At 42.1% G+C, this 71,736-nt stretch overlaps 2 protein-coding genes and 1 non-coding gene across 4 annotated transcripts in view; 2 read left to right on the top strand and 1 right to left on the bottom strand.

The window, feature by feature from the left end:
* The window catches only part of GCLM (glutamate-cysteine ligase modifier subunit), a 21,964-nt gene extending 13,483 nt beyond the window's left edge, over positions 1 to 8,481 (top strand). The window contains exons 6-8 of one of the 2 annotated variants that reach the window (XR_006383200.1): positions 179 to 293; positions 3,890 to 4,556; positions 6,434 to 8,481. Coding sequence is in view for 1 of the 2 variants with exons in the window: in XM_044238715.1 (XP_044094650.1) it covers positions 179 to 293; positions 3,890 to 4,059 (285 nt within the window). In the remaining variant the exon portion in view is untranslated. Of the gene's footprint in view, positions 1 to 178; positions 294 to 3,889; positions 4,734 to 6,433 lie in introns of those variants that run through there. The other variant, XM_044238715.1, reaches the window with a different exon arrangement.
* A 5,146-nt stretch (positions 8,482 to 13,627) lies between these two features.
* DNTTIP2 (deoxynucleotidyltransferase terminal interacting protein 2) lies at positions 13,628 to 33,701 on the top strand. Its single transcript, XM_044238713.1, has 7 exons — positions 13,628 to 13,748; positions 14,963 to 16,611; positions 18,374 to 18,512; positions 20,581 to 20,676; positions 22,430 to 22,594; positions 24,007 to 24,116; positions 33,254 to 33,701. The coding sequence occupies exons 1-7, from the start codon at positions 13,677 to 13,679 to the stop codon at positions 33,345 to 33,347; spliced, it is 2,325 nt and encodes a 774-aa protein (XP_044094648.1). The 5' UTR covers positions 13,628 to 13,676; the 3' UTR covers positions 33,348 to 33,701.
* A 14,034-nt stretch (positions 33,702 to 47,735) lies between these two features.
* TRNAR-UCU lies at positions 47,736 to 47,820 on the bottom strand. The gene is given in 2 exon segments: positions 47,736 to 47,771; positions 47,784 to 47,820. It is a non-coding gene; the product is annotated as a tRNA-Arg (tRNA).
* Between the last annotated feature and the right edge of the window lie 23,916 nt (positions 47,821 to 71,736).

Genomic DNA, 71,736 nt, shown 5'->3' with positions numbered 1-71,736 from the left:
CCACTAACATGAGTTTAAAAAGCATACATTAATAAGTATATTCATATAACAATGTTTTATAAATTTTAAGCACCATAAAATGGGGTCTTTCATATTTTCTAAAATTGTGTTCTTTCATTGCTTTCCACTTTTTGTAGTACTTAATTTAGTGCAATGTCATGATTCTTTTTGCTTCTAGGTAAAACCAAATAGTAACCAAGTTAATCTTGCCTCCTGCTGTGTGATGCCACCTGACTTGACTGCATTTGCTAAACAATTTGACATACAGCTATTGACTCATAATGATCCGAAAGGTAATACTGAGATTTTCATCTCTTCATTGGTCATGAGCTTTTATCTTACAAGAAGCTACTTATTAAAATGTAATTTTTAATTTTGTACAATGATAAGTGTTACCTAGAACTTGTCTTCATAGTTAGTCCAAAATACATATACATTTAGTTTCAGAAAGCTTTGGTCTGTCATGAGAAAATTGAAGAGATCATTTTCTGAACATCCAGTCTGTTGAAGTTTATAAATACTGTGATACACAAAAAAGACCTTGTAAGATATTCTAAATAGTATCATATAAAATCTTACGTAGTACAGCAAAAATTGTACCAAACAGCCACTTAGTTAAAGAGGGCAAATATTTGAAAGAGAGGCAGATAAAATTTAATTTGAAATTAAAGCATCTTAGGATAGGTAATTGATTAGGTATTTTATTAGTCATTACTCTCAAGACCTGTATGTTTGGTACCAGTCAGAAACACTATTTGATTAATGAGAATGGCTTATCTGCCTTCTATGTGTGTTTTATCAACATTTTACAGGATAAGTAGGAAAGCTAGGAAGAGAATGTTTTACATTTTATACTTATTTATTTAGCAGTCTGCCCCATTCTCATTTTTTCACTGTTTTGTAGGAAGAGGAGGAGTTTTAATAGTTTTTGCCCTCAGATGTTAGGCATCATGCTAAATGCCTTAGAGGGATAACCTGTAATCCTCACAACAGCTGAAACTAGGCATTTTACTGTTGAGGAACTAAGAGCTTCAGAATTTAAGAAACTAGCCAAGGTACCCAGCTGGCATGGGGCAAAGTTTAAACTTGGACTTGATTCTGGCTGAATTGGGACCTTTCCCCCTATATTGTACTATCTTTTTGATTTGAGACATTAGCATTGTAGTATTTCAGTATGAAAAACTTACTTTCTTTTTCATTTCCATTTAATTGATACCAGAATAGGAGATAATGACTTTTGCCTCTCCCTTCATTAATTATTTTCATAAGTAATTTGAAAAAAAAAAAGTCATCCTAGTGAAAATTTAACAAAGAATTTCTATGCCTAATTATTCTGAAACATAAACCATTTAATTTCCAACTTTCTATATGTTGGCAGATATCATATCATTTATCTGTTTACTTTTGGAGGGGCCTGGCAGAGGCTCTTCCAATAGTCATTATTATCAACAGCTGGTGGATGCGCTTGCATCCCCTTCTAGCTCCACTTGAAAAAAACCCTTTCCTTTTTCTAGTAGGAAAGGAAATAGGAAAAGACTAAGGTGTCTGGTATTTTATTTCATTGGTATCGAGATATTAGCTTGAGAGTATGTGCTAATGCATTGTTGTTATTACAAAATATATTGCATATACATATGAGAAGAGAGGTTTAATCCTTTTTGGTATGTTTTTGCCTTAATGACATAACTTGACATTTGAATGTCTTCCTAATTTTAATCCTAAACCCTTTGATTAGAATTTATAGGGTGATCCTGCTTATACCATTAATGAATCCATGAAGCAATTCTTTTTCTTAAAAGATTTATGGTGTTTATTGATTCTAAAGAGCTCACATAGTTAATTTAAAAGTATGTAGTTAATTTGATGAATAGCATAGCTCTTATGTGTCACATTTCATTTTTTAAGCAATCAATTTGTAAAAACATTTAACTCTACTTGTCATCTAAAAAGGAGTTATGTTTATAAGTCCCCTTTAAAGCTGATCAGCTATGCTAAAATTACCCTATTCTTCAGAAAGTGCTTATTTTCCTTTACTCTTTGTCCTAGAAGTTGTGGTAACAGTTTAACTACAATAAGAGTGAAATTGTGAAGTAGGTGATCCTGACTCAGAACTTTCACCCTCCCCCCATTCCCATTAAATCTGATCTGCCTTATGCCTTATTCCCTCCAGGTCCTGCTCTCTGTCAGATAGACTGATAAATTCATGTTCATGTTACTCCAAAGAGATGCTTGCCTTCCACTTATGAAAGCTGCCATTTACTGGCTGCATGACCTTGGGAAAGTTGTCTAACCTCTCTGCCTCAGTTGCCCCCTGGAAAAGGAGAGAATATTATCTAGTAGGGTTAATATGTAGATTAAAGGAGCTAATACATGTAAAATACTTAGAAAAGTGCCTGGCACATGATAATAGCTAACATGTACTGACAGTTTACTATTGAGGTTACTCAAGTATCACAGCAGTTCTTTTGGGTCTGGCAGGTCCTTTAGCACTCCCAAACCATACTGTATCGATGGTCAGTTAGTTTCTATCTGGGTTGTGGGTTCTGACCTGGTAGAATCTTTCCATATTACTTGATTGATTTAACAGACATTGGGTACCTACAATGTTTCATTATTCAAAGTACTAGGGCTATAAGGACCAAGACAGATAAATTCCAACCCTCATGCAATTTATATTTTGATGGGAGGGGATGGACAATAAGGTAAATATTAAATGTGAGAAATGGTGGTAAGTGCTATGGAGAAAAATTGGCTGAGGGAGAAAAAGAGTGCCCAGCTTAGGGGTTGTTTTATATAGGGCAAATCAGGCCTCTCTGCTAAGGAGACATTAATCAGACCTGCAGGAAGGGTGAAAGCCCTGTGAGAATCTGGAAGAAGAGTGTTCAGGGAAGCAGGAGCAGCTGATTCAAAGGCCCTGAAGTGTGAGTGTGCTTGAGGATTTCAGGGTACAGGTATGAGGCCAGTGTGGCTGGAGAAGAGGCAGTGAACAGGGGAGTAGTACATTGGAGCAGGAGTCAAGGGCTTGGACATCAATGTGGAATTAGAAAATAATTATCTCATCAAAGTGATGAAATTAAAAAGATAACCATTGCCAAAGAATTTTTGAATGATTGCTGGTACTCATGAGGATATGGTAAGATGGGAACTCTAACATTATCAACTACTAGTAGAAGTATCTTTTTGGAAAGCAATTGGCAATATACTGTTTATCAAGCCTTCAAAATGTACTTGTACTTTGACTTTTTCATTCCATAGCCAGGCATGCATTTTAAAGATGTTCAGCGTAGCATTTTATTAGCAAAATACTATGAAAAACCTAAATTTTCTTGTCAACAATGAGGAAATGTATAAATTATAATATCTATACAATGTAGTATCTGGATAATTATTAAAAATGATGCTTCCACAGAATATTTAGTTACATGGGAAGATTCATAATAAAAGTTGAAAAGATAAGTAAATTAGGTTGTAACTACAGCATGACTTTCATTTTTTGAGATATGGAAAGGTACAGAAAGAATGTTGGAAGGATATACATGGCAATGGAAGTAATCTGTCTCTGGTTCATAGGATTATGGGTACCGTTCCTTTTTCTCCTATGTATGTACTCTCCTGTATTTTCACTGAATCTACATTAGAATTGCCTGAAAGTCTTTGCTCACTAGAGGTTGTGAATCAAATAGGTGGGGTAAAAGTATAGGGACTTTCTGAAGAAACTGCCTGGATCTTCTTGATATTCCGGTTTAGATTCATAGCACACATGAAGGAAAAGTGTATTTTATATATGATTTTGAATTGTTTCTTTGGTTGTATTTAAATGCTTACCTACATGGTAAAGTGCTGTTATTTCCCAACTTAACACTTTGCGTTTTTACTTGTTTGTTTTAAGAACTGCTTTCTGAAGCCAGTTTCCAAGAAGCTCTTCAGGAAAGCATCCCTGACATCCAGGCGCAGGAGTGGGTGCCCCTGTGGCTACTGCGGTACTCTGTCATTGTTAAAAGCAGAGGAATTATCAAATCCAAAGGCTACATTTTACAAGCTAAAAGAAGGGGTTCTTAACTAAGACTTAGGATCGTAACCTACTGACTTGTATTTCCTTGAATATAAGATAAAATTGAGATGTATAAAAATCAGTTACTGCTTGTAAATGGTGTCATGGAGGCTGATATTCTTCAGTTATATTTGACGTGTTATCTGTCAAGTTTTGAATACTTTTCTTGCCTCCATATCAGTTTACTCATGTGTTTTCATTAAACTATTATTTTCTAATTGAAATTGCCTATAAAGAAAATACTTGCAATATATTTTTCCTTTATTTTTATGACTAATAGAAATGAAGAAAAATTGTTGTTAGATATATTTTGGGCTTAGGTATCAGAGTAATGTATATACATATTTTTTATTTCCAAAAATTAATTAATGGCTTCTTATTCTATAGTGTAACTAAGCAATTTAATTACAATTATAAAAACTGAAATACTGGAAGATATTTTTTCTGTTATTGATAAGATGATTATATCCCAGAGTAACTGGAGTGGCTTGGATCTACTAGTAGGGTAGGTAAAATTCATTTCTTCAATACATGAATGAAAACTTAAACTTAACTGTCCTAGCTGTAGTTTACCTGTCATGATTTAATCTTCTATTGTTGTTCCATATTTTCCTTGCTGTTATTTCCAAGACATACCAAAGTAAATCTGAAAAAGACTAGAAGCTTATAAATTATTATTTGGGGGTTTTATAAAAGCAACTGTCATCATCTCTAGATTCTTTTTAATACTTGATCCCTCCTTAATGTTTTGCTGTTCATTCAAAAATATTCAGTAAGTATTGAGTGTTTATCATGTGCTGGGCACTGTGGGCTCTGGGGAGAAGGGGGGTCACAGAGAGTCAGAATCAGTTGAGTAAAATATGTAACATTTGCTCCTCACTAATAACTGACTCGGAGGGACCAACAGCCAGAAAAGAGTGAAAAAAATCTTTAATTCAAGGGCAACATTGTCTATTGAGACAACTTTTTTTGAGACGTGGTCTTAACTATATTTAAAAGCAAAATGATATAATCAAAACTTTAAAACTGGGAGTGTTATAGATTGTTTATTATAATTCTGCATTAGTTTAAGAACCAGAAAATAGCAAATAAATAAGGTGTGGCCTATGATATAGACTACAGGTCTCCCTAGTTCTGTAAATTTGTATCGGTAACCCAAATAGTTAGAAAAGTTCTTCAAAAACCTCTTGTATGTCAATCAGTACTTTTAAACCATGTGTCTTAATATATGGTTTATTTAAAAAACAAACAAAAAAAAAAACTACCATAGGGCGCCTAGTGACTCGGTCAGTTTAGCATCTTCCTTTGGCTCAGGCCATGATCCCGGGGTCCTGAGAGTGAACCCTTCATCAGGCTCCCTACTCAGCAGCGAGTCTGCTTCTCCCTCTGCCCCTACCTCCTGCTTATGCTCTCTCTCACTCTCTCTCATGAATAAATAATAAAATCTTTAAAAAATAAACTAATATATAAAACTGATTTTGCCCAAGTTTTTTCAACTTAAAAGGAAAGTGTTCCATATTCAAAATAAATACACTAGGGGCACCTGGATGGTGCAGTTGGTTAAGTGCTGGAGTCTTGGTTTGGCTCAGGTCACGATCTCAGGGTCATGAGATCAAGCCCCACATAGGGCTCTGACTCTCAGTGCCAGAATCTGCTTGGGATTCTCCCTTTCCCTCTCCCTCTGCCCCAGTGCATGTGGGTGTGTGTGTGGCAGGTGGGGGGCTCTCTCTCTCTCAAATAAATCGATCTTTTAAAAAAAAATAGGTCGGGGCGCCTGGGTGGCTCAGTGGGTTAAGCCGCTGCCTTCGGCTCGGGTCATGATCTCAGGGTTCTGGGATCGAGTCCCGTGTCGGGCTCTCTGCTTGGCAGGGAGCCTGCTTCCTCCTCTCTCTCTCTGCCTGCCTCTCTGCCTGCTTGTAATCTCTGTCAAATAAATAAATAAAATCTTTTAAAAAAAAAAAAGTTAAATACACCAGACTTTTCCTATCCTAAATAAGGTTTTGTAGTTTACTGTTTGGATAATTTGATCATTAAAATTATAACGTGAATTCAGCTGACTTACTTGCTATAAAATTCATTTATATATAGCCTTATATAGCCTTTATATTAATTGTATGTAATTTTATTGAATGTATATAGTTAACTTTTTTATTTGGAAATGTGCAACATTTTTTCATACAACCTAAGTGTTTAAACAAATGCTCATTTTAATTTAAGCCTGAACAGTGAATTGGTCAAGATATTTTAAGAGGGAACTTTATATCACATTTATTCCTTTTTAAAACCCTAGACTTATAAAAATGGATTGTTTAAAGGGTTATTTTGAAAATGAAAAAAAAAAAACTTATGTTACTAATTGATCCGTATCTCTTCTCTTGACAGAGAAACAAGATTATAGATTCATTTTGTGAAGGGGATCATGTGTGTATGGAATTTTAAAATGAGTTTTTTGTATGTTTCATTTCTGTACCTTTAATTTCTGTTATTGAATAACCATTTTTTAAAAAATGATTTTTCAAGACTTGACAAATTTCCAAGCTGGTGTTCACATTTTTTTTTTTTTGTAAACTATCAGAATATAGTGAATGCCTTTCAAATATTTGAGGACTTAATGTTTAAAAAGCCATAAAATAAAGAACAGTAATACTACCAAATAATCGCTTAAAGCTGAAAGCTAAGTTATCAGTAGTGTATATATAACAGATATGTCTTCTGGGGAGAGGTGTATCCAATGACTCAAGTTAGAAAGAATTTATATAATTGGGTTTTTTTCCAGTAAACATGAAAAGAAGCTACAGTCTATTACATTTCCAAAATACACTGGAGCCTTACATTAACACAATGTACTGTAACTTAGAATTTGTTCTGTAATGAGTCTATCTTACATTCTCATTCAAGAAACTGTAGTCACCAGAAGGACCAAGATGTCTTATAAAATATGTTCACATGGTGTAAATTTTGCAGACTATATTGTGCCCGTGTGCTAGAAGAGTATCCATTTAGAGATAGCCAGTACTAGATTGGATCACAAATAGCTAATAATTTTTCTGTTCTCAAAGAAGATCTTTTAAACAGCTATGTGTGGAATGGGAAATAAAGTTACTCTATTTTGAATGAATGAGCAAACTTCTCCTTACCAGAGTCAACTAGTAACTCAGTTTTCAGTAATAGGAGGTCTAAGATTCATTTAATTACATCTCATTTTTGAACAAATTTTCTTCCACCCAGCATTTTCGGTCTTGGGGAAGTGAAATGATCAACAGTTCATCTCTCTGCCAATTGTACGTTTAGAGAAATTTGAAGTTGTTTTAATGAGAATTTCAACCATTTGTTTTCATAATCAAATATACCAACTTATGATTCTGAACATATTTTTATAAAGGTAACTTCCTAATATACCAGAACTTATATACCTATCATTTCCCCATAAAGTTGTTGATGGGATATGTCATATTTTTGAAAACTGTGTAACATAACTTTTGTTAATATTTTTATAGTTTTCAGAATTAGAAATACACTTAGGACAGGAAAATGTTTTCATTAGATAATTCTACTTTTATGTGTCTATAATGGTGTATTATAAATTACAGGCAAAATATAAAGCATTAATAAATATTTATAATAGCCTTTAATTTCACCTGTATTTTGAGTATTATGAATTACTTAATTAAAATAAAGTGTATTGTATATTGTTTGAGTTGTTTGAATAGTTGAAAGCATCCTGGAGTATTATATTGATTTTGACCTATTTTAATTCAAATTGAGTATGATTTGAAAATAAATTATGAATAATTTTTAAATATCCAAGCCATAAAGCTATTCATGCATTCATTCAAAGATTTATCAAAAACTTACTATATGCCAACAACTGTAAGATATTGGCAGACAGACACAAATAATAACCTCTGTCTTCAAGGAGCATATGGTATATGTGGTAGAGGGAGAGAGATCTGTACATGAACAGGAGCAGTAGAGGCCATCTGTTAATGATCAAAGTGAGGGAAAGGGATTGGGGGCATATAGAAGGAAGTGGGGCTAGGGAATGTCTACTGCTAGGAGGCTCCCCTTGAAAAAAATTAGCCTTAGAGTAGGATGAAACGATGAGTGGATATTCTGACAGAGACCTTTGTTTGCCTTGTTTGTAAATAGGCTTTTACTGAATATGAACAATTTATATGTAAACTTTAGAAATTCAGTGAAAACACTTTCTTAAAGAGCTTGCCCTGTGGATAGAAAAGTACCGCTTCTGTTGAGACAAGAGTAAGGTTGGAAACGTAATATTTTACCTTAAACAAAAAAAAGAGAGGCTAAAACCTATCCATATCCCCCAAATAGAATATGGCTGTTATAGTCTCACTACCAGAAAAGCCAAACAAAACTTTAATATGTGTCTCTCAACAGTGAATAAATGTATAAAATGTCATACAAGATTTTTATGTGTGTTGGTCCATTATTTTAAGAGGTTCATGTTTTACAATATCCATTACTTTGACTCAGCTTTGTTTTTCTTGTTTCTCTCCTCACTGTTGATTGTTGTATCCTACCTACTCCATTTAAGTTTGCTTTTTTCTTAAGTGTGTCATTAGTAATTCTTTCACTGAAGGTCTTTGGCACAGTAAGCTTTCTAGGTCCTGTTTGCCTGAAAATGTCTTCATTTTGTTCTCAATCTTAAATGATCATTTGACATTGTCGAATTCTAAGTTTCCAAATACTTTGCCTGAGCAATTTGAAGGTAATATTCTATTGATTTCCAGCATATATACTCCTCCTGATGAAACTCTCAATTTCCTTCCCTAGACGGAAATGTCTTTTTTTCTTTTTAGTTGAAAATTTCTTCTTTGATGTGTATGAGATTAGAACAAAGCAGGAAAATTAAAACTGGCTGCAAAGCTTTTTTTTTTTTTTTAAGATTTTATTTATTTATTTGACACAGAAAGACAGCGAGAGAAGGAACACAAGCAGGGGGATTGGGAGAGGGAGAGGCAGGCTTTCCACCAAGCAGCAAACCGGATGTGGGCCTCAATCCCAGGACTCTGGGCTCATGACCTGAGCCGAAGGCAGACGCTTAACGACTGAACCACCCAGGCATCCCGTGCAAAGCTTTTTGATAAAAAACCATAAAAAGAAAACACTGATAACTGGATTTAATAAAAATTTAAATCTTCTGGCCCTCAAAAGACACTTAAGAAAGTGAAAATATGGGGCACCTGGGTCTGCCTTCGGCTCGGGTCATGATCCCGGGATCCTGAGATGGAGCCCTCCATGGGCTCCCTGTTCAGTGGGGAGCCTGTGCCTCCCTCTCCCTCTGCCTGCCACTCTGCCTACCTGTGTTTTCTCTCTACCCATCTGTCAAATAAATAAAATCTTTAAAAAGAAAAAAAGTCCTTCCTTTAAAAAAATAAAGTGAAAATATAAGCCACAGATTTAAAAAAATACCAATACATATTTCTGATGAAAATTAAGGCATAATCAATTTTTAAAATTGCACTTCAAAGGCACTATCAAGAAAGTGAAGAGATACCCCTACAGAATAAGAGAAAATATTTGTAAATTGTGCCTATAATAGTCTTGTATTCAGATTGCGTAAAGAACTCTTATAACTTCTTAATAGGACAACCCAATAAAAAAATGGGCAAAAGATTAGAACAGATTTTTCTCCAACGAAAACATATGAATAGCCAATGAAACATTAAAAGTGTTTAACACCATTATCAGGGAAATGCAATTTAAAACCACAAAGAAACCACTAGAATACAAAATAGCTACAATTTAAAAAGACTGACAGCAAGTGTTGACAAGTATGTGGAGCAAGCAGGACTCTCATATTGCTGGTGGGGATGTAAAATGGTATGACTACTATGGAAAATACCTTAGCATTTCTTATAAAATCCAATATTCACTTATCATATGACCAAGCAATTATTCTCCTAGATATTTACTCAAGAGAAAAATACTTGTCCAAAAGGACATATATAAATGTATACAGCACTTTATTCATAGTAGCTGAACACTGGAACCCATCCAAATGCTATTAACAGTGGAATGGATAAATAAACTTATAATCATACAATGGATAATAAGCAATAAAAATTATATACAGTAACAGATGAATCTCAGACACATGCTGAGTGAAAGAAGCTAGACATGAAAGAGCAGACAAAATTATTCGATAATGACATTTATTGCTGTTTCTGGGTACCTTATGGTGTCACAAAAGGTTGCAGTCAAAGTGTCTGCTGGGACTACAGTCTCACCTATAAGCTTGACTGAGGTGGGTTTACTTCCAAGCTCGCTCATATAGTTGTTGGCTGGACTGAATTCCTTTTTGGCTATAGGCCAAAAGGCCTCCCTCATTTCCTTGACACATGGCCCTCCATAGGATGGCTCATAATATGGGACTAGCTTCCCACAGAATGAGCAGGTGAGAGGGTGCAAGATGGAAGCCAGCTTTTTTGGCAACCTAATCATGAAAGAGCTACTCATCGCTTTTGACATTCTTTATCACCTGGTCAAGCCCCCACTCTAGGGTTTGAAACAGTGGTGGGATCACTGGGGGCCAAACTTTAATGTTTTACATGTAATAATGCAGAATAACTAAAAGTTTTATTTTTAGAAGGTTCATGAACTAAAACTCATCCTTTCATTAATGCCTGAAATTTCAGGGAGAGTCAACCCTTCAGTTTAAGGGTCTAATTAGTAAAATACTGACTATCAAGGGAGAGTTTCCCTTTGGGCCTGAGTGAGAACTCCTGTATTTTCATACTATATTTACCTAAAATTGGGTATTTGTCCTAAATCCATAATGGGTAAGGAGTGTGGCAAAAAGATGGAAACGGAAACAGAGAAGGCCTGGTAAACCCACATAAAACAAAAACAGAACACGTTGCAGTTTTGCCTATTATCAGCCAACCTGTTGATACTGGACCATTTCAGTCTTCTCAGATTATGAATATGTACTGACATTTTAATTTTTGTATTTTGTTTCTTAATCTTGTTAGATTGTAATGTTTGGGAGTTTTGTTTAAAGTGGCCATGCTTGGAAGTGAATTTTACACATTGATTTTCTAAAATTCTCCAATTTTCTATACCCACTTCTGTGATCTTAATTTCATTTCCATGTGTTTGCTGATATGGAAGTTGCTGTATAGTTAATGAGCTAATGCATATAACTCCAATAGTTTCACTTTCCTTCCTCTACAGCAGTTCTACCTTCTCGTGAAATCTAGCCTGTTTTATGTTCTTCTTCTTACATAGTCTCATTGCTACGTGGCCATACTAAAATTCCTTCTTTGAGGTGCCTGGGTGGCTCAGTCAGTTAAGTGTCTACCTTTGGCTCAGATCATGATCTCAGAGTCCTGGGATTGAGTCCCACGTTAAGCAGGGAGCCTTTCTCCCTCCCCTCTGCCTCTCCTTGCTACTCATGCTCTCTCTTTCTCTTGCTCTCTCTCAAATATATAATATTTTTTTTAAAATCCCTTCTTTTTGTTCCTTACCACATTCCCCACAAGGGTCAATCTAAACCTTTTCCATCCCTCTAAGCAGATGAAACTTCTTTCTATGGAGAAGATTGAGGTTATCCATCCAAAAGCCCTTCTTTTCTTCCCCCCACCTTACTTTCCTTGCTTTCACATTCTCTACTTCATATATTAACTCTTCCCTCCTGCCTCAAAGGAGCATTCTTCTGTGGCTAACTCCATCTCTATTTTTTTATTCCATTCTTCAGTTAGATTTGGCTCAGGTGCAATAAAGAAAATCCCCCAAATAACGGGGACTTTAAAAACATGGGTGTGTTTTTTAATCACTAAATTCTACACCTGAAACTAATATTATACTGTATGTTAACTAACTGGAATTTAAATAAAAACTTGGAGGGGGGAAAACAGGTGTTTAAGGTGAAACAGATCCAGAAGTGGGCTGTTGAGGATAGGGCAGCTCCATCAGTTGTCAGGGACTCATGTTTTCTTTCTCACTGCTCTGCCATCCTTAAAGTGTGGCCCTTCTCTTCATTGCACTTCTTGCTGCTTGTAACCTGAGAATACAGCTTTCCAGGGAAAAAAATGAAGTTAAAGAAAGTAGGGAGGGGAGCCTGGGTGGCTCCGTGGGTTAAGCCTCTGCCTTTGGCTCAGGTCAGATCTCAGGGTACTGGGATGGAGTCCTGCATCTGGCTCTCTGCTCGGCAGGGAGCCTGCTTCCTCCTCTCTCTCTGCCTGCCTCTCTGCCTACTTCTGATCTCTGTCAAATAAATAAATCTTTTTAAAAAAAAGCAAGCAAGCAGGGAGGACCTCCTCTTTCCCTATGTCCCTAAAGAGCTACACAACAATTTATACTAACTGGCCAAAATTTAGTCAGCCCCATTTGGCTCAAGGGAAACTATGAAAGGACCTATTTAGTTGGAGGGCCATGTGCCCAATGAAAAATCTGTTTCGTGACGATAAGGAAAAAAAATGGTTTTCTGTTATATAGATTTGGTGAAGAACTCATCCTTTATCACCTCTAACAATATCCCTTTCCACTCCCCTAAAATATATTCTAATTCGCCATACTTCATCCTAAAAGAATACCAAACATCTTCTCTTGATTCTGGTCATTCTCTTCACTGCAAAAAGAACAACAAAATTTATCGCTCTCCTTTAAAATTTAACATTTCTTGGGACACCTGGGTGGCTCAGTTGGTTAAGCAGCTGCCTTCAGCACAGGTCATGAACTCAGCGTCCTGGGATCGAGTCCCACATCCGACTACTTGCTTGGCAGGGAGACTGCTTCTCCCTCTGCCTCTGCCTGCCACCCTGTCTGCCTGTGCTCACTCTCGCTCCTCTCTGACAAATAAATAAAATCTTTTTTAAAAAATAAAAATTAGGGCGCCTGGGTGGCTCAGTGAGTTAAGCCGCTGCCTTCGGTTCAGGTCATGATCTCAGGGTCCTGGGATCAAGTCCCTTATCCGGCTCTCTGCTCAGCAGGGAGCCTGCTTTCTCCTCTCTCTCTCTCTGCCTGCCTCTCTGCCTACTTGTGAAATAAATAAATACTCTGTCAAATAAATAAATAAAATCTTAAAAATAAAATAAAATAAAAATTAACATTTCTTTTCCGCTTATTTCTGATCCGTAACCATCACCTTTAGATAGCTTCCTTGTCTCTGAGTTTCTGTAACGTTTAACAAATACATCTTTACCCAAACCGAGTCTTTCGAGTTTATTAACAAAAAAAATATTTAATTTCACGAATAAGACTAGAGTACATCGTTACCAAAGTGTTATAAATAATGCAAACGCCTCCTTCAGTCACACCCATGACTACATTAAGACCAAATATATGAGAGGATGGTTAAAGTTAAGAAAGAAGATGCTATTTTCCAATTGGTTTGTGTGAAACTGGGACGAGGGCCCTCCATCACTGCGGGTCCGCCGCCCTCCTCACGACTCTCCCTGCCAGAGCCCCTGCATCTGACTTTCCAGGGCACTGGAGGGAACACTAGAAACCGTGGCCTTGGGAATCCCAAAGGCCGGATGCCGCAACGAGATTCTCGTTGGTTCCGGGATCCTCGCTGAAACAGCGAGCGAGACACTTATTTGACGCATTTCCGGGGCGCCGGAACAGAGGCAGGCCGGGGTGGCCGCGAGCCGGGAGGATGGTGGTGACCAGGTCCGGGAGGCCTCAGGCCACGGTCCAAGCCACGTTGGCTGAAAACTCCCAACAGAAGGTAGGAGATCGCAGGGCGGCCTCATTTCTGCCGCTGCTTCTTCACAGAGCGGCTCTTATTTAGGGTGGTAGGGCGGCGGGAAGGGCCCGAACTTGTCGCGCGCGCTGCCGTGTGGGACCCAGTGCTAACCCCGTAGCTTCCTCTTCGGTCCTCGCTACGGTTGTTTAAGACAGTCCTTAGCCTGAGGGCGCCTGGGGGACTCAGTGGTTTAAAGCCTCTGCCTTCGGCTCGGGTCATGATCCCGGGGTCCTGAGATCGAGACCCTCATTGGGCTCTCTGCTGGGTGGGGGGGAGCCTGCTTTCCCCTTCACCTCCTCCCACCCCCGCCTCTCTGCCTACTTGTGCTCTCTGTCTGTCAAATAAATAAATAAGATCTTTAAAAAAAAAAAAAAAAAGACCTTAACTTGGAACAGAGAGGTCAGGTAACTTGCTCTGGGTAGTTCTCCTTTGTAATGGCAGGTGCAGTTCTCCTTTGTAATAGAAGGCAGCTGAGGCCTTCTAACCTGTTAAAACCGTACGAAGGAGGTTTAATTTCGGCTACCAAGTGTGAGTCTTAATTATAATTAGCAGGATTGGAGAGAGGGTTACCGTTGTCACGTGGGGAGCTGGTAGTGGCCCCGCAGCACTTTATTCTGGAGTGAGGAAGGCTGCAGTGATGCCTCCTGGTGGCTATCAATAGCTACAGACGTCTGTTGGCTCTGATTCTGCGACAGAGGGAATAAAACGTGAATTCATTTATGTATGTAAAGGTAAGGGCAGCGACTGATTCCGTTGGTGTGTTCCTAAACACATCTGTGCTCAGAGTTAATACTTCCTTTCTTACCTCTTCCCCTGACTGCGTATCAGTATGTGGGTCCACCTAGCGTATTTGGTATGTGATACTTCTGTGCAGAAAATTTTCTTTGCAGTTAGTTGTTTTGCTCCCTAAAATTATATCTATGTCTTGGGCGTGGCTAGTGAGGCAGGTCCTGCAATTGCACAGTCAGATCCAGTATCTTTTTTGTTTTTATTGTTAAAAATCATGAGTAATGGGTGGTTGTGAGGCAGGGCCTTGAAAATCTAGTGTTAGATCCAGTATTTAGTGTTCAAGTTTTGTTTTTTTCCTTTTAAATGGGTGCTGGTGAGTTTTTTAGTACCCTCTTAAAATGTGTTCATGAGAGGAGTGCCTTAGTTTCAGTCCTGCCTAAATCACAGTGTGTTTATTCTGCTTACAGAATTCTGCTAAAAGAATTCATGCACATCCAAAAAGCAGAAAGGAATGTCTACCTGTTGACCCAACTACTACTGAATCACAAACCACTAGGAAACAAAGTCCAGTCTCTAGAACTCCTAAAACCAGAGAGAGAAAGAGTGGAACTACAGTCTCATTATCTGAAATGAACAAACTATCTGTTGATGGAGAGACCTCTGAAGCAGAGTCCAATTGTTCTTCTGTGTATGAGTGCCAGGATTCCATTTTAAGAGTAACTAGGAGGCGACAGATCTTAGTTCCATGTACCCCAGTGTCCAGTGTTCGAAAAAGGCTTAAAATAACTCCAGTAAATCAGTCTCATATTGAAGAAGATGATGGTGACTCTGAAGCTGAATCACATGTTTCAGGTATTTCTAGAATTGTGCCACCTGCAATAACTACAAATACCAGACGAAGTAAGGCTAAATCTGTAAGAGACCCAAGCCAAGAATTATATGAAGAAGCTAATTCTGATGCTGAGGCATCATACTCAGACATTTCTTCATTTTCTGGAGTTGCAACTATGAGAACGAGAAGTATGCAGAAGAAATTACACACACAAACTGAGGAGAAAGATACTGATATTGCACCAGAAAATGAAAAGCAAATCATAAATACACCTTTGAATTCAGAGGATTCAGATACCAGACAAACACCTTGTTTACCAGTGAGATCTCTTTCTCAGATAAATAAGCCAAATTTCTGTAAAAATGAAATGTGTAAAGACTTCAATGATGATTCCTTCCGCAGAAATTCAGAAAAAAAACGAACAGTGCAAAAACGCCAATCTCTCTTTAATTTAAGAGAGAAGGAAAAGGCCAATGTTGCACCTCTCAAAGAAATTACAAAGCAGAATTGTAAGAATTTAGATGAAGAAGCCAAGGGAATAGTAGATGAGGAAAAAGAAGTAAGTAAGAAAAATTATCAGTTGGAGAGCCTTTCTGAACCTCAGGACACTGGGATTCAGCTGTTAGTTTCTCAAAGGCATTCAACCCCCCGAAATAATAGGACCACCTCAGAGTCCTCAAATCTGAACTGTGAGGCTATAATAAAATCATTAACTCAAACATTTGCAGTGGTAGAAGTGGACAGATGGAATGAAGAGAGAAAGAGCACCATAAAAACAAGTGACTTGACAGAATTTGGTGATGGTGGTAGTGATGAAGACGAGTGCACCGTTACAGGTATCAGCGAAGATAGGAATGAAGGAAGGGACGTAGATTCTGAGTGTGCAAACAGACTATTGAAGTCTGAGCTCCACACATCGCTGGACAAAGATGATTCTGTTCTATTAGTTCTCAGCAGTGACGAAAGCCAGCAGTCTGAAAATAGTGAGAATGAAGAGGACACTGTGTGTTTTGTCGAAAATAATGGTCAAAAAGAGTCTTTACTTGGAGAATCAGAAAATATGTCATGTGACCATGCATTGTTTGTAATTGACAAAACTCCTGGATTAAGTACTGATAAACATTTTTACTTGGATGAGGGAGACAAGGCAAGTGAAGTTGCCACTGAGGAAAAAAAAGAGGAGGAAGAGGATGAAAAAAGTGAAGAACCATCAGACCATGACACAGACAAAGATAGTGAGTTTAGTGATGAAGATGACTTACTAAATAGCACAAAGTCTAAACTGTAAGTTTTGCCTTTATTTTTAAAAGTTCCTGGAGTCCCGGGATCGAGTCCCACATCAGGCTCCCAGCTCCATGGGGAGTCTGCTTCGCTCTCTGACCTTCTCCTCGCTCATGCTCTCGCTCACTGTCTCTCTCTCTCTCAAATAAATAAATAAAATCTTTAAAAAAATAAAAAATAAAAATAAAAACTTTTAAAGTTTTAAAACTTTTAAAGTTTTAAAAGTTTTTGACACATGTTTCAAGTGCCTGATTATCATAAAAATATAAAATATTAGAGAACATGGAAATTGGGGCGCCTGGGTAGGTAAGCTGAGACTTCAGCTCAGGTCATGATCTCAGGGTCCTGGGATCAAGCCCCGTATAGGGCTCTCTACTCAGCAGGGAGCCTGTTTTCTCCTCTCTCCCAGCCCCTCTGCCTACTTGTGATCTCTCTCTGTCAAATAAATAAAATCTTAAAAAAAAAAGAAAACATGGAAATTGAGAAAACTACTGCCTCACGTTCTTTATGGAAGAACTCTTTTATCCAGCATATCCCTAGTCTGTGGGAGCCTTTGTTAGTCATATTTCTCCCACCAGTGACCTATTCAAAATCATCTGTTAAGATTTTCCTGCATGATAGTTAAGGGCAACATAAAAGGGAAGAAAAGGAACTTTTATCTTTTCTCTATGCTAATTGTAGAGTTGAAAAATAGGGAAAAGGTGGAGAAAAATAATCACCTATAATCCTGTCTAGCGCCCATTAAAAAATACTGACTTTGGGACTGTTTTTTTAGTTTCTTTTTTTCTGTTTTCAATTTGTTTTTCTTAGGCACAGGGCTCTGGTGGCCCTGTACCTAGTGGAAATACATCCTTGGCAAGAGTCTATACATTAACAGATGAGCAGTTTTCACTCTAAGCCAATGAAAGAAATCTCTGAGGCCAGCCTCAAGCATACTTATTTTTTAAAAGGCACACTGTTTCCCAGGATAATTCTAATGTATCTTTTTAGGGTTGAGAATCACTGCTAAACCACTGCAGTAGAATGATTTCACTTTCCCGTAGAGACTGATCAAAGCTTTCAACTGCCCAGTTTAAATAAATAATTAGGGAAGAAAGTAACTATATTTGCTTATAAAAAGGACCTTCCAGTAATATAAAAGAAATTCTTACTATATAAATATAACAGGAGCCCAGACCCAACTGGTTTGGTAGATGTGGGGTATGACTTCTGTATTTTTTAAAATCTCCAGTGAGAAATAGAGATGTTCACTGCTGTTTAAAACTCACTGATTTAGAAGCACTACCAAATACCCTTATTCACCCAGAAAAACATTCTTAAGCTTAGATAACCGGGAAGTTCAGAACCTGTCTTTCTCATTGGTTTTAGAGATAGAGGTTATGTATGTTTGTTGACTCAACACCTGTATATGAAGTTGAGCTGAATTGCCAGATGTATCTCCTCTTCTCTGCAGTTCTTTTCTTTATGAAGTCTGCTGACATATAGTCTTAATCCTCTTTAAGTTAATCTGAGGAATAAATTTTGATGTGTTCCAAAAAAACTTACTCATTATTTATCCTGGAATTTTCTTCTTAATGATTTTATTAGATTTAAAACATGTGTTTCAGGTTTTCAGAAACTCCATTGTAAAAATAAGATTTCCTTTTTTTTTTTTTGTCATTGGCAGTAAAAGGGTAGAAGAAAAAAGTGATTTTTAAAAAGAACAGTCTCACTTGCTTCCATTTTGATGTGATTACTTGATCTTTAAGTGATCATTCTCTTTCAGTCTGAAGTTGACAAGCAGCAGCATAGACCCTGGTATGAGTATCAAGCAGTTGGGTGGCTTGTATATTAATTTCAATGCGGACAAACTACAGTCGAAGAAGAGAACCCTGACACAGATCAAGGAGAAAAAGAAAAATGAGGTAAGTTAGATACAGTGTCCTGTTGGGTTTTCATAGAACTAACCAATCACTTCTAGACATGATTAGTTCTTGGTAAGAGACTAATTTTCCTGCAGTGAAACCATGTTAACCTGCTGTGCTCCTCTTTTCCTCTCAAAGTCCTAGCTATAAAAGATAAAATTGAAAAATAATTAATACAGGGTCAGCATTCCTCTTGCACCTACCAGTTATCCTAGGGGATGTGTTTTCTTCTCTTTTCTTGCTTCATTTTTAGTTCATAACAGTTCTGGATGCTGTTAAGAATCTGAAATCTGTGGGTGCTACTCCCCCCCCACCAGGAAAAATACACATGTGCATATATGCATAAAATTGTACATATAATTTCAGAAGGGAATTACCCGGTAGGTAACCTCATACAAACCCTCAGCTTAAGTCACATGGCATGACTTCCCCAAATCTGTATTCTCTAGCCTTACTGTGCCTCCAGGTCTTCAAATTCTCTTGTGCCTGTTGACTGTTTATTGAGATGTGCTCAGCCACTTGACCTCCCTAATTGCCCTCGTTCACTTCCCTTCCTGAACCAGCTACTTCTTTAATATTCTCAGGGCTGGTTAATGATGCCAAACTCTTTTCCTTTTGCAGTCCATCACTGACCTACCTTTCCAGTAGAGGCTGATCAAAGCTGAACCAAGCAGATACTACTGCTTACATACTCTACTGAGTTCCCTTCTTTTCACCCCACTGTCACTGGCTAGTGCGGGGCTTTATTTCTCATCTAGAATTCTGCAGTAGCCTCCTTAGTCTTTTCTTCAAGCCATCCTCTATACTTTTGATAGATTTCTATTTTTAAAAACAAAAAAGGTACCTGACTGGCTCAGTCCGAAGAGCATGCGACTCTTGATCTCTAGGCTGTGAGCTAGAGCCCCAGGTTGGGGTTAGATGCTACTTTAAAATGAAACGAAACACAAACCTGACTATGATATTCTCCTGTTTAAGTCCCTCAGAACATTCAAGGTGCTTCTCTTCCTTCAGCTCTGTCCTCTCCACCACCTTCTCTGCACACTTGTGATTATTTCTCTAAGATTCCAAAATATATCACTTCAGGTTTGACAGGTACTGCTAAATTGCCTTGCATTCAAGTAATGTTAAGTCCTACCACAGTTAACCCTTGCTCTTTTTCTTTACATTGTGACCAGCACTGGGTATTATATTTTTGTTTGTTGTTACTGGTGCCTCATGGCTGTTTTTATTTGCTGTTGATCATCTTTTTGTGTATTTATTAGCTATTTATTAGCTATTATTTATTATTTTGTGTAAATGTTCTGTGGAAGATGCCTATACTTTTGGGGGTTCTTTTTCATTTTTAAGTGATGCATTTTTGGAATCTTACAGAAAATAATCACAAGTGTGCAGAGATGATGTTTACAGTTTTCAACAGATAAAGGTTTGGAGACTTAAAACCAAATGTTAGAAGAAGAATGTTAGTGCATAACAGCTATTAAAAAGAATGAAGTTGATCTGTGTATGAATTGATATTGAAAGAAAATCTAAGACTGTTGGATTGCAAAAAAGCAGATTTATCTGGATAGATGTATAAGTTTAATCAAATCTATTTCATTGTACATATTAGTAATAGAGTCTTCTCAGATCAGAAGCTGTTTACCAACATCAAAAGAACTTACTAAAGACTAGTTAGGGTTGTTTGTTTTCAGAGATTTCAAGAGCCATTACGGTATTTGTTCCTGTTGATTTTATTTTCCAGTTGTTTGGCTGGTTGTAAGCCAATAAATACAGGTTAGACACATTAATGTAAATATGATATATGCTGATTCAGTTTAGAAAAAGAAATGTAAGATGAAGTTTCCTAAAATAATCTTTTCAGTTTGCCTTCTAAAGCATTTTTATTATGATATAATTTACAAACTTAAGGACCAAAACAACTTTGCAGTGGTATGGTTGTGCCTAAAGAGGGTTAATATATTTGGAGTAGTCTTCAGTGTGGGAGATATTTCTCTTAAAAGACAGAAAATGTTGGAAAAAATTAGGATATTCTGATATTATTTTAAAAACCACTTTAATATTTTTACAGCTTTTGCAGAAAGCCATTATTACTCCTGATTTTGAAAAAAACTACTGTGTCCCACCATACAGTGAATCAAAACATCAACTTCAGAAAAAACGCAGAGTAAGTATAGTGACACTCATTATTTAGATTAAATAGGTACATTTGACTGCATATATTCAGCTTATACAACATAGTTGTGTAATTTAAAAATATGTATTTTCAGGGCACCTGATTAGCTCATTTGGTAAAGCATGTGACTCGTAATCTTAGGGTTTTGAGTTCTAGCCCCATGTTGGGTATAGAGATTACTTTAAAAAATAAAATTTTTTTAAAATAGTAAAAATAAAGTCTTAAAAAAATACATATTTGTAAAGAAAGATATCACACATCTAAGGGCCCAGAAAATGAAGTTCCATGAACACTTTTTTTTTAAGATTTTATTTATTTATTTTAGAGACAGATTGAGCAAGAGAGGGAACACAAACGGGGGTACTGGGAGAGGGAGAAGCAGGCTTCCTGTAGAGCAGGAAACCTGATGTAGGGCTCGGTCCCAGGACCCGGGATCATGACCTGAGCCGAAGGCAGATGCTTAACCAAGTGAGTGACCCAGGTGCCTCCATAACATGTGTTATATAGATTTTCATAAAGTGCACCACTGGTGCACATAGAGGACAGCTCCCCCCCACCCCCCGCTTTCTTAAAAACAAGTGACAGCAAGCATATAAGGTCCTTGTCCACACTTGGCTTATAGTACTTTTCACCAAGAGCTAAGAGCTCTGTTGCAGGCCTTTGTAGGGAGCTTAATGTAGCAACCTAAAAACCTGGGTGTCTGTAGTCTGCCGAGTGAGAGGGTAGGAAACTTTTTTTATTTTTTTAAAGTTGGGGGTTGGTTCCGTCTGCCATTTCAAATAGTAATTGTAAAGAAATTATCAAGAGAGTTTGAGGGAAATTGGAAGGTGGTACCCCAGTAATGTATCATCACTAATATGAAGCATGCTGGCACATGATTGATACTCCATAATGTTGTATGAATGATTTAAAAGTAAGTAAATAACTTGCTAGGAGTTTCCCAAAAAATAGAACTTATTTTTAAATTTTATAAATAATACGGATTTCTGGACTTGTTGGAGTGACTTTGAGTCACACTAAATAAAATTATTAATATTCACATATAAGCTCCAGAAGTGAAAATGTTTTTATACATTATCTCTTGTGTAGGCTATATTGCCCAATAAAAATTGAAGCTGTATATTGTTCTCCCAGGAAGTCAGCAGTTTTTTGTGGGTTTTTTTTTTAAGATTTTATTTATTTTACTTGAGAGGTATAGAGACAAGCTGGGGGAGGTTAACTGGCACCCCTGCAAGTCACTACGTAACTTGCCCCTGCAGTTTACTAAAATTAAAAAAAAAAATTTTTAAGGAGCTCTCATTTATGAAACTGATAATACTATGCCTAATTTACCAAAGAAAACACTGTGATATAATTTCTTTTATGAAAGTGAATCCGGGGGCACCTGGGTGGCTCAGTGGATTAAAGCCTCTGCCTTCGGCTTGGGTCATGATCCCAGGGTCCTGGGATCTAGCCCCACATCGGGCTCTCTGCTCAGTGGGGAGTCTGCTTCCCCTTCTCTCTGCCTGCCTCTCTGCCTACTTGTGATCTCTGTCTGTCAAATAAATAAATAAAATCTTTTTTTAAAAAAAGAAAAGCAAAAGGTGAATCTGGGGACTAATACATTCTGTTAAGTAACCTCATTTGTTTTTAATTCATGAAGTTTTTTGTATATATTAATTTTGAAGGGAATGAGGTGTAGTTTATACATTGCTTATTAACGTTAGAATTCTCTGTTTAATTATTTTTGAAATCTGAATTTCAGAAAGAACGACAGAAAACAGCAGGTGATGGCTGGTTTGGTATGAAAGCTCCAGAATTGACAGATGAGTTAAAAAATGATCTCAAAGCACTGAAGATGAGAGCTAGCATGGACCCAAAAAGATTTTATAAGAAAAATGATAGGGATGGCTTCCCCAAGTACTTCCAGGTATGAATAAACAATAATGGCAGTGATGTTCTGTAGATTTTAGTTTGGAAAGCACTATAGTGTTCTTTCTGTTTACTCTTAACATAGGTGAAAATTTATAGTGCACATCTGCTTGGCTGTATAATAATGAGCAAAACCCAATTCAGACAATCTTTTGGCTACCAGCTTGTAATGGCATTCCACATAGAGGGAAGTGCTGCAGATGGTAACTAAGTTTTCAGGTCATACCTCTAAAAGTTTTGGAACCTCTAAGTTGGGTATACTATATATGAATAGTATTAGCCTAACAGCAAGAATCCTTAAATGATGGAAGAGGAAATAGGGAATCATTTGCACCATATTCTTCTCCAGATAGGGGGACATCCCCAGGCAAATGCTGAAAATAAGTTAAAAGTTGGTTTCCAAAGTGTTTCCAGATGAAAAATTCAGTTGATTCCCCCTCTTGTGGCTGTCAGCCTCATTCTGTTCCTTCTTCTCACTTGTTACTTAATTACTCTAATAGTCATTCACCTCCAGGTCCCCTCCCCTTCTAGTCCATCCTCCACATTGTAGCCAGTTACCTGTTGTTTTTTTTAAAAGGCAGTCTGTTCATGATACACCTCTGCTCGGTGATATCACAGGTAACATTCAATGATACCTTCAGTGATTCTTTATGACCCATAGGGTAGAGTCTGTATGGTCTGCACTCAGACCAGCTCCCCAGCTCTTCTGTCACATTGCCCTCTTAAGCTCCAACACACTTGGAGGGAACCTTGACCTCCCTTAGGTAGAGTTGGTCACACTTTTTTTTTTTTAGGGCATCTATAGTGTTTTGCTCAGCATAATAATTATTTTATGCTTTAATCTTTTAGTTACTTGTCTGTGGATTTTTCTTAAGACTATGGGCTCCTTGCTGGCAGGGACCAGATATTCTTTGTCTTTATTTCCCAAACACTTAGCACAGTACTTGGCACATGGTGGACCTGGCACATGGTGGACACCGAATGTTTGAACAAATGCAGAATGGTTCCTGAGAAAGTTCTCACCTAGGAGATCAAATAGGTGTGGTGTAGAGTTTATGTATCAATTTTATTAAATTGGGAAACTAAAAAAAAGAATTGATGTTCTCTGTCCCACTTTTCTAGTTACACTGTTCATCAAGAATTTACTGTCCTGCCTAGCACTAAATGATATAAGAGGATTTTTGGCTTTACTATAAACTCTAATGAAATGTCATTGTAGGAGCCAGTGCCAGTTGAAGAGGTGACTTATTTTTGTTTTAAAAAATGGCAAAACTAACTTTTTATGTTGGTATCATTTAAGTTGCGTTTTTCATTCTTTGCTATAAATATACTTTGTTAGAGCTACCCTGAAATGTGAAAGCAACTTAGCATTCAAGTATTGCATGACTCATTTCTATCAATCGCTCATAGATTGGAACCATTGTTGACAATCCAGCTGACTTCTACCATTCACGAATTCCCAAAAAACAAAGGAAGAGAACTATTGTGGAAGAATTGCTGGCTGATTCTGAGTTCAGAAGGTAAAGGAATTTATGTCTTACTTTGTATTATGTATGCTTTCCTTTAGAATATACATAAACTTTAAATCTTCAGGTAATTTTTAAATGGCTTTAGCACAGTGTCTCAACAGCACTATTTACATTTTGGATGGGATAATTCTTTATTAGGAAGAACTGTCCTCTATCCACTAGGTGCCAGTAGCACCCCATTCCCAATTTGTGACAATAATGACTGCCGAGGGGCACTTGGGTGGCTCAGTTAGTTAAGTGCGTGCCTTTGGCTCAGGTCATGATCTCAGGGTCCTGGGATTGAGCCCCGCATCAGGCTCTCTGCTCAGCAGAAAGTCTGCTTCTCCCTCTCCCTCTGCCTACTGCTCTGCCTGCTTGTGCTCTGGCTCTCTGTCAAATAAATAAATTAAATCTTTTTTTTTAAAAATGACTGCTGACATTTCTAGATGTCCCCTGAGGAGCATAAGCATTTTCAGTTTAGAACCACTGCTTTAGATGGAAGCTTGAAAACATTTGACTGACTAGAGGAGAATGAGCCTGCAAAGGAGAATAGGAAAGAGTGGCTAAGAGGCTATTAAGAAAACCAGGATGGCTAGTATCACAGAAGTCAAGGAAGGAGAATGTTTTGAGCAGATACAAACAAACTGGAGAGAGTAATTAAGAGGAATAAATGTTGCTGAGAAATCAAACTGGGTGATAGGCATTAAGGAGGGCAGGTGACGTCATGAGTACTGGGTATTACATACAACTGATGAATCACTAAACTCTACCTCTGAAACTAGTTATACATACTATGTTAATTGATTGAATTTAAATAAAATTAAATTTAAAAAAAGAAAACTAAAACTTCTTTGGATATACATGGAGGTCAAAACATTCTTACCGGGAGCGATGAGGAGGAAACCAGACTAGAGAGGATTGGAGAGTTAGTTGAAAATTAAGAAATGGAGACAATTCTATGAAGTTTGAGAAGAGGGGTACCTGGGTGGCTCAGTGGGTTAAAGCCTCTGCCTTCAGCTCAGGTCATGTCCTGGGTTCGAGCTTCGCGTCAGGCTCTCTGCTTGGTGGGGAGCCTGCTTCCCTTCTCTCTCTGCCTGCCTCTCTGCCTACTTGTGATCTCTGTGAAATGAACAAATAAAATCTTAAAAAAAAAAAAAAAAAAAGAAAGAAATGAAGTTTGAGAAGAGGGAGAGGGGCAAGGCTAGTAGTGGGTGTGGAGTTAGAGGAATTTTTTTTTTTTTAAGATGGGAGCATTTGGGAATATGTTTAAATGTCCTTGAAGCAGGTATGTATATATTACAGGAGATTTAAAAGCATGCTTCACATAGAAACCCTTGTGGAACTTTGAGATTAGTTTAATAGCAAAAATGAAAAGATTATAAAGGTTTTAAAAACTTTGTCAGCATGGAAAACAAATTTAACACAAATGTTATGTAAGCTATTTATAATTAGTATGGGTAATGGTAAAAATTTTAGAAATAAGCAATCTTCTTTCCTTACTTATTACTGTTTCCTTGGAAATCTCATCCCCTACAGGGCTTTAATTATAATCTATATACTCTTGGCTTCCAAATGCACTCTGTCTAATTGAGATTGCTCCTGAGTCTAGACCCACATATCCAGCTGCTGCACCCTTCCAGTACAAGCTAGTCCTGCCCCAGTGCTCTGTATCTCATGACTAAATAATATCACTAACCACCCATTACCAAGTACTTGACACCTCCTCTAGTCGTCTCTCCTATTTTCCTGTCTCAAGCCTGTTTTATTCTCCATCCCCACACAGGCATGGTGCAAGCTGAGTAAGTCTTTGTTTACTAAGTGTTAACCGTATGTTCTGGTTAAAAATGGACCTGTATTCTGTAATCTTGAGGATAGTAGTCTCAGAAATCACAGCAGGGCTGACAGTGCTTTCACTAAAAAATAATGATGTGAGGAAGTTGGTGTAAACTATAAATTTCGTAGAATGAGACTCGTAAAATTGTGAATTAGAGGTAGTGTTCTTAGTTCATTGTTCCCATACTTCAGTCACTGAGTATCATTTTCACAATGTTTGCATTATGTGTGTGCTGCCTGCTTTATTTTAAAAAGAAACATACTGTAAATGGGTTTGTTGGCTTACAATTTTTATAATGTGCATGAAGATAAATACATTGCTTAAAGTGAATATTGTCTGTTACCTAAATTTATGTATCAGACTGTGAAACACTCTACTAGCCCATCTCCTTGCAATGTTTTAATTCCTTCTACAACATTCTCTTTAAGAGGTTTCTGGCCTCTGAACAAACACTTTGGGATAGGGAAATTCAGTAAACCTACTAATGTGTCCTGTGTTCATGAGTAGGAATGCCTTGGAACAGAAGAAGTAAGTGTAATATACAGGAGAAAACGCGATTTTCTGTGTTGTATGTGGTTTTTGGTTTTGTTTGTTGGGGTATAGTTGACTTACAGTGTTTCATTTGTTCCAGGTATGCAATGTGATTCGACAATTCTCTATATTATAAAATGCTCACTACTACAAGAGTAGTCACCATCTGTTACCATACAGTGTTGTTGTAATATTATTGACGGTGTTGTCTATGCTGTGTTTTTCGTCTCCATGACTTATTTTATATATCTGGAAGTTTGTACCTCTTTATTCCCTTTATCTGTTTCACCCAGCTCCCACCTCTGGCAACCACCAGTTTATTCTCAGTCTCTCTCTTTGAGGAACCTCCATACTGTTTTGGCACAACCATTGTGATTCCCACCAACAAAAGCATAAGGGTTCCTTTTTCTCCACATCCTCACTAACACTTGTTACTACTTTTGATACTAGGCATTCTAACTATTTAAGAGTCTGTTTTTTGTTTGTTCATCTGCTTTTTAGATTCCATTTATAAGTGAAATCATATTGTCTTTCTCTGTGTGACTTACTTCACTTAATATCCTCTAGGTCCATCCATGTTGCCCTGAATAGCAAGATTATATGGCTCAGTAATATTCCAGTGTGTGTGTGTGTGTCGGTCTGTCTGTATATGTCTGTCTCACATCATCTTTATTCATTCATCTATTGATGGGACACTTAGCACTTGGGTTGTTTCTAAATCTTGGCTATTGTAAATAATGCTGGAGTGCATGTATCTTTTTGAGTTAGTGTTTTTGTTTTATTTGGGTAAATACCAGGTAGTGGAATTACTAAGTCATAGTGTATTTTTGGGTATTTTTGTTATTGATTTTTTGAGGAACCTCCATAATGTTTTCAACAGTGGGTACACCAGTTTACTTTCCTACAAAGAGTACATGAAAGTTCCCAACTTTTCTCCAAATCCTTGCCAACATTTGTTACGACTTGTATTTTTGATACCAGCCATTCTGACTGGTATGATGTGATGTCGCACTGTAATTTTGATTTGCATTTGCCTTGTGATTAGTGATGTGGAACATGTTTTCATGTGTGTGTTGCCCTTTTCTGTATGTCTCTGGGGAAATACTCAGGCCCTCTGACTATTTTTTAATCAGACTGTTTGGGTTTTTTGTTTTGTTTTGTTTTGTTTTTTGATGTGAGTTGTGTAAGTTACTTAATATATTTTGGATAGTAACTCCTTATCAGATTATCATTTGCACATAAATCTTCTCCCATTCAGTGGGTTGCCTTTTTATTTTATTGGTTTCCTTTGCTCTGCAAAAACTCTTTTTTGCAAGTAGTGTAGTCCCACTTGTTTATTTTTACTTTTGTTTCCCTTGTCTGGAGAGACATACCTATCAATATTTTGTTAAGACTTACATCCCAAGAGATTGGTGCCTATGTTTTCTTTTAGGAGTTTTACTGTTTTAGGTCTCACATTTAGGTCTTTAATCCATTTTGATTTTTGCATATGGTGTAAGAAAGTGGTCCAGTTTCATTCATTTGCATGTAGCTATCCTGTTTTTCCAACACCATTTATTAAAGACTATTTTTCTCCATTGTATATTCTTGCCTCCATTGTCATAGATTAATTGGCCATATAAGCATGTGTTTCTTTCTGGGCTCTCTTCTGTTCCACTTACCTGTTTTTATACCAGTACCTTACTGTTTTGATTACTATAGCTTTGTAGTATATCTTGAAATCTGGGATTATGATACCTCCAGCTTTGTTATTCTTTCTTAAGATTGCTTTGGCTATTTGAGGTCTTTTATGGTTTTGTATAAATTTTAGGATTATTTGTTCTAGCTCTACAAAAAATGATATTGTGATATTTTGTTAGGAATTGCATGGAATCTCTATATTGCATTGGGTACTATGGACATTTTAAGAGTATTAATTCTTCCAATCCATGAGCTTGATATCTTTCCATTTGTATGTGTTGTCTTCAATTTTTTTTCATCACTGTCTTACAGCCATCAGTGTACAGGTCTTTCAGTCTCCTTGGTTAAAATTATTCCTAGGTATTTTATTTTTTTCCGATACACTTGTAAATGGATTGTTTTCTTAACTTCTCTGCTACTTTGTTATTAGTGTATAGAAACACAGCTTTTCTGTATATTAATTTTGTATCCTGCAGCTTAACTGAATTCATTTATTCTGATATAGTTTTTGGTAGGGTCTTCCGGGTTTTCTCTATGTAGTGTCATGTCATCTGTAAATAGTGACAGTTTTACTTCTTCCTTCCCAATTTGGATGCCATTTATTTTTATTTAATTGCTGCATCTAGGACTTCTGGTACTGTATTGAGTAAAAGCAGTGAGAATGGACATCCTCGTTTTGTTCTTAATCTTAGAGGGAAACCTATTGGTTTTTCACCATTATGACGTTAGTTGTTTATTTTTCCTATGTGGCCTTTACTGTGTTGAGGTATGTTTCCTCTAAACCCACTTTGTTGAGAATTTTTAAATCATGAATGGATGTTGTACTTGGAGTTTTATTTAAAGGGGGTGGCGCAGAGGGAGAGAAAGAAAGAATCCTAAGCAGGTTTCATGCCCAGCAAGGAGCCCAACACAGGGCTTGATCTCACTACCCTATGATCATGACCTGAGACAGAGTCCAACGCTTAACCAACTGAGCCAACCAGGCACCCCAACAAATGTTTTTTTTGATTTGTGGTTGGTTTTTGTTTTTTTTTTTTTGAGATGATCATAGGGTTTTATTCTTTTTCTTATCAGTGGACATTGATTTGCAAATATTGTACTGCTCTTGCATGTGTAGATTAAATCCTACTTATGGTAAATTATGTTTTCAATGTATTGTTGGTTTGCTGATATTCTTTTTTTAAAAAAAGATTTTATTTATTTATTAGACAGAGATCACAAGTAGATAGAATGGCCGGCTGAGAGAGAGCGAGAGGGAGAGAAGCAGGCTCCCTGATGAGCAGAGAGCTTGATGTGGGGCTCCATCCCAGGACCCTGGGTGGGATCATGACCTGAGCGGAAGGCAGAGGCTTTAACCCACTGAGCCACCTAGGTGCCCCATGTTTGCTGATATTTTATTGAGGATTTTTGCACCTGTGTTCATCAGGCATATGACCTGTAGTATTTTTGGTTTTGTTTTGTTTTTTTGCAGTGTCTTTGGCTTCAGTATTAGAAGCTGGCCTCATAAATGAATTTGGAAGTTTTCCTTCGTTTTCTATTGTTTTGGAGTAGTTTGAAAAGAATAGGTATTAACTCCTCTTTTAAGTGTTTGGTGGAATTCAGCTATGAATCCATCTGGTCTTGAATTTTGTTGGAAGTCTTTTGATTACTGATTCAGTTTTGTTAATAGTAATAGATTTCAAATTTTCTATTTCTTCCTGATTTAGTTTTAGAAGATTTTCCATTTCTAGCAACCCATTTTTTTTTCTAGGTTGTCCCAATTTGTTGGCATATACTTTTTCATAGTATTCTCTTGTAAATATTTGTATTCCTGTGGCATCTTTTAATTCTTCATTTCTGATTTTGAGTTCTCTTTTTTCTTGATGAGTCTGGCCTTTTTTTTTTTTTGAGTTTTTGTTGTTGATGTTTAAGATTTTATTTATTTATTTGTCAGAGAGAGAGCACAAACAGGCAGTGTGGCAGGCAGAGGCAGAAAGAGAAGCAGGCTCCCCGTTAAGCAAGGAGCCTAATGTGGGACTCGATCCCAGGATCCTGGGATCATGACCTGAGCCGAATGCAGCAGCTTAACTGATTGAGCCACCCAGGCATTCCTGGCTTTTTTGTTTTTTAGTCTCTATTTTATTTCTGCCTTAATCTCACTTTTTCCATCTTTCTACCAACTTTGGGCTTTGTTCTTTTCTAGTTTCTTCAGGTGTAAGGCTAGATTGTTTGAAGTTTTTGTTTATTAAGGTAGGCCTATATCACTGTAAACTTCTCAGATCCATTTTCGCTACATCCAGAATTGACCATTTTCATTTTCATTTGTCTTCATGTATTTTTTTTTGCTTTCCTTTTTGATTTCTTTTTTTTTTTTTAAAGATTTTATTTATTTATTTGACAGAGAGAGATCACAAGTAGGCAGAGAGGCAGGCAGAGAGAGAGAGAGGAGGAAGCAGGCTCCCTGCTGAGCAGGGAGCCCGATGTGGGACTCGATCCCAGGACCCTGAGATCATGACCTGAGCCGAAAGCAGCGGCCTAACGCACTGAGCCATCCAGGCGCCCATCCTTTTTGATTTCTTCATTGACCCTTTGGTTGTTTAGTAGTATGTTGTTTAGCTTCCATTTATTTATGTTTTTTTCCTTATAATTTATTTTGTTTCATATCATTCTTTTTTTTTCTCTTTTCATTTTTTTTTATTATTTTTTTTCAATTTATTTATTTTTAGAAAAACAGTATTCATTATTTTTTCACCACACCCAGTGCTCCATGCAATCCGTGCCCTCTATAATACCCACCACCTGGTACCCCAACCTCCTACCCCTCCGCCACTTCAAACCCCTCAGATTGTTTTTCAGAGTCCATAGTCTCTCATGGTTCACCTCCCTATCCAATTTATCCCAACTCCCTTCTCCTCTCTAACACCCCTTGTCCTCCATGCTATTTGTTATGCTCCACAAATAAGTGAAACCATATGATAATTGACTCTCTCTGCTTGACTTATTTCACTCAGCATAATCTCTTCCAGTCCCGTCCATGTTGCTACAAAAGTTGGGTATTCATCCTTTCTGATGGAGGCATAATACTCCATAGTGTATATGGACCACATCTTCCTTATCCATTCGTCCGTTGAAGGGCATCTTGGTTCTTTCCATAGTTTGGCGACCGTGGCCATTGCTGCTATAAACATTGGGGTACAGATGGCCCTTCTTTTCACGACATCTGAATCTTTGGGGTAAATACCCAGGAGTGCAATTGCAGGGTCATAGGGAAGCTCTGTTTTGTTAATTTTGGCCATTCTAACTGGTGTAAGGTGATATCTCAATGTGGTTTTAATTTGAATTTCCTGAGGGCTAATGATGATGAACATTTTTTCATGTGTCTGATAGCCATTTGTATGTCTTGATTGGAGAAGTGTCTGTTCATATCATTCTTTAGAAAAAATGCTTGGTATAATTTCAGTCTTCTTAAATTTTTGAGATTTGTTTTGTGGGCTAGCATGAGGTCTGTCCTGGAGAATGTTCCATGTGCACTTGAAAAAAATGTGTATGTATTCTGTTGTTTTTTAACGGAACGTTCTCTTCATATCTGTTAAGTCCGTCTCATCCAATGTGTCATCAAAGGCCATTGTTTCCTGGTTGATTTCTGTTTGGATGACCCTTCTATTGATGTAAATGGGGTGTTAAAGTGCCCTACTGTTTTATTACTGTTTGCTTCTCCCTTCATGTCTGTTAATTTTTGCGTTTTTTAGGTGCCTCTATGTTGGATGCATAGAAATTTACTGTTGTTATATCCTTGATTGAACTCTTTATTATATAATGCCATTCTGTGTTTCTTGCTATAGTCTTTGTTTAAAGTCTGCTTTGCCAGATGAAAGTAGTGCTAACTGGCTTTTTTCCCCACTGCATTTGCATGGAATATCTCCTTCACTTTGAGTTTATATGTGTCTTTAGGCTTGAAGCGAACCTCTTGTAGGCACCATATAGATGAGTCTTGTTTTTGATTCAGTCAGTCCCCTATGTCTTTTGATTGGAGCATTTAGTCTCTTTACATTTAAAATAATTGCTGTTAGGTCTGTAGTTACTGCCATTTTAATAGTTTTCTGGTTGTTTTTGTAGTTTTTCTCTGTCATTCTCTTGCTCTCTTCTCTTGGGGTTGATGGCTTTCTTTAGTATTATGTTTGGATTACTCTTTATTTTTTATGTATCTATTATGGTTTTTGATTTGTGGTCACCATTGGATTCATATATAACATCCCATGTGACAGCAGTCTGTTACTTTGTTGTCACTTAAGTTCGAACACATTTGATTTGGTTTTGTTTCATTTTCAATGTAATCTTAGGTTTGTTAGAATGTGTAAATTATACTGGGTTCTTGTAGGATTGAGTGAGCTGTTAAATTGTAAAAGGCTTAAATAGCTTGTTTTAAAGAGAGTGTGAGTTCATCCTGAGCTTTAGTAATAACAGATTTATATAACACAGTGAAAGTGGTCAGAACAGTTTTATAAAGTTAAAGAATTCTTAATTTTTCCAAATCAAACTACTCGTGAGCCCTTCTTTTGAACATGTGTGGACTACATTTATCAATATTTACCATAATGGCAGTTAAAATTAAGAAACTTTAAAAATATTTGTTGATTCCTTTTAAAATAAAATATCCTGTTACACACTGACATTTTCATGAACAAAACAAAAATGAGTTAGTGCAAATCTCTCTAATATCTAGCTTAAAGATAATTAGAGCCTCATACCTGCTTCTGCATCAGTCTGTTTTTACATTTTCGTCCTACAAAAGTCTTTAAAGCGTTTGATGTCATCTGGTAACTGGATATGGTACATGGTCCTCTAGTGGTTGAAAGTCTTCAAAAGCCCTCTCTTAGAGTTGCCTTTTTTTTTCCTCACTAAACTAGGCTCTGTGAGGGTGGGGGTTATGGTTGTCTGGTTTACTACTTAGTCCCCTAACTCCAAATATGGCTCCACATGGTGGAATTTAGTACAAATATGCTAAGATAGGGAAAATGCAAATAATTTTTTGAGATTTAGATGTTACACCACCTCATCACCACCCCTAATACATTAACTTCTGTTGTCATACTTTAGAACCTAAAAGTTTGGTTTTTCTTTTTAGATATAACCGAAGGAAGTACTCAGAGATCATGGCTGAAAAAGCAGCGAATGCAGCAGGAAAGAAGTTTCGAAAGAAGAAGAAATTTCGCAATTAAGATTCAGCAATCAAGCCACAGTATTTTATATCTCCCTTTATTTACTCAAGATGTTTTGAAAATTAACAAAATCACACAAATTAATATAGACTGGCCCTGTTTGAAAAAAAGTTGACGTGAGGGAGAATCGACACATATCCTTTGGGATAAAAACAGGTGTGTCTACGAAAGACCCACCCATGCTTAGACCTTTTGAGGAAGAAAAAGGAAAACCTCGACCATTTTTGTAAAGTTTCAACACTTGGTTATTTAAAGAAAATTGAATTAAAAACATTTAGAAAGTATAGTTTGTTAACATACACAGAATGCTTTAGAATTACATGATCAAAACTAAACAATACTGTAGCACATGCATGCATTTTGTGTGAGTGTGTGTTTTTGTGTGTAGAGGGAGACGGTATTCCAGAAATGCTGTGTGTGTGTGTATGTGTGTGTGTGTAGGTGTAGGTAGAAGGGAGACGGTATACGAGAAATGCCCTTTTCTAAGTTCATGTCCAGAAAATTGGTGAATCTGGGATACAGAAACCTGCTTGCTGTAAGCATAAAAGTTGTAGTTGAAGCCAAAGTATTCTTGGAGGAAATGTGTGTTAGTATACGACACAAGAAATGAAGCTATATAAGGACTTAAGTAAAGAAGACTTCCTAGAAAGTTTGGGTTAAGTGTGGACAAAGCAAGAGAACGGTTATCTTTAGCAGTTGAAATAGGAAAGATTAATTTTATTCAGAGTCAGTGTTGTGCTCCAGGTGAATTAGGCATAAATAAGATAATTTTAACTTGGCCAGAAATAATTTTAAAGTGGCTCAGTTTATTTCATCTCCAATAGCAATGCACATCCTGACTGATCTGTTTCTGGTACCTAAGGAGTATTGGCAGTTTCTCATAACGCATCTTAGTGGGTTCTTCCTTTAATGTCATTGTATATGGAACCTCTATTTTCCCAGCAAACTGCTTGGGATTTCAGTAAATTTAAAATTTTGCATTTTGCATTTATTTCTTGGGATCATAACCAGCCTAGTAATAGAACTGACTGAGACATTCATAGGTGAAGTTGGGCAAGTATCTATACCTGTTCTCTTTTACAGAAAAACTTTTATTCCAAAAATAAGTTTTGCCTTCTACTGGGTAAAATAAGGACCAGCTATGAAAGAATTAAATACCAAAACAAGAAGTAACAGTTAGTTTACCCTTTACACATTCTTCCAGAAGGAGTCATTATTCTCAGAACACTGCTTCAACTCATGCTACTCTGCCGTAAGAACACTCAAAATTGTTCATCATTTGGTATGATCTCTGTACACAGAAAGTTTGAGGACTTTATCCAGTTTTTCTCAGGGTCAAGGTGTGGATCAACTTCTTACCTACCATATGATTTTGGGATGGTTTCTGACTCACGAATGCTACTGTAGGTTGAATTAGTTGGTAGCTGAAAACTGCAGCCATGACATATTTCTGATGTTATAGTTCATATTACAAGCAAAACAACATTAGTGACTTAGAATCTTTGCCACACAAAAAGCAGCATTAGTGCTTTCTGGAAGGCCTTCTTAGAAGGCAGTGCTAAGGAAAGAGAACTGAGTCTAAGCACTAAGTCCAGCTTTGTCCTTAAGCCACCTTAGATGTATGTGTTTTGAGTATTTACTTTTAGTTACATTTTAACATGCTCTCTTTTGTCTCTAAATTCATTTTTAATTTTATTTCATTATATTCATTTTTGTAAGCCACTTAAATAACTTGGAACAAGATAGAGGGGTTTTTTTGTGTTATTTTTTTTTTCAATTTATTTATTTTCAGAAAAACATTATTCATTATTTTTTCACCACACCCAGTGCTTCATGCAAGCTGTGCCCTCTATAATACCCACCACCTGGTACCCCAACCTCCCACCCCCCCGCCACTTCAAACCCCTCAGATTGTTTTTCAGAGTCCATACTCTCTCATGGTTCACCTCTCCTTCCAATTTACCCAAATTCCCTACTCCTCTCTAACGCCCCTTGTCCTCCATGCCAAGATAGAGTTTTTAACAATTACAAAGTACTTAGTGAAATAAGCTGAAATAATTTAACTAAAAATCATTTAAAGTCACCTCTACTAATGTTTATTTTAAGGAACTGAAACTGGTAATACAGCATCTTCATCTCAAATGTGATCTTCAGAAATGTTAAGTCTTCAAAACTAAAGGGTATCAAAGTATAATTACAGGTAAAGGTCAGAAGGAGGTCTTAGTGTTCCCAGTCTTCTATAAATATCTGGATATTTGAATAACAGATATATTTTCCTTGGTTTTTTAAGCAAAGCAATTCTGATGAGAAGCAGGTTTTAGTGACTTTTGGCTTGTGTCACTAAAGGTTACTCACTGGGACTCATCTAAGGCTTCCTGACTATGAGAAGGTACCCTGACTCCTCAACTGAGAAGCATTACAAAGCATACAGAGTACTGACATGGTAGAGTGAAGGGCCTTCAAAATACCCTAAGAGCGTGAAAGATTTCTGAAACACCCCATCTTGCACCATAGTGCCTTTAAGACCACTTACTAGAAATTCCTATAACACAACTAGTTTGTTAAGTGAGGAAATGAGGGAGAGGAAAAGGAGAGTGGAAGAAATCAGATGGAGCCAGGGTGAAATCAGTAAAATGATTCTGTGAAACTGAGTGTAACAGTTGGTAAAGGTGGGCTCTGAGCTTCCTAGTATCCAACACAAAAATCAGTTCTGTGTTCACCATTGAAAGAAGATAAAACCTAACTGCTTTAGAAAAAACCCATTATTCCTTATTATTAAGACCTGAGAAACTTATCATGGATCCCCATAACAAGGATGTCTGTTGAGAGGCCTTACTTGGCTGCCCAGAGTTCAATACAATCTTTTAAATAATTTTTTTTTAGATTTTATTTGACAGGTTACAAGGAGGCAGAGAGGCAAGGCAGAGGGCAGGGGAAGCAGGCTCCCCGCTGAGCAGAAAGCCTGATGTGGGGCTCTATCCCAGGACCTTGAGATCATAACCTAAGCCAAAGGCAGAGGCTTCACCCACTGAGCCACCCAGGTACCCCTGGAGTTCAATATAACCTTAAATAACTGGAATAAACTTAGGGAATCCCACTCTTAGTAAATTACAAGAAAACATCTAATGACAAAAATGTTTATAATCATTTCTGAGGTATGTACAATTTCAGTTCAATCTCTCCGTCACTGACAACTGTTGTTCAGAGTGATTACCAGAACACTTTATTGAAAGTTTTCAGTGAAGTTTTCAGTAAGATCTTTCGGAAAATCAGTAAGAGTTGAAACAAAAATGCTTTCTAATAAGCATCTGGCCAATTGAGATGTAAAATGCAGGCCTTTTTATGATTACACAGCTAAAAGTGAGGAAGAAGTGTTTCTAATTTTAAAAGTGAAGAAATAACACTTCCAATTATTAACAATTCCAAGAATCAGTGTTAGTAGCATGACCTGTAATTAAATATAATAGCAGATCAGTGTTTTATCAAAGAAATGAAACCTCAGTATGAACTTAAATGTGAAGTTAGGTAACAGTGTCTCAAGATGTCCTGAAGTGGAAAAAAGTTCTCAGTAAATCTTAACATGAATGGTGAGGAAGGCAAAATTATTTTAGATAGAGGTGATGGGTCATGGACAGTAGATGTTTCAGTTATTAGTGCATAACAAGTTATCCCCAAAACTCTGACTCAAAAGCACCACCATGTTCTTACATATCCTGATTGGCGGGCCAGGGTTTGGCTGGGTGCCTTGTACTCTACCGGGTATCAAATGAGGTCATTCAGTGACTCCGCTAGTAGGAGAATTGATCTGGAAGGTTCAAGACACTTACCTAACATGCTTAGTACCTTGTAATGTTCTTTTAAAAATAGGAGGACATTGTGAAGTTTTTCCTCAGAATAGCACAGAACTGCTATAAAACAAAAAGACCCACATACTTTGTGCGGCACTGAAGGTTCAGTGGACTGAATGCATATACATTTAGGAAATTGTACCTTTCACCCACCTCCTTCCTGAAGGAGAAGGATTTGCTAACATGATTGAAGTAAGCCCAAGATACTGGGCTCTGTTTTTACAAATGAAGAGAGTTGCTGTATTAACAGGGCAGAAAACATGTGCTGTCACTTCATGTTAGGGTGCAGGCCTGTCATCCTCTCTTCCAAAGAAGGCGGGAAGGTGGACTTGGGGCTTTCCTGAGCCACACTTTTTCTACTAAAGGTAAGGGATGATGAGGACATAAGTTGTTCATCACAACTTATGATGAGTTAGTGACTCAACTTAGGTGAAAAGTCATGCAGTCGGGGGTCTCCCAGCTATGAGCGGAGTGGTGCCTTCTTCCTCAGGACTCTTAATAGTTACAACCAGAACTGCAAAAGAGGGACTGGTAAGGCTCAGGCACCAAATCCTGACTTCAAACTCCATGCAACATACTGAAATTCTGAGGTCTGTTCCTTAGGTGTTTTCCATATCTTTTTTAAAATGAAAGAAATATGTGCTTATAGTCATCTGTGTGAAAAGAAATGTATGCGGCTTTGTTTAGTCTCTCATTCCTTCCTACACCGACCCAAGCCCCATAACTCAGGGAAGTTCTGAAGAGTAACATACTAAAGTAGAAGTACAGACAAGACACATTGTAGTTAACTAGACTTTTTCTATATCTTAAAGTCTGTATTATCAGTAAGACTTATTTTTTCCTTAAATGTATATGTGCGCATATGTACACACATACATGCAAAAACAGCAGTAAGATGATGAGTATGTCATAGCTTACTTCGGAATGTGAAGTTCATTAAAACCTTGGCTAATTTATCTACAATCTGCCCTTCCAGCCAAAGCTGCCACTTCTCCCCACTTCACCTTCACAACAGGTCATCTCAGCTGCCTCAGTGTAGAGGAGACCAGCTATCAAAGTGACATGAATGGGTACTAAACAACTGGGCCAGTGCCTTCCCCATGCTTTGGTGATTGCAACTGCTGCCCTTTTTACATATTTTACCTTTAGAGAGATTCTTGGTTTTCCCTATGGCGAAATCACTATCCTGATTCAATGAAAAACATCAAGATGACCCTACAGTTCCTCAGTCTCAAATTCAATGTCATCAATTCCAATTACCTTTATTTCCACTCCCCTTCAGCCAATTGCTATCATTGCCTTAGAATTGTTACTTGAAACTTCAAAGATCAAGATTCTGAACTCTCAGGGTACCCCAATCTGTTAGTCTTCCCTTTTATTATTTTTTTTTAAAGATTTGATTTATTCCACAGAAATAAAGAGAATGAGTGGGAGGAGGAGCAAGGGAAGAAGCAGACCCCCTGCTGAGCAGGGGGCCTGAGTGGGGAAGGGGGCTGGTATCTGGATCCAGCACCCTGGGATCAAGACCTGAGCCAAAGGCAGATGCTTAACCAACGAAGCCACCCAGGTGCCCAGCCTTCTTCCTTCTAATCCAACCTTGGCTGCACTTTGGAATTACCTGAAGTGGCTTCAATAATATGGGTGCCTGGAGGGGTGCCTGGGTGGCTCAGTGGGTTAAAGCCTCTGCCTTCGGCTCAGGTCATGATCCCAGGGTCCTGGGATCAAGCGCCGCATCGGGCTCTCTGCTCAGCGGGGAGCCTGCTTCCTCCTCTCTCTCTGCCTGCCTCTCTGCCTACCTGTGATCTCTGTCTGTCAAATAAATAAGATCTTAAAAATAATAATAATAATATGGATGCCTGGGCCCCATTCCTGGAGATTGTGAAGTCCTGATCTCAAGCATTGCACCTGTTCTTACTCTCCCAATCCTCCACCCATCAGGATACATTTTCCTCCTAACCAGTCTGGACCCAATCAGTCAGACATCTCCAAAAATTCTTTGTATCCCATGGTCTCTCTGTTCTCTACTTTTTTCTGTTACTGTCAACCTGTCAGGCCCAGCCAGGGAAACACCCACTATTTCTTAAATGTCCAGATTACTGAGATTTGGGAAACTACCGTAAGCTACAGACTCTTTGGCTGGGCTTTCACTGCTGCTCCACAGTTCTTTTATTCAATTCTGATTACTTTCCACCAAATTCATTCAGTCTGAAAGCCAGCCAGTCACCACAAAATTGAGTCTTACAAACTATTTAAGCATCAGGGTACACCAGTGAAGAAGACGTAGCCCCTAAACCCACATTCACTTACCAACTAGCTTCCCAGTAAGGCACTGACCCGACAGGATGGCAGGAGAGGGGACAAGTCAGGGTATTTCTGTCTGGCCTTAGATTGGGTTGGGGCTCTGACATTTCCCAGTCTCCACCAGGCAGCCCTCTGCCACTGAATGGCCCAGGCTTCTGGGTTCTGGTAACACCATCTCCTCCCAAAGACCCTGTGGCACTAAGGGTGACAGCTTTCCTACTTTGCCAATCTCTGGGTTGCCATACTTTTAGCACTTCCATAACCATCAATAAAGAATCCCCTTTATTAAATTCTTTAGAGCAATGCATTTTTCTGCCTGGACCCAACTGATACATGTCAGCCAAACCAAACTAGTTGATAATGGAGTTTTAAGTCAGTGAGCATACACTGAGTTCTGGGCACACCAGCTACTCTGCCAGATACAGTGAGTTTTTTACCTTTTATATCTGTTCATATGGTTAACCCCACCTAAAATATCCCTTGCTTCTTTCCCACCTAACAAAACACATGACCTTTCAAACTTACAAGAAGCCAGTATTATGAACATCTACTCTGTGCAAGGCATGCTGCTGGGGGTATGTCCCAGGCATCACAGAATTGATAGTCAACATTTCTTCATAAAATGTTTTATCAGATTTTCTCTACTGATGTGTACACTCTTGAAATTCGCATTTGAGTGCTTTTTTAAAAAATTGTATTTAACAAACACCTATGTAGCACTTACTACTAGGCACTGTTCTAAGAACTTACAAATATAGTGGATATTTTTTATATAGTGGGTTTTTATGTAACTGTTTATGCATGTATGTATCTATGAGACATACATATATAACAATTCAGGTAACCTTAGGTAAACCTATGAAGTAGGTACTACTATTATCTTCATTTTATAAGTGAAGAACAAGAGGCCCAGAGAATAACCTGCCTAAGGTCACAGAGCTAGTAAGAGTAACTCACACTTTTATTTTAACCTTGCATTATGGCTATCTGCATACCTGTTTCCACATCACCAGAAAAAACTGCTGAACTTTTCCCCTTTGCCAGTTACAGATGTGATTTTTACCCCAGGTACCTAGGGGAGGAAAAAAAAAAAAGCTATGATTCTCACCTTTCCATGGGGATGTAAATGAAAGCGGTATGTCCAACTTCTGGGAAGTGTCCCTCAGAGAAGGGTGACCTTGAAGTGGGGCTCTGTCCCTTTCTCTCTTCCCACTAACTAGTATGTTGACCTGATGGCAGGGGAGGAGTAGTCTTCTGGTACATCAGGTAAAAAAAGCTTCATTTTAAGGTGAAAGAATAAAAAGGAGCCTAGATCTCATCTCTCATGATCAAGTAGTTGCCAAAGCCTGAACTTTCACATGAGGAAGAAATCTCCATCTGGCCGAATCCATTGTTATTTTGAATTCCCTGCTACTCACACCAAAGCCAATCCTAATTAGTGGGATAATCAATCCATGGCTCCCTGCCCCACACACTAGGGTGAACTCTTGAAAATGCACTCTGTCTCTCTCACCTTTGTATTTCTTTCCAATGTGGTTCTTTGAACAAAGCTAATACTCAAAAAAGTATATATCCAGTTGAGGACGAATGAGATTATAAAATATTTTGAAAATACTGATGGATGTAGAAAGCCCCAGGTCAGGTGGAAGCTGGAATGTAATCACTCCTGGCCTTTGGTCCTTTGAGTCTGTTTGGACCACAGGCAGCAATACGGGAGTGTCTCCCTACCCTGGGGCAACTCCCTCTTTGTCAATACCTTCTTGAATCCTGGGAATGTGAGGCTGAGCTGTAAAAGAGCCCAAACAGATCTTCACAACTAACACCTTTAATTGTCCTTGTCCCTTCATCTTCATGCTTTTTATCCCTGCCCTCTTCCTACCTGCCTCCAAAGAGCAGATGTTTTCCCATCATTCCTTGGCTAATCTTTTCACCTTACTCCCATAACATCTTTGCATCTTAATTTTCTCATCTCTAAAATGGGGATAATTATTATTTAGTAGGACTTGGGGAATAATTAAATGGCAAGGGCTAACTAAACTTGTTGGCATCTAGAAAAATGTTACAGGTTTCGCTTTTCCTCTTAACCCTATTTCTCTAGAGGCAACTTGCTTGGTCAAGTAGAATACTTTCTTCTTGTTCTCTTCCTACCTCTCCTGCTGCCTTTTCCTAGACTCTGAAAAACTCGTTCTTTGCCTATCCCTCAAATGTCTGTGCTCTGGGTTTCTCCAGACCACCTCCCTATTTCCAGCCTCCACCATTTTCTTACCTGGACAACTCCACCTGCCCTGACTTGATCTCCCAGCTTCCAGTCCTGTTCTCCTTCCACCAGGCATCCACACTATAGCCTGAGCGGGGCTGGAAGGCACACACCTAAGCTCACTGCTGCCTCCCCAAAAGCAATTCACAGTCCTTAACATGTACAAGAACTTCAGGACATGCTACTCGCTAAAACCACTATAAAGAGAGATTTTGTTTACATTTCTCCACTTTTAACGAGGGGAGCTCCTAAAATGTATACTTAGGGCTGAGATCCAGCATACAGTGAAATGTAAGGAGTCAATAAATGGTGAATGCAATTCAGAAAAACTTCAGTGGGTAAGCAGTATCAGAGCTGCCCATGTGAAAGTGATCTAGCAACAATTTTTTCCCCCTTCATCATTAGTATTGGGTTTTGTTTTCGTTTTTTTTTTTAACTTGACTTTTTTATTACAAGGATAAGATTGGCTTATTATGAAAAAATTCAAACATTAAAATGAGATATAAAGTAAAAACAAGCCTTCCCTCCCTTATTATCATTGCTCCTCCTGGTCCAGCACTGTTAACTGTATACGCTTCCAGAAAGTTCTTATGCACACACAATCATAGTAAGGCACATGTTATTACTATTATTATTTACATTATTTAACACAGGTACAATCACATTGAAACATGCTTATTTTCATATCAGCTTTTTTCATATAATCTGGGATATTTTTCCATAGTGGTATATATACATTCTCCTCAATTTTAAAAGGTCTGCATTGTATTCAATTATACCACTCTACTGTACTTTCGTCAGACAGTTCATTATTTTAAAAAATTTTTAACTGAAGTGTAGTTGGCACTTATTAGTTTCAAGTGTACAACACAGTGATCGACAATTCTGTATGTTACACAATGCTCACCATAAGTGTAGTCATCATCTGTCACCATACATATTACAATATTAATTATATGCTCCTATTCTGTACTTTTCATCCTCATGACTTATTTTAAGATTTTTATTTATTTGTCAGAGAATACAAGCAGGAGGAACAGCAGGCAGAGAGAAAGCAGCAGGCCGGCTGAACAAGGAGCCTGATGTGGGACTCGATTCCAGGACCCTGGAATCATGACCTGAGCTGAAGGCAGCCGTTTAACCGACTGAGCCACATACAGGTGTCCCTTGCAACTTATTTTAAAACCGAAGTTTGTACCTCTTGATCTCCTTTACCTATTTCTCCCATCCTTCTACTCCCAGCAACCACCAAGTTTGTTCTCTGTATTTATGAGTCTGTTTGTTTACAAACAGTTCAGTATTGATAGACATCTAGGTTATTTCTAGTTTGGGCCATTCTAAATAATGCTGCATTTATGCTAGATAAATAAATGTCAATTTTTCCAAATACACAAAAATGCAAAATATTAGAATACTAAAATAAATATGCATCACAACCAAGTAGGATCCACTTCAGAAATGTAAGAAGGGTTAAATATTAGAAAAATCTGTTAATATACTGCATAGTAATAACAGATCAAAGGAAAAAACCTCCATAGATTACTGACAACTAGGGATGGTTTCTTAATGTGATAAAGTGTGTGTGTGTGTGTGTGTATGCATGTATGTGTGTGCAGGAACACCCCAAAAGCTAGCATCATGCTTAGTGGAGAAGCCTTCCTATAATGGTCAGATACAGGACAGCTCAGTCTACTATCACCATCATCACAGAAATTAACCTTTTTTGGAGATAATACCAGATGCTATTATAAGAGAAATAATAATGTGGCATAAGAATTAGAAAAAAAAATTATAATCAATTGTGAGTCATATATTTCCAGAAAACACAACAGTCAACTGGAAAAACTACTTTTCCTTTTAAAAAATTGAAATACAATTCACATACCATAAAATTCAGTCTTTTAAAAATATGCAGTACACTGGGTTTTTGTATATGCAGAGTTATGCAATTATCACTGCTTATTCCAGAACATTTCTGTCACTCCCCAAAAATCCCATTAAATACACAGTCACTTCACAGTCCCCTTAGCCCTAGCACTTGGCAACAATTAACTTCTGTCTCAATAGATTTGCCTATTTAGGATATTTTATATAAATGGAATCATATAATATGTGGTCTTTTACAACTGGATTCTTTTACTTAGCATAGTTTTCAAGGTTTATCCATGTTGCAACATGAATCAGTATTTCAGTCCTTTTTTAATACTGAATAATAATAATATTCTATTGTATGGATGTACCACATTTTGTTTATCCACTCATCAGCTGATGGACGTTTGGGTTGATTTTACTTTTTGTTTATTAAGAATAATGCTACTATGAACAATCATGTACAGATTTTTGTGTTAACATATGTTTTCACTTCTCTTGGGTATATACCTAGGCATGAAACTGCTGGGTTATATAGTAACTCTGTATAAACTTTTGACTAATTGCCAACTATATTCCAAAGAGACTGTACCATTTTACATCCCTACCGGCAATGTATGAGGGTTCTAACTTCTCCACATCCATGCCAACACTTGTTTTTTTTTTTTTTTTTTTTAAGATTTTATTTGAGAGAGAGAGAGAGGGAGTGCACACACAAGCACTGGGGCAGAGGAGAAACAGACTCCCTGGATGATCGGGGAGCCAAATGTGGGGGTCAATCCCAGGACCCTGAGGTCATGACCAGACACTCAACTGACTAAGCCACCCAGGCACCCCTGTCTTTCTAATTACAGCCATCCTGGTGGATGTGAAGTAGTATCCCATGGTTTAGAACTGAAAAATCATTTTATTTATTTATTTATTTATTTATTTTAAAGATTTTATTTATTTATTTGACAGAGATCACAAGTAGGCAGAGAGGCAGGCAGAGAGAGAAGAAGGGAAGCAGGCTCCCCCTTGAGCAGAGAGCCTAATGCGGGGCTCGATCCTAAGACCTTGAGATCATGACCTGAGCTGAAGGCAGAAGCTTAACCCACCGAGCCACCCAGGTGCCCCTGAAAAATAATTTTAAATAGTACAATAGTTCAATTAAGATGACTGGATATAAATTTATTTTTTAAAATATCAAAAGCCTTCTTATATACAAGCAATAATCACTTAGAACATATAATGGGAGGGGCGCTTAGATGGCTCCGTCAATTAAGCCTCTGCCTGCAGCTCAGATCATGATCCCAGGGTCCTGGGATTGAGCGCTGCATTGGGCTCCCTGCTCAGCAGGGAGCCTGCTTCTTCCCCTACCTGCCACTCCCCCTGCTTGTGCTTGTTCTCTCTCTCTCTCTCTGCCAAATAAATAAATAAAATCTTTATTTAAAAAAAAAATATATATATATAATGGAAGAAAAGATCTCAACAAAAAAGAAACTATCTAGAAATAAAGTTAACAAATAAACCAAGATATATTTATAGACAGAAAACTTTAACATACTTCTGAAGAGCACAGAAGGACTGAGCAAATGGAAAAGTATATGTGTTCTTCCCCCACCCCTGCTTCTCTTAAATAGGAAGATTCAACAGAGTTAGTTCAATTCTCCATATATTAATCTACAAAATAACATGACTCCAACAAAGTATCTCCTAAGATTAGAACCAGATTAGCTTTAACTAAGGCTCATGTGAAAAGACAATACAGAATTATGGTTTTACCTAAAGACCCAGGCATTTTGGCAAGCTGTTTATTAGTTGTGTATTCCTGAACAAGTTACTTAACCTGTCTCAAATGCCCCTTCCATGAAAGGGGATAATACCAACCTGGTAGGGTCGTCAGGAGGATTAAATGCTTTAAAATGCATAAAGCACTTGAATAGTACCTGGTATATAACAAATGCTAAATAAATGCTAACTTATTAACATTATGTGGGGAAAAAAATCAAGAATACATGAGGAAAAAAATCTTTTAAAAAAAGTTATGAGAAAAGATTGGCCCCATTAGATATAAAAACAGCACAGTTTTGGTGAATCAGAATTAAGACAGATCAATGGAATAGAGAATCCAGAAACCTATATGCAAACAGAAATTTAGAAAATGATAAAAGTGGCATTTCAAATAAAGGAGAAGGGAAGGGTGTTCATTACCAGTGATTCTGGGACCAAATTCCCACCTCACCCTTTATACAAAAGTATATTCTGGATGAAATAAAGATTTAAGTACAAAAATAAGATAATATAAAACACTAAATTAAAACACGATGAAATTATTTAATATAATTTGTAGTATGAGTGTAGTATGACCCCAAACCTGGAATCCATAAAGGAAAACACTGATAAATCCAAATAGGTGAATTTCTGTAAGACAATAAAATAAAATACCATATATGAAATCAAAAGATAAATACATTGAGAAAGAATAATTTTAACACATATCATAAACGACAGGTTTCCATAATATGTAAAGAACTCCTACAAACCAATAAGATAAGGATCAATCATGCAATAGAAAAATGCACAAAACTCAAGAACAGATAAATAACAACAACAAAAAAAGGAATACAAATTAGCCTACATAAGAAAAATGCTCAGCTTTCCCTCTTAATACAAGACAGGAATTAACACTACAACTGGAAACCATTTTTCACCTATTTGATAACACACAGACTGTGAGGAAATAGGCACTCTGACACATTGCTGGTGAGAGTAAATCAGGTATAATCTCTAAGAAAGCAGTGTGGCCTTATCAATAAAAGAATGCACAAACCTTTGACCTAGCAATCCACCTTCCTAGGAACCTATCCTATAGATATACTTGCACTCGTGTACAATAATGTAAGGACAAGCATATTCACTGAAGCATTGTAACAGTAAAATACACCTAAATGTCCAACTATTGGAGACTGAAATCATTACAGTACGCATATGCACACTAGAACAAGGCAGCTCACCTACATTAAAAAGTGAAAGAATTAAGTATAGCATACTACCAATTGTGTATCACTGATGTCCGCATCAAACATAGAGACAATATATGTAAAAATGACATGTGCACAAATAAATCTGAAAAATATTCCCCAGAAACCATTTTCGCTAATAGCTTAGAGAGAGAATTGCAAGCCTGTGATTTAGGAACAACGATGCTTACTTTTCTCTGTACCTTTGTTGACAATTTCGTATTTTGTATTTTTTGCAGGAGAGTTTGTTACAATGAATTTTGAAAATCCCATTCATTCATTCATTGATTCGCATTGCCTAAGAAGGAACCCAACTCTCATGCAAACCCATGGGTTGTCAGGGGAGGAGAGACAATATAGCGATCCCTGCCTGGAGGATCTGACTGGCAGAATGGACCTCAGAGCTCTTCGCACTCGAATCATGGGAAAGAACAGCGGGTATTCTTATCAGAAATGCAGATTCCTGGGCCCGGTCCCCGGTCAGCTGAACTGAGCTCCGCGGTGAGGCTCGGAAATCTGCATCTCTGACAGGATCCCACTGGGGATTCCGGTACGTGACAATTCTGAAGCCTTCTGGGCTGGAAAGGCAACCAGCCAGCACCGCGCAGGTCACGGTGTAGGCGTGTTTTCTCATCCTTTCCTCGCCCTCCTTCCCTAGCAGTCGCGGTCTCGGTCGCGATCAGGGCAAAGGGGTGTCAGCCCTGGAGCGTGTGGGCAGCTCCTCGGAACACCCGAGACCGGACCACCTTTGGGCCGAAACCGCGAGATCTGGCTTGGCCGCCGCCCGGAGCAGCTCCTCGCAGTTCCTGGATCAGGCTCCGCCGAGAGCTGGGCCCGGACCCTGACCCACCCAGCTGAGGAAGCCGGGCGGAGGGCGGGCATACCCGCGCGAGCGGAGGGCGGGCATACCCGCGCGAGCGGAGGGCGGGCATACCCGCGCGAGCGGAGGGCGGGCATACCCGCGCGAGCAGCTAGTGGTGGAACGGCCGCAGAAGCCGCTAGCATGAGGAGAAAGGGCAGAGAAGAGGAGGCAAGTTCAACCGCCTAGGAAAAAAAAGACGGAGGAGAGAAATGACGGGGTCAGAAAATAAATAGGCGGAAGGAAAAACTGCGACTCCGCCGGGACTCGAACCCGGAACCTTTGAATGTCCTCAGCCTCTAGAAGTCCAATGCGCTATCCATTGCGCCACGGAGCCACCTGTTGGAGTCTTCGCGCATCTGCTCTGTTAAGCCAGAGGCGACGGCCCCGCGCCCTTCCCACCACCCCCTCAGCCGCCCCCCCGGCCTCCTGTCTGTGTCGCCGAGGCCAGGGCATGGCAAGCCTGGGCAGCAGCCACCGAACGTGAGCCGCAGGCGCCCGTGCTTCGCCAGCAGCTGACTCTCACAAGGTCGACCAGACCCGCAAGTCCGCCGGGCCCGTCTCGGTCGGTCGGTCGGTCGGTCTGAGGGCTGCCGCAGCCCCGTCTCTGGCCTGCCCAGGACACGGCCGCGCAGGACGACTCAACCCCGCGCTGTTCCCCCACCCGGTCCCTTCCTGCCCCGAGCGCCCCCGCCTACCGGCTCTCTCCGGCGGCCGGTCACGCCCCGCCCGGGCCCCGGCCCCGGCGACGCGGAACCAGGCCGGCCGTTGCGCGGTTAAGCCGGTCCGGTAGCGTCCGGCACTTACGTAGCACCTTTTAGCGGCCGATCTCGAACGGCGGCCCCTCCCGGGTGCCGGACTCTTCCCCGGCGGGCCGCGGCGGCGTCTGTGTGCGTGCTTGTGCGAGTTTTATTTGCGCAGGGTTCAGTAAAATGGGGTTTGGGTTGCATTTCGCTCCCCACAGACCCAGAGCCGAATTTCTGAGGCATCCGGGCTCTGGTGGACTGAGGGGGGCGACGCGCCCCGCGCCGCAGCATCCTCTGAGAGCCCATCCAAGTGCCGGGAGCCGCCTCCACGGGTGCCGCGCAGCCGCCCCCAGCCCGCGCGCGGAGAGCACGCGGCTGCGTGGGCGGCTGTCGCGAGGGTGGCTGCGCGCGTGGGAGCGCCGGGAGCATGCGTGTGCGGGTGCGGGTGCGTGTGGCTGGAGGGCGCGCGCCCGAGCGCGGCCGCGGGCTTGCTCTGGGAGAGGAGGGCGGCGGCCGAGACCAACGCTCCTTGGAATGGCGCAGTCGCCAGGAATCAGGTGGGTGATGGGGTAGGGGAGTGGGGTGTTCAGTGCCCCCCACCCCCACAGTCGTCCTCTTCGGCCCCGAAGCCACTTGAAATAAACAATCTAAGTAAATACTGTGTGGTTGCTATGCAACCGCTGCAGACAATATCCCTGGCTTCCCGCTCCAATCAGTTGCGGCTTTCCGAGCCCCGCCCACGTAGAAAATGCTGTGGCGCCGCTGCGCGCGCTCTTGAGGTTGCTCCACAGCCCACTTCTGCACCAAACCACGTTCAGCCACAACCTAGACCGTGGTCCACGCCGCTTGTCCCTGCCTAGCATCATGAGGCATCAATGCAAAGCAATCCCTGTCAGTGTTCTGAAGAGAAGGGTTCCCAGGAAGATTCTAGTGTGGTAGGGATCTTTCCATTCTTACTTAACCCCACAACAGTGCTGTGAGGCAGGTACTCTTTTCCCCTTTATAAAGAAGGGACTGTTAGGGTCCGTGATCAAAGGAACGAGACTGATACAAAGCGAAGGTCAAGCAAAACTTTATTTCGCGCCAAGCATCAGGAATCAAACAACCGGTCAGAGCTACCTCTTACGAAAAGGCGGTGACGATGATCCCAACAAGGTCACTTCCAAGAAGGCCACTCTGGACGAGGCCGCTCTAGATGACGCTGCTGCTCCGCAGATGAGGCCGCTCCATGATTGGAGCCATTCCCAAGAAGAGGCCACTCCCAAGACAAGGCCACTGCTCAATGAAGTTGCTCCCCGGACAAGGCCGCTCCCAAGAAGAGGCTGTTCTGGACAAGACCGTTTCCTAGATGAGGCCACTCCCAATGACGAAGAAGCAACAATGACAAGGAGGACAACCCGGATGACACAGACTCTGTTCCCCACGATGCTACTCTGACCAGGCTTCCACCCGAAGGAAGCTACCACTGCGGACAAGGCCACTTGTGGTTTGGGGTAGCGAGGCATTTTGCAGCGAGGCTGCTGGTGTCTAGGGGCCGTTGGCATCTCAGGGCTGCTTACGCCTCGAGACCGCTGGCACCTAGGGGCTGCAGGTGTCAGGACCGCCAACTGCTGGCATCCAGGGTCTGTAGGCATCAGGACCGCTGGACCGCTGGGGTATCGGCAGCTCGCCGGGCTGCTGAAGGCAGGGCCGCCGGAGGCTACAGGCTGCAGGCGGCGGCTCGGGGCCGCCGGAGGCTGGATGCTGCGGGCTGCGGCTCGGAGCCGCCGGAGGCGGGACCGCCGGAAGCTGGAAGCTGCAGGCGGCTGGAGACTGCAGGCGGCGGCTCGGGGCCCCGGGAGGCAGGACCGCCAGAGGTGGGGCTTCAGGCGGCTCGAGGCTGCAGGCGGCGGCTGGGGGCCGCCGGATGCTGGATGCTGCGGGCGGCGGCTCGGGGCCACCGGAGGCTGGACCGCCGGAAGCTGGAAGCTGCAGGCGGCTCGAGGCTGCAGGCGGCGGCTGGGGGCCGCCGGATGCTGGATGCTGGGGGCCGCCGGAGGCTGGACCGCCAGAAGCTGGAAGCTGCAGGCGGCTTGAGGCTGCAGGCCGCGGCTCGGGGCCACCGGATGCTGGAGGCTGCAGGCGGCGGCTGGGGACCGCCGGATGCTGGAGGCTGCAGGCGGCGGCTAGGGGCTGCTGGAGGCTGGAGGCTGCAGGCGGCGGCTCGGGGCCGCAGGAGGCGGGGCCGCCGGAGGCGGGGCCTCTGGCAGCTCGAGGCTGCAGGCGCGGCTCCGGCTGCTGGAGACTGTAGGCGGCGGCTCGGGGCCGCGGGAGGCTGGAGACTGCAAACGCGGTTGTAGCTCTTACAAGAGCTGTTACAGCTCTTCTATTCACCGTTGACTCCCCTGCTCTCCACCGACTTCCACCCACACAGGCGGCCAATTGAATTCCAATTTCCCCAGTGGCTATACATACGCCTCACTGATTGGATGCTCCACTCAGTCTGCCCCACCCTTACATTCAGGGTCCACAAGCAAGTTCCTCTGGGAGGGGCAGACCCTTACAGGGACACTGCAGCTAAGAGGTTAAATTAATTGTGTACTGACACCCAGAAAGTAAATATCAAGAACTGTGAAGCATCTGAGATTTTACCCTCCTTTCAGGTTAACATGTGTGCTTGTCATTGTCATGGATCCTGACTGAGCACACGAGAGAATACTGGGTCAGAAATGAAAGACTGTTAGAGCAAAAGCAGTAGCCATAGTATCAACATGTTTGTGTTGGTTTTCTGAACCCCAGTTCTCCCAGCAATGAAGCAGATGGGTCTAGATGGATGCTTGCTCACCAAATGGGTTGTGTTACAGGAGAGGAATGGTAAACTTGGGGAACGCGCCATTATGGAGCAAGCAGTAAGCAGGCCTTCTCTTTGTCCCATGGGGAGACACCCTCATCCTTCAAGTTTGCTCACTGCAAGCACAACCCTGAGACATGGCCCACAAGAACAGGGTCTTGCATCCTTAGCATATGTGGCAAGATTGTGCAAGGGTGCTAAGGGCCCATGGTAGATTGCGTCTCCAAACAGTAAATGGCTGAACTCTGCCAGGCCTGTTTCATTCCGCTGTAATACAAGTAACACTCCTTGACAACAAACATTTTGTGTATAGCATTGTTATACCCCCTTTAAGATTAATGAAGGAAAACACATCTTTGCATTATCAAGGAATTCCCACATATACAAAATTAGCCCACAAAATAGAATATGACTTTACATCATATTTATGTAAACAGATCTTTGTTGAACTCTGCAATGTACCAGCCACTGGTGGCATCTCAGTCTTCACTGATCCTTGGAGTTGAACATGAAGAAACGGGAAGAGAGGCCTCAGTGCTCCTGTGCGAACACCACACAAAGGAACTCTGCGTGGGGGCGTTGGAGCCAGCTCTCAAGTGATCAGTCATTGAGATAACTAAGTAACACTTTAGACTCATATATAAAGCTTCTAGGAAGGGGAACCTGGATGGCTCAGTGGGTTAGGCATCAGCCTTTGGCTCACATCATGATCCTGGAATCCGGGATCAAGTCCCATATTGGGCTCCTTGTTCAGTGGGGAGCCTGCTTCTCCCTCTTGCCTAGATTGCCTCTCCCCTGCTTGTGTGCGCTCTCTCTCTGTCAAATAGATAAAATTAAAAAAAAAAAAAAAGGTTCTGGAAAGAAAAAAAACGTTCTGGAAAGGGGGCATTGGGAAAGATACAACATGCTAGGGAAAGATGTGTGTGTCCCTAATTCCACTTGATGAAAGACTTTTAGATATTTGATTCCTCTCCCTAGTTAAGAACCCCTTGTCCTGTCACAGAAAACATTACCAAGATACAGGGTTAGCAGTTAGGGAGGGAGAACAAGCCTTATGTGACAAAGCCGCTAGCGATCAAAGTTGTACTTTTTACCCCCAGACAGAAGACTGGGAAAGCCACAGTGGAACAAGCTATGGGCGTTCTATGACAATTAGTAAGCAGGTTATAGTGAATCTAGCTTCATAGGCAGCAATGTTAGCATGTAAAAGGAATGAAAATGTATGTTTAGTTGCCACCAGAGGAGAAAAATTCAGTAAGTTTTCTGAAACCTTTTCTGACCCTGAGGTGAATTTCCTCAGGCAGTACATGCAGTAGACATCAGACATTACAGAATTTCTTCAAATTAAAAAAAAAAAAAAAAATTTACTTCTTCATTTTTACCGGCAGAGGGGGCCAAAGACACACTATAACCACCTCCAAGGCGACAAATTGCCCAGGGCATTTTGAGCTTCCTGAAGAGCAAAACTCTAAATTAAATACAAGTTCAATTTGGTGTTTTAAAGTTCAAATGCATTATACACCTCTGGGAGACTGCAGTAACACATTTCATGTTTGCACAGTAGAATTATTTTTAAGTTGCTATGTTGTTCTATTTGCAGGGCTTGGTAACAGCTCCAGCCTGCCCCAGAAGGTCTGGAAATCTATGCTGTTATATATTTTCACCGGCTTGGCTTTGCTTCAGCGGGAGAAGGTCATTGGAGTATCGGTTTAATTCAGTTCAGTGAATATTTAGGGAGACTTGGGCCTGCTGTAGGGACAGAGTGGAAGTTTAAGACACAATCCAAAGAGACTTCAAATTCCTGGAGAGAAATATGACCAGTGAAAATGAGGCAAAAGCAAATAATGCAATACAACACATGAAAACCAATGGCGAAGTGTGGTGGACACTCCTGCCAGTAAAAGGTTTTTGAGTAAACATGTATGACAATATTCCTTAGGAAGTATACCCCAAAAAAGAAGTTTTAAAAGGATGAGATTTTTAAAAAAACAAAGATGTGCTCTGTGGGGCATAGACTGTGGACTCAGACTCTTGGTGTGCACATCTTGGCTATGATTCTTTCTTGTAAGACATGCTTCCCAACTTCTCAGAGATTTCTTTTCCTCATCTGAAATATCCTAAATTTGTTGTGAGGATTACAGGACTTAATCCTTGCAAGGCTTTATCTCAGGCCTGGCACATAGTAAGTATGTAACAACTGTTTGCTGTTATTATTAGCAAGCAACTCCCCATAAAGAAATCCCACACTCTGCAGGAACAAACCAAAGTTCAGATACAGTATCAGCTAAATTTGTTGCAACTCAAGACACGTTATCCATCTCCCTACCCAGTTTCTACTGGACTGTAGACATTGTTCTGTTACCAAACAGAACACCCAGCTTCTCAGACTGAAAACTGCAAACATTTACCTTCAGCTTCATGATCTCCTCAGGGTTCTGTCCCAGGAAGCTTGAATGGGTTCTCATTTTCACGTGTGCAACCGATGATTTTCCAAAATGAGGATTTTTTTTTTGTGCCAGACAGAATTTCCCAGCATTTGCATGATGGCCCTTCTTATTCTAAAAAATCTTAGCACTGAGTTATTAGCCAGACCAATAACCAAACTACACAGGTGGCAAGATGGGAATGAGGAAAGGAAAATAAAATTTCCCAGGATGAAGATCTACTCTAGATATTAAGATAGAAAAGAGGGACAAATCGGCTCTTAAAGAAGTACTGCTGGGGGTGAGGACTTGAAAGCGTCAGGAGATGAGGTGGGACAAGTAGGGACTGAAGCCACATGTGGCAAAGTGGCTGGGGGAAGGCTTGGTACAGGACAAGGAATGTGGATTTAATGCTACAGGCAATGGGGAGCCACTAGTTTCTTTGGTGTATACTATAGAATGATGGTGCTTTCAAATGATTGACGGGGGTGGTGGTGGGCAGGTTGAGTTGGGGGGAACAGGCCAAGCGTCAAGGAGACCATTCAGTTTCACTTAGTTTGTGCTTGGTGTTTTCTTGGGCTTCTTCATCTCTTCAGCAAGCAGTGATGGAGGGCCTCCTTGAGATACAAAGAAAGATGTGTGCCTGGTTACAGCCTACTAGAAATGACCACAGGTAAACAAACAACTGTGATGCAAGGTCAGGAGGTCTCCAAGTGAGGTGTAGGTTCAGGGACTTCAGAGGAGAGAGAGCTTACATCCAGAGAGGGGGAATGAAGGAAGAGGCTACATTTGAAAAAACTGTCTAACCTGGGGACAACTTGTGTGAGGCTACCGGCCGGGGTGAGCATAGGGCCTGGGGAATGTGAGGAGGAAGATAGGACAGGCTGGGAAAATGGGAGAGCCTGAGCAGTCCAGGAGCACAGTGTGAAAAAGGGTCTAGCTAACTTGGCCTTGACTGCAGTCGGTGCGAGAGGAGAAGGTGCTACCGGAGAAGGCTGGGCTCAGTTCTGTGGTTCTGTGCCATCAGTCCATTCTCAAGAGGACAGAAATCACAGCTGAGGTAAATGCAAGGGGATCCAGTCCCCAGAGGGAAGGGCTTGGGAAGAGCTGTTTGAGAGTCTCAGACTCAGGCTGGTGTTCAGACTCAGGTTTGACTAGACGGGGGTCTAGTCAAAAGGGAAACTGGGGTAGAAGCCAGTGTGTGGTGTCTGTGGCAGGCCCCGCCTCAGAACTCGAGGCTGGGTTGACTGGGGGGCTGAGCATGCTTCTAAGCAGAGCTCCGGAAGGGGGCAGTCACCACCTGCTGGCGAGCCGGCTGCACGAAGGCCACGCCTGACCTGAGTCTCTGAGTTTGGTCAAGCTTTGAGCCTGCACACTGCATGTTTATTCATGCCAGCCTTCAGCCGGGCTTTGCACTGGTCTCTGTGGACATGGATGAAGAGGACACATGGTGTACTGCTCCCACGTACCTTGCAATCTTGAGCAAAGTCGGACAGGAGAGCGTGGATGGGCACAGGAAATGGGCTTGACCCGGCAAGACAGACTCCTGGCACAGTCAGTGGGGCCAAGATCTGGAAGGGCTTCAGATGCAATGCTGTTGCAGCCTACCTTACTTCCTTCAAGAACATTCCCATCCATTCTTCTTTCTGGGGTGGCAGGGAACTGGGTGTGTGTGGGGTGAAATGACTCCTTTTTGGATTCCCAAAGCACCTTGGAAGCTGTACACTTTTCTATTTGCTTTTCTGTCTCCTTTCCCAGACTATAGGCACCTTGTGGGGAAGGAACCAGGCTTTCTGTAGGCTCGCTGGCGGCAGGCTTCTGTGGGCACCGAGTAAATGGCTGGGTCCTACAGGCAGTAAGGAGGCTCCGCAAGTGCGTGCCTAGCCTATCTTCTGTGGTAGACTATGAGCTCTGGAATGTGAGACACCCTGGCTTTCTACCTCTAGGCAGTTCTCCCTGAGGTTTCACCCAATGCCCTGTCCACGGCGGGCACTCCTTAAATACTGCCTGAACAACCATGTGGAAGGACCTGGAAGGACACCTGCTGTGTCCTAATTCTGCTTTCAGGGACCCCATTTGGGGGAGCAGGTCTGGGACCTCTCCCCATCTCTTCCTTCCAAATTCTCAACAAACAGAGGCATTTCCCCACTCCTGGGTCCAACAATGGAAAACCATTTACTAAAGTTAAACTAATTTTAATCCTCTAGCAGTTGGGAGTAATGATGAAGTAATAAATCATGCAGGCCCCATTCTGAGCTCTCGATGTGTATGCAGATGGGCCCCATGCTTACAATGACCCTCCAAGAGGCATTGGTCCTGTCCCAATGGGAAGGCAGACACAGGGAAAGCAGCAAGACTGGGCCAGGGCCCTTGCCCCCAAATTCACAGTTACTCTGTACTGTGGCAGCTGCTGTGTGGAAGGAAATCAGGAGGGAACTAGCAACTGGAGACAGACCTGTTAGACCAGGGGGCCTCAGACTTGGCCACGTGATAGAATCTGATGCCCAGGATGCTCCCAAGTCCAAGGAAAATAGAGTCTCTGGTGGTGGGGCCCTGGCATCTGCATTTTTAAAAACTACCCAGTTGATTCTCCAATGTGGCCAGGTTTAAGAACAAATGATTTCTGTCCATTTTTCCTCAGTGGTGACCATGGCCCAGGAGCTTCCGCAGAACCTATGAACTGGAGAGAAATGCAGGCTCTCAGATCTGCTCCAGACCAGATCTGCTGAATTCAGAATCTGCATTTTTCCTTTTTTTTTCTTTTCTTTTCTCTCTTGTCTTCTTTTTTCCTTCTGGGAGGTTGGGGTGAGGGTCCAGGGAGGCAAATTGGGCTCTTGGGGTGTAGTATGTGGCTTGGGTATGTGGGATGGGGTTGGGGGGGAGGCGGGAGGATGAGCTGGACTAAACCAGAATCTGCATTTTAATAAGATCTGCCAGGTGATTCATTTGCATTAAAATTTGAGAAGCGGGGTGCCTGGGTGGCTCAGTGGGTTAAGCCTCTGCCTTCAGCTGGGGTCATGATCTCAGGGTCCTGGGATCGAGCCCCCCCCCCAGTCTGTCCATCGGGCTCTCTGCTCAGCGGGGAGCCTCTTCCCCCCTCTCTCTGTCTGCCTCTCTGCCTGCTTGTGATCTCTCCCTCTGTCAAATAAATAAATAAAATATTTAAAAAATTTTTTGAGAAGCACTTGTTCTCAAACTCTCGTTAGTCCAATTCCAGCTTCTGTTATCACCACCGATTTAAATCCTTGGGCAGATCTCGAAACTACATCAAACAGCTCAGAATCAGGGTCACATGGCTGGCTTGGTCAGTGGAGCAGTGGATGATGACTCTTGAACTTGGGGTTGTGAGTTTGGGCCCCATGTTGGGTATAGAGGTTACGTAAAAATAAAATCTTAATGACAACAACAAAGAAAAGCTCAGCATCAATCTGATTTATTGGCCCAAAACATTAGCTCAGAGGAAATTATGCCCTTTTAGTTCCCACTGTGTGGGGAATCAGGGAAGAAAAGGTGTATTGCTAGTGATGTCCAGCAGAATCCAGGTTGGGTCCATTCTAGAATAGGCAGAACCATCCCTCCAGGCTGCCTTTCTCCTGAGTCAGACTGGGGGACAGGGTTTAGGACCTCAGTTCCCTCCAGGCTGCCTTTCTCCTGAGTCAGACTGGGGGACTGAGGGTTTAAGACCTCAGTTCCCTCAGGGCAGCACCTGGGCCCTCAAGCTGAGTTGAGAAGGAAATCCCTCCGGCCAGAGGTCTCCAAGCTTTCAGGGCCTCAGCTGTTCCCCCACAGCGTGTCTGTCATAGACCCACAAATGATACCAACAGCCCTTTTTCTCAATGGTGGTCTTGTTATTTGTCCGTCAGATTTCTGACTCTAATTAGAAACATTGTCTAGGGGCACCTGGGTGGCTCAGTGGTTTAAAGCCTCTGCCTTCCGCTCAAGTCATGGTCTCAGGGTCCTGGGATTAAGCCCCGTATGGGGCTCTCTGCTCAGCGGGGAGCCTGCTTCCTCTGCCTCTCTCTCTGCCTACTTGTGATCTCTCTCTGTTAAATAAATAAAAATCTTTATTAAAAAAAAACTCTTAGAAACATTGTCAGTTTTTTAGTTATTTTGCTTATTGGTCATTACTTTAGAGATTTGTTTATTTATTTGAGAGAAAGAGAGAGAGCGTGCACGTGTGCTTGTGTACATGCCTGGTGAGGAGGGCCAGTCTGGGGGACAGAGTGGGAGAGAGAATCTCAAGCAGAGGGAGAGAGAGTGGAGCCCAGTGTGGGGCTTGATCTCATGACCCTAGGATCATGACCTGAGCAGAAACCAAGAGTCAGACGCTCAACTACTTGAACTACTCAGGCATTCAATTTACCATTGCTTTAGAATGCCATTTACTTCACTTTATCTCCCCTGAGTTCTCAAAACTGCTTCATGGCTATGTAACAATAAAATTTTTGTAGGCAGTGGTAGTTTTCAAGTCCTCATCCACCCCCACCCTATGATGGTATAATCTTGTCATTAGGTAGGACAGACTGGCTCGTCTCTGGAGCTCAGTGGGAGGAAGAGGGAGAAAGCCTGAGAAGGTGTGACGTGAGTGAGGCAGCACGGTTTAGTGGGCTTTGAAGCAGCTTATGACCCTGGGAAACTACCTCTCTGAATTTTCACACCTCAAAAATGGGGAAAATAATCTCCATTTCATAATATTGTCATGGGAATTAACTGAACTTCTAATGTACACTGATGTGATGATAAGGGATATAATAGATGTCTGTTGCTGTATGAACATATCACCCTGGACCTAAGCTACTTAAATTAATAAGAATTTATTACCTCACAGTTTCTGTGGGTCAGGAGGCATGTGCTGAGTGGTTCATACTCAGGGTCTCTTGTGAGGTGGTTTGGGATTGTAATTATCTGAAGGTTTGACTGGGGCTGGAGGATCTGTTTCCAAGATTAGCCACACCCATGGCTGGTGGCAGGAGGCCTCAGATCCTTGACCTCTCCACAGGCTACATCCCCCAGAGAGAGTCATCCAAGATAGAAAGCAAGTGAGCAAGGCAGAAAGCATATGTCTTTTATGGCCTGGTCTTGGGTCAGTCCTGACCATTATTTCTATTATAGTCTATTGGTCACACAGAACACCTCTAATACAGTGTAGGAGGAGACTACATAGTGGTGTGAGTATCAGGAGGTAGGAATATTGGAGTCCATCTTGGAAGTTGGCTTCCACGGCCTCTATATTTTAACATTCATTCCTGCCCCCTTTTTAACATGACAGCTGTGTTTTTGCACCTCTACTTCAATCAATAAAGACTTTGGAAAGGAAGACTGTTGAAATGATTCACCTTTGTTCGTCTCACATTAAATTACTTTGAGCCGGAAACTTCCACCCTCACATCAGATTTGCCATATGACTCGGAAATTTGGGACTAGATTCCTAATTTATCCCAGTTCATCTGAAGGACATGGAGGCCCACTGGGATGTTCCTTGTTTTACTATTCTTTGGGCCTTGCCCACTTTCCCCTTCGAATGATTCATCCTATGCATTTTCTTATATTCTTGAATTGTCTAAAATAGATAGTCTCAAGCAGTAGCAAATATTCTGGCTGAGTGCCTCACCCTTATTCTAGAATATTTGCTCTGGAATACACATGATTTACTCTTGGATTCCTGATGTTGTGCTTATAAAACCATGAATTCATTTGTAGAGTGGTAGGTCACCATGACTTTTTTTCTGAGCTCTCCAGCAGTAGACATGAAATTCCCAGAAAGAAAAGGGCTAATAAATATCAAGTTCTTCACTAGCAAAGAGGAGGCACAAAGAAACATAAAGAGAAGGGCAGCTCTTCTCCTCTCTTTTTTTGGCTAATCCTACTTGGTTGCTAAGGTTTTGTCACTTTTAAGCCTGTGTAAACAATAAAATAGACCTCCAGGGTATTGTCATAGCAGATTCCATGCCAGAGTCTTGAACATGACTCATGCAGGTTTGGAACAAATGGAAGCATGGATGGATGGATGCATTCTTCAGGTACAACATGACCAGGGCTGATAGCTGGCTGGTAGTGCCTGTGTGGAGTAAAGGCCAGGGTTCATTCCCGTTGGTCAAGTCTCCATTTAGCTAGGAGTTGGTCAAGTCTCCATATTACTAAATGGTCAAGTCTCCATTTAGCTAGGAGTTGGTCAAGTCTCCATATTACCCTGATCACTAGAACTACCTCCATGTTGCAAACTGGGTTACAAAGAAATGTCTAGAACCCAAATGATATGGCCAACTCATAGAACTGGTTAGAGCCCAGTTGGCTGGGAATCTGGAAGGAGCAGAACCTGATAGTCTCGGAGCTGAAATAAGATGGCTCTTGGAGCAAGTGTCAGAATTCAAAGTAGAAGAAACTGAGAATGAAGGAAGAGAGCTGTCATGTAAATCTGGGGGCAAAACCCGGGAGTAACTGAGGAGTACAAAGGGAAGAGAGACGAGGAACAAGGGCTAGGTGAGCAGAGGCTCTTGGTAGTTGACATGAATGGAAAAAAGAGCAAGAGAGAAAAGTATATTAATTGAGTTCAGCTGCAAGTGACAGAAAACCAAAGCAGCAGAGACGTAAATGAACTAGAACTTTATTCAGTTGTAGGTGATAAGATCTGGAAGAGAGCTGTCCTTGGCTGGGGTGGCAGTTTGGGGATCATTAAACATCCAGATAACTTTTCTCTCATTGCTTCATCATCGTCAACATGTGACTTCTACCTCATGGTCAAAGATGGCAGTTCAGACTCCGGCCTTCACATCTATAGTCCTGTCAGGACTATGGGGGAAGGAATGAGATGAGCATGCCCTCTTCCTCTGAGCTAGGATTTCTCAGTCTTGGTACTACTGGCATTTAGAGTTAGATCATTCATTATTATAGGGGCTGTCCTGTGCATTGTTGGGTGTTCAGCGGTATCCTTGGTCTCTACCCATGAGATGCCAATGTTAACTTCCTCCTTCTCAGGTGTGATAAGCACTCATGTCACCAGACATTGCCAAATGTCTTCTGGGGGCCCGATCTCTCCAGCTGGAGAACCACTGCTTTCAGGTGATTTTCCTGGGCTGCATCTGATCCCTCTGCTTACATGCCTTTGATTAGAATTTAGTCACAGAGGTAGCTCAATGGCAAGGAGCTGGGCAATGTAGTCTTTATTCCAGGCACTCACGTGCCAGATAAAACTCAGGAATTCTCCTACTAGGACAGACAAGACAGAGACATGAGAGGAAATACAAGTGTGAGGACTCAGACAAACTGGCTATTTTGTCCCTGTCCCAGCTCCTCCCTCTTGGCTAAGGATGGAACAGCCTTAAGTAGGAGGATGTGTGGTCCCACCTGCCCCCAAGGGCATCCTGGATCTATGAGGTAGACACTCTCCTCCCCGAGCTGAGCCTTCAGGGGAGAGACGAACAGTGAGTTCTCTCTTACTGCCTTTCAACAGATCACTTCACTTGGGGTAGGACCGTGTTAAAAAACAGTGCTTCCTAGTCCCTCTGGCTCACCCTTCTGCCCCTGTCTCCTAGTGTCCTCTCTCCCTTTCTTCCCTTTCAACGTGCTTAGACAAGGCCCCGATACACAACCAGGAGGCTCAGAGCCAGCCTGGAGGGTAAACTCTCTGACTCTCGTGTCCTCGTGTATAAATCGAGGGACTGACCAAGACCCCCAGGCTCTGAAATGCTTTGATTCTCCAAAGTCCACAAGACCGCAGGGAGTAGAAGAGGAAGCCCCTCTCTGATGAGTAGCATCAAGACAGCCTCTGGCTGGGCCCCTGTCTGCCAGACTTCCCTGCCGCGTCACGTCCCAGCCTGGCAGATGTCACCGAGAGTCCCCCTGCTGACTCCAGAGAACCCTGCTTTGCATACCTGGCACATTTATCTTGCAAAATCTGACATGCCATATGCGCTTGTTACAAATCTGTCTTTGCGTCGGTCACACAGATGTGCTGCTTCCTGGGCTCCGAGCGAAGGGTCAGAATGGCACTGCCAGCCTTGAACGCTGGTTTTATTTCAGTTGTCCCATCTCCATGTCCTGTTTAAATTATTTCTCTAGTTAAAAGGTTTTCATTTCTTTCTTTATTCAATAAATACTTCTTGAGCACCTGTCACTCTGTGGGGCCCCATGAGTATAAAAAACAAATGAGACCCTCCCTTCCTGGAGCTGGCATTGAATGTGGCCTTTCCGGGTGTCCCCTGACGTCCTGAATGTGTGTTCTGCCAGGTTCCTCCTGCCTGGCACGCTGTCACTTTCCCTGGAGAGGTTTTCCTCATACACATGCTCAGTGTGAACTGGGATCCCACCCCCGATTCACACACATACACACACGTGTGTGCATGTACACACCCCTCTCACTCTAGACTTCTTCTTTCTCTACATTTCAGCTTAAATGTTGTGTCTTTAGGGAGACCGTCCCTGACTGTCCCACCCCAAGCCCGGACTAAACACATTCCCCTCTTATGGACTCCCACAGCACCCTGACCCTTCTTTTGTCTTTTTAAAAGATTTTATTTATTTGAGATAGAGAGCGAGAGCATGCATGTGGCGGGGGGAGGGGCAAAGGGAGAAGTGTGCTTCCCACGGACCGTGGAGCCGGGGGACAGGACTCAGTTTGGGGCTCGATCTCAGGACACTGAGATCATGACCTGAGCAGATGCTTATTTGACTGAGCCACCCAGGCGCCCCAACCCTCCTTTTCAAAACGGTTGCCATCTCAAAAGCACTCCTTAAATCTGCTCCTCCGCCACTGTCCTGGGAGCTCCCTGGTGGCCCTGGGGAGCCCGGTTTGGCTCTGTCACTGGGCCAATTCCAGGATGAAAGAGGCATCAATATGTTCATGGATGAGCAAAGCTGTGAAGCAGAGAAATGTAGAGACAAATATATTCACTCAAGCGCTAGTCCAAGAATGTGGGCAAGGCTGATGGCCCGCCCAGTAGGAGGAGCCCAGCCGCTGGGACTGGGGAGGAAGGGTGGGAAGGTCTCACAGGACATTTGTAGCTGGTCTTGAAGGAGTGGGAAGTGTATTTAAGAGGAGAGGAAGGACAGCCCAGTAGAAAAACAGGAGTAAAGACAAGAGGTGTGGCCCTGGCGTCCCCAGGATGGGTGCAGAGGGGCTGAGGGGCAAACACTGAGCAGCCAGCCCTTGGCAGCCTTCTTGCCCAAACATGGTGGCGTGTCCCTTCTGCTTGGCTTCTCCCCCTGCCTCCACCCACCCCAGACACCTGGCTTAAGAGTTTTCAGAGTCTGTGGTTCAGGGGTCCTTTGGCTGGCAAGGTACTCCAGACAGCAGACTTTTCACTCCCTCTCCTCCCTCCCTCTCCCTCTCCCTCCCTCCCTCCCTCCCAATTCACCTTATGTTTACTGAGCTCCTTCTATGTGTTCAGAGTTAGAGAATTTTCTTTCTTTTTGAAAGCTTTGAAAAATGAATCCAGCCAATACCTAGCAATGATCCCACTGGGCTGGGACTGTGGTCAGGGACACTGAGAAAGGCTGGCAGGTGGGCAGACAAGGGCAGAAATGGCTTCTGGCTGGATCCCAAAGTAGGCACAGACTTAGAGAGACCAGGTTAGCTGAGGCACCTGGAACAGAAATGGGGCAAAGATAGCCAAACAAGCCCCCTCATGTTGCCTGCCCCCTCGATGACACTCCTCTGTTCCATGTGGATGTTCCAGCCGGCCCTGGGGAAGGAGGGAAGCTGAGCTCAAGAGAGAAGGGGGCCGTTCTGAATCTCCACCAGAAGGAGCGGGCAGGGAATGCTGAAAGGCAGGGAGCATGGCCTTGTTTGCTTGCCACAGGAGGAATATTACTCTCTCCTGCTGGATGACCTTTGGCTCTCTCTCTGAAGAGAACTTGACCTTGAAAAGCCCTGTTTGCTTTTCTCTACTGCAGAGGAGCATAAACCTGCAAACTGCCTTACCTCTCTGTGGAGGAAGGAGAATCTGCCCTTGGAGGTTGCTTCTTAGCTCCTGAAAGCAGAGCAGAGTGGGTGGGGCAGGAGGAATTCTGGAGGCCCCCCGCTGCCTTCTGTGAGTGTGTGTGTGTGTGTGTGTGTGTGTATCTGAGAGAAAGAGAGAGAGAGAGAGTGCGCATGTGAGAGAGAGAGAGAGTGTGTGTGTGGGAGAGTGTGCGTGCACGCATGTGAGAGCTTTTGGGTGTATGTGTGTGAGAGAGTATGTGGGTTTGTGAGTGTGCACGTGTGTGAGAGCATGTGTGAGTGGTGTGTGGGTGTGAAAGTGTGAGTGTGTGGGCGCGCACGTGCGTGTGTGTGTGCATCCGCATGCTGAGGGAGCGAGCTGCCAGCTAGAGTGAAGGCCTGGCAGCAATGGCCCTGGATAAGAGGCTGTAGGCCTGAGGTCAGCTTGGGAAAGTACATCAAGCCCTCAAGTGTTTTATCTTGTACGATTGAGTGGGGTGTTGTGTGTATCGGCTCCTAACAACCCGAGTGTTGAAATAATGTCATCCACGAACACGTCACCCAGGGAATTCATCCCAGAGCTGACTAGGGCCACTGCGGGGTCTCAGTCAGGAGTTGTGAGTGGGGATGGGCTGCAGGAGAGGTGAGGGAGGGCACGGCCCAGAGCAAGGTCAGGTGTGTGGCTCACTGCCAAGCTGTGCCTGACGTCTCTCACAGAGTCTGCCTCAGGATGGCAGAGCTGTCCTGTGGGAAGGAGTGCCCTTTAGGCCACCTGGGCACATGGAGCCACCTGCCCCAGTGGAAATTTTAAATCTGGATTAGATGCCTTTTTTGATGAGACAGAAGCAAGGAGGAGGAAGAAAGTCCCTGCAGGTAGCTTTGGACTTACAGAAGGCGCACGCACACACACACACACACACACACACTCACACACACAGTCCTTTGAGGAACCAGGAGGCGAGACAAAGACTGTCTTGTGGGGAAGAGAAAAAGTGTACCAGGAAGGCGGGGAGGAATAAAGCTAGGAGGCAGAGTAGGAGGGAAAGAGGGCCACCAAGAGAAGAACACACTTGCCAGGAGAAGGCAGAAGAACAAGAGTGAAGGACGGAGCACGGAAGCACACGGGTGAGAGCAGGGGAGGCCGCTGTGGGAAAGGAGCAGCTGGATCCTGGGCAAGGCTTCTCCCAACATGGAGACCTGGGAGTACAACCACCCGCTTAGCCTCCCTGGAGGGGTCCAGCCCCGCCCGGCCCTCTCAGACAGAATGCCCTGCACAGAAGCAAGGCCAGGGCCCCGTGGCTGAAGGCGTCAGCTTCCACCTGCCAGCCGGCTGTGGATGACCTGCTGCTCCTGGCCCCAGCCCTAAGCATGACCGCCAAGCATCCCTTCACAGAGACAGGTGCAGCAGCACCGCGAATTTGGAGGGAAGATACGGAGGGAAATTGTTTCTGTCCGGACTATTTTATTCTTTGGGAGTCCTGAACAGACTGGTGGGGGCGGTTCAGAGAGCCGGTGCAGGGGCACTGTGGGCGGGGAGTATGCAGGAGGACAGGGGTGCAGCTGGCCAGGCCATGTGGGCGGGGCCTAAGGTGACAGCCCAGGGGTCATTTGTTCATTCAACAAACATTTGTTGAATGTCTACTGAGAACAGAGCAAACAAGACAAAGTCTCTCTTGGATTCTAGTTTACATTCTAGATTACATTCTAGTCAGAGGTGCGAGACAAGTGAACAGTAAGATGACTCTGTAGGTATGTGAAGCAAACTCCTCAGTTCTTTTGGTTGTTGTCACTCACTTCCCTTCCCTTCACTTCCCTTCACTTCATGTCTTCACTGGAACCAGGTCTTCTCCACTCTGGTGGCAATAATACGGAGCAAAAACTGGGTCACTACTTTTTTGGGTCACTACTAACTTAAATTGTAAACACCTTTTTGCATTTTTTTTTTTTTTTTTACTATTTTCAAGATACTGTCACCTTTCAGGGGTGAAAGAGAAAGAGAAAGCCCACCTGAGGATGGACACCTCCAGGAGAAACAGCTGCCCCCCAACTGGTGTTCCTTCTGTCAGGGTCTTCCCCTCGCTCACTTTCCTGTACTCCTTGAGGAAGCCTTATAACAGGCTAATGTTGTGTGGCTCCTACGAAATAGAAAGCCCAATTCAGCTGGCATAGCCAGAAGATGCCAATCATTTCACCCAAAAAGGAAGTTGGGGAAGGTGGCCCCAGGAGACGAATTCAGTGGTTCCAGACCTGGGAGCCTCAGCGCTTCCCTTCCTTCTGCTCTGCCATTCCTAGGCTGGCCCCCTTTGGGGGTGCACAAGGGCTGCTGTGAGCAGATGCCCCAACACCCAGTGGCAGGAGGCTGTGTATCTGTGTATCTGTGACCAACTCCCCATGTGGGGAGTTGGTTTTCTGACCGAAGAAAGGGGTTCTGTTAGTCAAGGAGAAGAGTGTGAGTGGAGACTGGTTGACAGGGAAGGTAACCACAGGTGTCTGTTAGAGATGACTTCCTCTCGCTTTCAGTACAAAACTCAAACTCGGTAGCAGGATATTAAATGTGCTTCATGAGCTACTCCCTGCCTGCTCCTTTGGCCTTATCTTTGTCAAAGCCCAGCTGCCTTTCTTGAGTGATATCAAAGTGTTGTGATGCTCCAATCCTTCTTTGTTCTCTGGTGACTCAGGGCCTTTCCCAGACTGTCCTTGGACCTTCTCTGCCTTGTTCTCCCAGCCAACCCTTCCCCCATTACCATCCTGGTCAAGCACAGATGTTCCCCAAAGCCTTCCTTGGCTCCTGCCTCCAGATTGAGTTAGAAGCTGCTCCTTTGCAAGTGGCTTAGTTAGAGCAGATGGCTATGGGCTGGCTGGCAGGCATCCAACATGGACATGAACCAAAAATCTAACATACATTGATAATATCTAATATCTAACAACTATGTAGCACTTACTATGTACCACGTACTGTTTTAAGGACTTAAATTCATTGGATCATTTCGTCTTCACAACATGTTATGGATCTGTGTTCCAGGGTCATCTTAACCATGTTTTTTAAAAACCACAGTTCTGGGACACCTGGGTGGCTCAATCAGTTAAGTGTCCAACTCTTGATTTTAGCTCAGGTCATGATCTCAGGGATTTGAGATCAAGCCCTGTGAGGGGCCCTATGCTGGGTGTGGAGTCTGCTTGAAATCCTCTCTCTCCCTCCGCCCCCTCCCCACCCCATACCTCCCTGCTAGCACACATGCAGGTGTTCTCTCTCAAAACCAACCAACCAGCAGTTCCTCACCCACCTGTTTTGTTCCCGTCCATAGCACTTACCACTTCATTTTACTTCATTGCTTGTCTGCGTCCCTCTGCTAGAATGTAAACCTCCTGATGGTCAGCGTGTTTTATGCCCAGCATCTAGGACAATGCCTGGCACATAACAGGTCCTCAATAAATAGTTGTTGAATGATTGAGAGTACTCTCATCCCTCTTTTACAGGTGAGGAAACGGGGGCCCAGGTAAGCACCTTGCTCAGATCACAGCTAGGAAGTGGCAGAACTGGGATTCAAACCCAGGCAGTTTGGCTCTGGAACCACGTAACTCTAACCGCAGACTGCGAGCCCAGGTCCACAGCCTCATGCCTCAACACCTTCTGAGTTACCACCAAGTCCCAGCAGGGAGACCTGTGATCAGCATGGTGTTGGTTTGACAGGATACGAAGGGACCAGGAAACAGATGTGGTACAATCTGGGAGGTATTGCTCTCTCAGGCTCAGGACAAAGTACTTTTTAAAAAAATTAATTATTTTTGTTAACATATAATGTATGATTTGCCCCAGTGGTACAGGTCTGTGAATCGTCAGGCTTACACACTTTGCAGCACTCACCCTATCACATACCCTCCCCAGTGTCCATAAAGGACAAACTCGTTTTATTATTCTAACTTCTTTTCGGTTTCTTAATGTACTGTTTGCTCACCTGCCCCTCGAGGCGGTTTCAGGACTTCAGCAAAATACAAGTTACCACCTGTGTGTATAATTACAGCTAAGATAGTTGCGGGGGGATTATTTTGTTCTGTCTTCTTTTCTTTAGCCTTCCTATTTTGGCCCTAGCTGTGCTGGAGGTTTTGGCATTGTCCATCAAGGACTCAACTGGCAACAGCTTGAATGCTGTCAGTATTACCATCAATCGCTTGTTTAAATAGTTTGAGTTTCTAAAGGATTTTATGAATTACCAATTAAAACAAAGCTGGAAATTGCAGCATCATTTCAAAGTATTGCTTGGGGCATAGAGTTGTGAGAAAACATGAACTCTAGCCTCCCGTTAATTCCTGAGAAGAAGTTACACTACGATGATAGAATAAAGTAGGTCAGGGTGGGCCTTCCACTGCAGCAATTTTTTTTTTTGTTTTAATGTGCTTAATATTGGCCAGGTGTGGTCCTATTCTCTGGGTGTAAAGTGATGAATAAGACAGCATCATCCTTACCCTCATGGAATTTTCTAGTGTACTTTCCCAAATAGCATCCAGTCCTTTGCAGAGCAGGATGACCTAATTATTCACCCACTCGTTCTTTGAGAAATAATGATGCATTTGTGAGTGCTCCGTTCACATTCTTCCCCAGCATCCTTCCCGGATGGGGCATACACCCAGGAATGAGGAGGCAGGGCAGGTGTGAACTGACCAGTGTAAACCCGACACAGGCCCTGACCATTGGTGCTTGATCTGCACTCTGTCCTAACCCGCCCCGTCCAATGGCAGACAAGCATGTTTGCTCCCTAGGCAACCACGGCAAAGTTACACTGTGAAGTGACGCCTTTTTCATGTTTCTGGCCCAAACATGCTCCCCATGAATCTGTCTGCTTATAGGGCATCTTCATACCAATGGTACATGGCCCTTTCCGTGCTTGATTTTGTTTTTCCTCAGAAGCAACCTGTGAGGCAGATGGGTCTGCTAATGGTACCTCCCCCGTGACTGAGAGGGGATTTTCCATCCGATGAGGGGGAGCTGGGCAGGCTAAGCTTCATTCCTGCTGGGGCTGCCTCCCAGCCCGCCAGTATCTTCTGGCCTGACCTCCCACAGCGCAACCTGGGCACCAGCTTTACCAAACGAAGTTCACCCGTAAGTCAGCCTACACAGAGCACCCGTCTGTGTGACACTCTTTCCCTGGGCAGGCTCAGAACTCCACTCACTGACTTACTGGTTCTGAAGAATCCTAAGAATCGCCCCCCCAAACATGAAGAGCCCACAGATGCTCCAAAGAATAGCTCAAGTTTATTACTGCAGATGCCTCTGCTCCAAAGAGTAAAGTTAAGTAAGGAAAAGAATTGACTAATTGATTCCATGCTGAGAAATATTTCTCTCCTCTCTTTCTGTCTTGAGCTATTCATCTCTCATAGTTCTCCTTCTCGGAGCTTCTCCTTATGGCCTACAAAAGGATTCTCTCTGGTGGCCTGGGGGGAGACTCAATAAAAATAAAGTCCTGGGCGCCTGGGTGGCTCATGGGTTAAGCCGCTGCCTTCGGCTCAGGTCATGATCTCAGGGTCCTGGGATCGAGTCCCGCATCGGGCTCTCTGCTCTGCAGGGAGCCTGCTTCCTCCTCTCTCTCTCTGCCTGCCTCTCTGCCTACTTGTAAGCTCTCTCTGTCAAATAAATAAATAAAATCTTTAAAAAAATAAATAAATAAATAAATAAAATAAAGTCCTAAGGAGAAGGCTCTGGGCCATGTGGGAGGTACTGAGTGTGGCTCTGCTTCACGCGGGACGTGACAAGTCTGCCTTAGAAGGTACAAGGATCTCGTTGGTGATGTTACCGCTGCTCCGCTTATCTCCATCACCCCCTAGTCTGTCAGCTCTGTGGGGCTGGTGTTCATCTTCCCTCTGCGTAGTCCCAGTACAAAGCCTGGCATATAGTTGGTGCTCAACAAATACTTATTGAAAGTAGGAAAGAAGTCAGGCAGGCAGGCAGGAAGAAATGTGTGTGGGGTTACCGGAGCTTCTCAGAAGGACCCAAAGAAAATGTGGAGAGAGACCTGAGGTCTGGGTAAGAATAGGTCTTGCACAATTCCCCAGGGTGAGCGCAGGTGAAAGCCTGAAGTCTGGCATGCTGAGAGCACACAGGTTTGCTGGGTTTGATGGCGGTAGGACGCCTGCTCCAGTCCATGGAAGGGGAGTGCTCACAGGTCCCTGAGGCTGGGAGCAGCCATGTGGCAGCAGCCGCTGGATGTGGGTGTAAGGGCTGGTGTGCAGACCCACAGGGACCCCCCCAGACGGGCCCACGGCACCAAAACACTGAAGCCCAGGCCTCCCCGAGTTCCTTCACAACACGATTCATGGGAAGCTGCTGTTCATGGAAGCCTCAGGTAAGGAGGCGTCTCTGCCTTGACAGCCAGACGAGAGCCTTTGGGGGGCTTGCGGGTAGTGGATGTGAGTCTGGAAGAGCAACTTTGGCCCTCAAGGACCTCCTGGCCACTCCTGCAGAGGAGTCCTAGCATCTGGTGTAGACATTAGCACAAGACCCAACCCCTTTGTTTTTTGTTTTGTTTTTTTAAGATTTTATTTATTTATTTGACACAAACAGAGAGAGATCACAAGTAGGCAGAGAGGCAGGCAGAGAGAGAGGGGGAAGCAGGCTCCCTGCTGAGCAGAGAGCCCAATGTGGGGCTCGATCCTAGGACCCTGAGATCATGACCTGAGCCGAAGGCAGAGGCTTAACCCACTGAGTCTCCCAGGCCCCCCGTAAGTGAACCTCTTTGTAAGTGAAGCAGGGCAAGGACTGTCAAGCTCTTTCTACAGATGAGGAAAACAAGGTTCAATGGCGCTGAATAACTTTCCCAACCTCTCACAACCCAGAAAGTGTCAGCATCTGTATTTCAGGGCTTCAGGCCCACCCGGGGATCCTCTGAGCCGAGGCACAGCAGCTGCACTGCTGGAAGTGGCCAGCAGAGGGAAGCCTTCACAAAGAAGCTGTGTATTTGCCTTGCCAGAGCTCAAAGCTAGCTTTCTGGTAACGCTGGGAAGGGAGAACATCATCTCCTGTGATTTTCCTGCAAAAAAAGAGCTTACCTAAATCTAATACTGAAACACCAGATAAAAATCTAAATTCAGGAACAGTCTTAACTAAATAACTGGCTAGGGCCTTCAAAAATGTCCAGGCCAAGGGGTACCCGGTTGGCCCAGTTGATTGTCTGACTCTGTCCTAACTCAGGTCTTGATCTCAGCGTCCGTGAGATTGAGCATCTTGTTGGGCTCACTGCTGGGCATGGAATCTGCCTGTACTTCTCCCTCCCCTTCTGCCACTCTCCTCCTTCCTCCCCAAACTTCTGATGTTCTCACTCTCAAATAAATAAAATCTTTAAAAAAGAAAAGGAAAAACAGTAATACAGCGAAAGAAAGAGTAAAATATAAGTGATGGGTGAATCTGGGAAAAAGGTGCATGGTATTTCCTTATAGTGTATTTGTAATTTTTCTATAACTTTGAAAATATATCCAAATAAAAAGTTGCCACAGAAGGGGAAAGGGGCAGTCCTAGTTCTCCATAGGTTGGGTCACGTGGTAGCCATGCCTGATTCCAGGCAGAGAGAGGGCTCTCCTCAGGAAAAGTGATTTCATCCTCTTTGGAGCCAGTGTCTTTTGCCCTGGGCTGACCACAGTGGCTGCACACAAAGCTGACTGGATAACATGTACCTGGCAACAGGTACCATTTACCTGAGGTAAAAGATGGCTGTTGCTGCAAATGTCCTGAGGAAAGTGATTGTGATTCATGCCTATATGTGGAGGAGGAACAGAGCACCTTGCTGAATGCAGAAGCGCAGGGCTCCACATGTCAGTAGGGGCTGGGGACACAGGGAGCATTCCTGGGCCTGTGAAATACCGAAGAGGCCTGTGACTAGGGGCAGGTGAAACTACCACCTTCGGCCTTGTTGGGCAATCCTTCCAGAAGGGGAGACTTCTAGAATCTGAATGAGCAGGGAAAACATTACCATACTATAAGGAGGAGCCATGAAAAAGGATGTTAAGTAGAACAAAACCCCTGGGAAGGGTCTAGACCAATGTGTGTTAGAATCACCTGGAGGGGTCCCTCTCTCATCCACCCCAGAATTCTGGTTCACATAGACCTGGGATGGAGATGGAAAATTTACATTTCTAATAGAGCGCCAGGTGCAGCCAGTGTGAACCCCACGCTGAGTTGCAAGGCTGTAGCCCATGATTTGTCCAGCCCACCTTAGAGCAGACACCTATGAGGGAACCTGGCGAGCCTCAACTCAAGTGCTCTCACAGGTCCAAGGGCAACAGGGTCACCTCTGGCTGGACAGTGGGGATGAAGGACAGACAACATCATGGATGAGATGACCCTTAAACT

The sequence above is a fragment of the Neovison vison genome, chromosome 2, assembly GCF_020171115.1.
Source record: "Neovison vison isolate M4711 chromosome 2, ASM_NN_V1, whole genome shotgun sequence".
Taxonomy (NCBI): Eukaryota; Metazoa; Chordata; class Mammalia; order Carnivora; family Mustelidae; genus Neogale; species Neogale vison.
The sequence above is the reverse complement of the archived record's forward strand: the minus strand, read 5'-3'. Positions and strand labels throughout refer to the sequence as shown.

Bases quoted from the DNA above. Each gene is read 5' to 3' on its own strand.
- DNTTIP2 (XM_044238713.1), top strand. From the start codon at position 13,677: ATGGTGGTGACCAGGTCCGGGAGGCCTCAGGCCACGGTCCAAGCCACG. The intron at 13,749-14,962 runs GTAGGAGATCGC...TTCTGCTTACAG, and splicing joins CTGAAAACTCCCAACAGAAG to AATTCTGCTAAAAGAATTCA. The intron at 22,595-24,006 runs GTATGAATAAAC...AATCGCTCATAG, and splicing joins GCTTCCCCAAGTACTTCCAG to ATTGGAACCATTGTTGACAA.